Here is a 72089-nt window from a genome sequence, read left to right on the forward strand (position 1 = left end):
ATTTCCTCATCTCTATCAGCAATGGCACATACCTCCCTCGGGAATGAGCTACAGATCCTGAGGACTTCCTGCTGAGGGTATCAGCTACCACATTTGCTCTCCCTGGGTGATGCTCGATAGTACAATCATAATCTTTAATCAACTCTAGCCATCTCCTTTGCCTCAGATTCAGTTCCTTCTGGATGAACAGGTACTTCAAACTCTTATGATCCGTAAAAATTTGACACGTTTCCCCATAAAGATAATGTCGCCAAAACTTCAAGGCGAACACTACTACGACAAGTTCCAAATCATGAGTAGGATAATTCAACTCATGCTTCTTAAGTTACCTGGAAGCATAAGCGATTACCCTACCACGCTACATCAGCACACCACCTAATCCCTGTCGGGACGCGTCACCTGAATGTTACAAAGTTCCCCGTGTCGTTCGGAAGTGCTAACACCGAAGCAGTGGTCAACCTGGTCTTGAGTTCGTTGAAACTCTCTTCACACTCATCTGACCATTCAAACTTGACTCCCTTCCTTGTCAAACGAGTGAGAGGTGCCGCTATGGTAGAGAAGCCTTCCACAAAGCGACGATAGTACCCGGCTAACTCAACGAAACTCCGTATCTCAGTAACATTAGTGGGTCGTGGCCAATTCACTACTGCCTCCACTTTCTGGGGATCTACATAAATACCCTCTGCAGAAATCATGTGCCCCAAGAAACTTACTATGTCCAACCAAAACTGACACTTGCTGAACTTGGCATACAGCTGTTTCCGTCTCAACGTCTTTAGCACCATTTCCAAATGTTTCATGTGCGCTCGTTGACTTTTGGAGTATACCAAGATATCGTCTATGAACACAATCACAAAGCAATCCAAGTAACGTCGGAACACTATTCATGAGGTCCATAAATGCAGCTGGCGCGTTAGTCAATCCAAATGGCATCACCAGGAACTCATAGTGCCCATACCTCGTCCGAAAAGCTGTCTTAGGCACATCCTCCTCTCTAATGCGTAGTTGATGATACCCATATCTTAAATCAATCTTAGAGAATACTGATCGGTTCATAATTGTATATCATTTTGTACCCTTCTAGCTTATGATTTGGTTATGTTTTTGAGTTAAACTTGTGCTTTTAATCCTTTTTGTGTTTATCTTTCAGTTCATTGAGATTTAGGTAATAATGAGGGCTTTGGATAGTAAATGATGCAATCCATGCATGTTAGGGCCTAATTTGGATGAATGGATGAAGAGCTTAAAGACAAACTCAATTTTGGCTACAGTCCCCTGCCAGCTCAGTTTCGTAGGTCATATTGCAAGCTTTGTTTCAGCAACCTACATAGCTCGAATGAGGCCACATTCTTCATGAAACTTGTTCCAATTGGTGTGTACTATAACATATCCAAATTTCAGCCCCATTGGATAACTCTGGAGTCCGTTACCTAGCAAACACAGAACCATGCTCAGGATGGATCTTATCAGCGCCGAAAATGCGTTAGCAATTTGTTTCGGCCTTAACTTCTTCCTCCGACCTTGGATTGGCCCAAATAACATATGGCTGGAAAGAAGACATTCTGAACTTCAATTTCGAGTGCTTAAAGTCCTAATTTGATTAAGAGAAGCCCAAGTTGTAAGCCCTTGAAGTTGCTGGTCATGCTGACCTCAGCATGTGCTGGTTGGATGCTTGGTCATGGTGAGCTAGGTATGAGCTATCATTTCTGGTTGGAAGCTTGGTCATGGTGACATGAAGATGAGCTAGGGCTGCTGGTGGGATTTATTAGTGAAGTGCATCAACCATTTCAGATTTTATAATGGAAGTGTTGTATGCATTAGTGAAGTGCATCAACCATTTCAGATTTTATAAAACAAGTGTTGTATGCATTAGCCATACTTAATTCAGATTTTCAGCTTCCTTAGGCCTATATATAGTGAGGTTTCCCAAGCTTGTAAACACACCCCAAGGGGGGGAGCTCTCAAACACTTCTCTAGAGCTCCCTTCCCTTCTCTCCCTCAAATTCTCTTAGTTTCATTTTCTAGTTTTCAATTGTTGTAATGAAATATTTGTGCTGAAATTCTCCCTAAGTTTTTCTTAGTTCCACTTTACTTTTCATTATGTAAATTCTTTTCTTTAGTTTTTCAAGTTTGATTAGTTTCCAAGTTTCAATTATGGTTCATGTTCTTATTCATTATGCTTATAAGTTAATATGCTAGTTTGAATGATTGATCACCATTTAGGCTTGCATGTTAGCTATCTTGGTTTGAATTAAGAGTATACACCATGCTTTAATTCGAATTGAACTATGAATAGGAAGAGTATGTATGGACATTCGACAACAGGGATTAGATACATGCTTGGTTGTTTAAATTGTTCTTCTATGCTTAATGGGTTCCTAATGCTTAATTTTAGGTTAGACAACAAATGATCAAATTAGGGAATTAGGAACACAAGGTTATGACCACACACCATGGCTTAATCATACATTAGCTAGAATCAATCCGTTAATCTAATTGAACTTGGGAACTTATCTGCTTGAGTTAGTTATTTTCTTTCTTCCTTGTTTTATTTATTTCCCTTCTTTTTCATTTCTGTTTTGTGTAGGGAAAATGAATTGAATCATTCAATCACCAATCCTCGTGGGATCGACCTCGCACTTACATACGCTATACTACCGAACGGCTCGTGCACTTGCGAGTATCACAAGTTGAGGATGCAGCTGAATCCATTTTGGTGCAGTTGTATCTACACAACAAGTTTTTGGCGCCGTTGCCGGGGATTGGCAACATAGTTTGGTTCTATTTCTTTTCCCTACTTGTTTTATTTTTATTTTTCATTTTCATGTTTTTCTAGACAATTTCAAGTTTTAAAGTTAATGACGTTAATGGACAAGTTGTGTTTGTAGTCCAACAGAAAAGGACAATTGCCCAACAAGCAAGAGAACTGGGTTTAAGTCCCAGCTTACACAACCCATTGGTGCTTGTTGCTTTGAAGCATGGAATTGGATGTGTGTTGATTTTCCTTTTCATTTTAGTTTTTATTTCCTAATCCTTTTAATTCCATTTCAAGTTTGTGTGTTTGTTTTAGTAATTTATGATAGCTTAATAAAAATGGAGAGAGATGGCAACCTCAATCATAAGAATGGGAAGTGTGGAGCAATGGGAGAAGTCGCGACCTCCAAGTGCATCCATGCTCGACCTAATCGCTTCAAGGGGGAGCATTTCAATCCTTTCTCTTCTTTGAATTATGTTTATTTCCGTCATTGTTTTTACCTTTTGGTCCGCGAAGAGTTCTTTGTTTTTCTGTACTGAATCCAACCATATAAAGAACCTAAAATTTGGACTTACGGTTGGAAAGTTATAGCCTAAAAACTGAACAGAGGTCGAAGCTGAAAAACATAAAAACGAATCTGTCCAAATGGTGATAAACGGGTGATAGAAAGTGCTGTTTTTTTTTTTTGTTTTTTTTGTTTTTTGTTTTTTTCTTTCTTTGGTTTCTTGGTTTGTTTCTTTTAGTACAACAATTTATGTTGTTTGTTTGAATTTGTTTAGAGTACTTAGTTCATTTTCGTTTATGGTTTGTTGTTCCATTTTATCTTAATTTGTTTTTGTTTCTTATCTTAAAAATTTTAAAAAGATTTTTCATATGAGCTGACTTATGGTAACTCCAGTGAGCACTTCCGTCAATACAGTGTCTAGGAGTTCTATAGGCGACACCTTCGGTGTCTAAGAAGTTTGGGTTTTAAGCGGGACCATTGTGACCCCTCCAACCTTCCCGGATCCCCTGGCTGTGTTTTCTGAGGCCCTTAACTGGTCATCCGTGAGTTGCTTGTATATTGTGTTTTTTAAATTAAGTTTTTTTTATTTTCTTTGTTTTCTTTTCTGTTGAGTCTTTGTTTTTATTTTGTTTCTGTTTTTGTGTTGTTATGTTAGTTTATTTATTTATTTATGTGGTATGGTTAGTTAGTTTATTTCTGAGTGTTAAAACACATTTTTATTTCAAACATTGCATTAAAAAAAACACACAAAAAAAAAAAAAATTAAAAAAAAAAAAAAAAAACATCATCATCATCATCTTCATCATCATCATCTTCTTCATCTTCTTCATCTCCATCATCATCATGGCTTGCCTCTATTTTCTCGCACTTGTAGAATCTGCAGCAGCTCCACATGGTCCTCATTTTTTCTCTGCAGTGCTTCCACGTGCTGATTGGCACAGTAGAGCCGCTTCTGCAAGTCCGCCACCATAGCCTTCAAGGAAGCTATTTCCTCGCTCATCGCGGCACACTCCCTTGTCCTCGCCAGTAATCGCATGCCCAAATTGGTAGCGGAGACCGCGTGGAGCACAGTTAAATTGTGGGACTCCTCTACCGCTGCCTTATCAGACCTCTGTGCCACATGCAGATGATCTGTCGGAGTGAGCTTGCTGCTAATCATGCCTCCTAGCAGCACTGCTCTGTTCGACAGTGCCTCAGAAAAGTTCGGTATTGCCTCAGCAAAGTTTGAGGCCGTGCCGTGATGATATGTGGAGTTTGGGAAGACAGGAGTTGGAGGAGCCCTTGTCTGGGCATTCGGTGGTGCAAGGGACAGCTCAAGGTCGAGATCATCAAGGTGAATGCATGAGGATGCCATTTTTTTGTTTCTGGATTTTTTGATGTTTTTCCTTGAGTTTGCAGGAAGAAATGCTGGGTATCATCCGCTTGTAGAGGCGTGCTTTAAATAGACATATGCTAATGAAGGTGCCAACACCATTTCGGATTTCCCGGGCATGCTCGACCTAATCGCTTCAAGGGGGAGCACCTTTACTTTCACTTTACTCTTTTTTTTTCCGTGTTTTCTGGTGTTTTATTGTTTTGCCCGTTACTTTCATTTTCTAGAGCTTTGTGTTTTTGCCTTTCCCTTTCGGCTATCATCTTTATTTTATTTTAGTTAGGGAACTGTGCTTCCATTTCCGTTTGTCGTCTTCGTTTGATTTAAGTTTGGAAAGTGTGCTTTCTTTTCCGTTTTCTTTTTCCTTCTGCAAATTTACTCTTTTATTTCCAAAACAAAATAAAGACAAAAACAACCAAAAAAATAAAATAAATTAAAATAAAAACATCAATAATGCAGTAGAAGTCATTTCTTCACAGTGCTCGGTGTCTCGACCATTGGAGCTTTGAGTTTGGCCCTCTGGCTGTCCTCTTCCTGGGCTTCATGCACAGCCTCTTGGGGCTCACCACTTGAGCTCCCAAAGATCGCAATCTTAGCTTGAGCGTAACTACTCTCACGATCTGCTTGCTTGCGTTTACCCGGTCGGTCTAGGTCTTCCAGCTGTTTTCGCATGTCGCGAGAGTACAACTCTACCATCTTTGATAGGTTTCTATTCTCGTCCCGCAATACTTCTAGCTGGTGTCGATTCACCTCCACTATCCTTGACCTCTCCCTTTTCAAGCTTTTTATAGCAGTCTGACACTCTTCAACCATACTTCGCTCCGCCGCCAACTGAGCTTTAAGCACCTCTACCTCATGGGACTTCGCAAGTAGGCGATGACCCAAACTTGCGACTGTTGCTGTACTCTGCACGCTCAGTGCCAGGGCATCGCTCACGACCCGGTTGTCATCCCTTGTCCCCAGAACACGTATATCTTTAGGAGTCACTAAATTTCTAGCCACTCCAATGGCAACATCGTTGTCCAGGAGTATTGAGTCAGTTACTGTCACAGGCCCCCGTGCGGAAGCAAAGTAGGGCATCCATACTGGTGCCGCTGCTTGGCCTCGTGTCTGAGTCGGTGGAGCTAGGTTGAGATCCAACGAAAATGGGTAGTTAGAGGCCATTTGATTTCTCACTCTCTTTTCTTCTTTCTTTCTTTTCTCTTTTGTGTGTTTCTGAGTTTGTTTTTTTTTTTACCCTTTCTTTTTACCTTTTATAGACTTAGTCTGCTAAACCCTAGCCGCTGCGGTTCTGAGTTCTGTGCGGCCCTTACGGCTTATCTCTATATGTCGCCGCACCCGTTTCCCAACCCCCCTTAATTGCATTTTCACCTTTCACCACCTTCTAGTGAAAAAGTCGTCCCGCTTCACCCAAGAAGCCAATAATTCTGGCTTGGGGGATGTGACAGCTGCTTCTGCGCGGCGACACGTCCCTCGCCCCTTTCACCCGTGACTTCCCAGGAACCAAGGCATCAGGGACCACACATTTTCTTTTCAGAAATCCCGCCTTCGCGCTCCCAATTCAAGTTTCATTTTATTTATAAAAAAAATAAAAATAAAAATAATAACAAACGTGTGGGCTTCAGATTTCATTGTGGGTTAGGTTTTCACCGTTGTTAGGTTTCAAGGTGGGTTAACTTTCTTGTGGGCTTTGGGCTTCAAAATTTTTTTTTTTTTTTTTTTGGGTTTCAGAATTGATTAGGGTTTACTGTTTCTTTTTTGTTTGTTTGTTTGTTTGTGTTGTAATTTTTATTTTATAATTATTTTGTTTTTGTTTTCTTTTGTGATTTTGTGATTTTTTTATTTATTTGCTTTAATACCTTTCATTTGTTGTTATGACATTGTTTGTGGCTAATTTTTAAACATTGAGGACAATGCTCATTTCTAGGTTTGGGGGTATTGGAGTTTAGCAAGTAAACTTGGTTTTTCTTAAAAAAAAAATTTTAAAAAAAAATTTAAATTTCTTTCTTGTTTTGAATCTTGTTTAGTCACTTTCCGAACACATTTGATGAGATTGTGATAAATGTTGCATGACTTAAATAAAAAATTGAATTTTATTTATTATTTATTTTTTTCCTTGTAAATTTTAATTGTAAAAAAATAATAGTTAATTAATTAATTAATTTGGCATCGTTCTAGCATGACATGTTCGAAACCTTCTTTGCACTTGCCATTTGTTTCATAATTTTCCAATTAAAGGATTTGCATGATCTAAAGAATTGTATGAATCACAAATTAGACTTATTTAACCAACTATATAAAGTGAGCTTTTGAGCCTTGTACTTCAATTCATGAGTGTTATTTACATACTTTTATTTTCTTGTCATCAAAGTTGTTGTTTGATCTCATTATTCATTGATTTGGTTGAACACTTAAAAGTCATTCATTCTTATGCAATTTGATTTCATAACATTTAAGAAGTGATATTAAGGCCCTCTTTGGATCGTTTGTGCCTTTCAAGCTAACCTTATGCATGCTTAAGCATGATTTTCCATTGTTTACCATTTTGAGCCTACATGTAAACCTTTTCTTTCATTTAACCAATTATATTTCCTCGCCTTAGCCTGAAAAACAAATATTTACCTTTCTAAGGAATTCATGAGCTCTAATTCGGATATGTTTTTCATACTAAGTTTGGGAATGGGTGTTACATTTCGAAAAAGAAAAAAAAAATTCACACAATTGGTGAAAGAAAAGAGAAAAGTTGTAATTAAGTGGTGGTTGAATGAAATTTCATTTTTGGGTTTCATTTTTGGGCCTTCAAAATAATTTGGTGTTTGGAAAGGAGTTTGAATCAATGTAAATGAAGGTATAAGGAGTTTTGATCATGTAAAAGAAAAAAAAATCTAATCGTGATGATTCGAAGTCTTGTAAACAATTATTTTATGTTCTTACATTTTGAGTTCCTTGGACTTTGTATTATCCATACCCTTCATTTCTTACTCACCTTACACCCTTGGCCCCATTACAACCTATGCTAAAGACCTAAATTGATCTTAAATGTCATGTGGTTGAATTGCATTCATTTTTCTACTTTTAAGTGTTTGTCCTCCTTCTTGAGATCATATTAATGCAAGTTCTTCATCTTCCTATTTTTGAGTTAAGTACCTTATGATTTAACTCTAATCCCATGTCTATAACTGAGTGTTGCATTGTAGCCCTCTTCTGAGTGATTCATTTGTGAGAGGACAACTTTGGTGAGATTTGAAGTTGCATTTGTGCTTGGTATGATTTTTGAAATTGTGTGGAAACTAAGATTGGGGAATTTGTTGCATTTGGCTATCACACTACTACACTTTGAGCATATTATGTTTTGAACTTTGCCGCTTTGTGAATAATGTCTAAAATTGAGCTTTTATTGTCAAAACGTTTAAGTCATGTGCATGAGTCATTTCTCTTCACAAAATGTTCGGAAAGATTGTTTTGAGTTTTTATTTTGATTTTGTTTTTTTTGTGTTTTGTGTTTTGTTTTTATTTTTATGTTTGTTTTTGGTTTTGGTTTTGCTTAAGAACTAACAAATCTAATAAGTTTTCTAACCATTTTGTTTTGTAGAGTTAGAAAAACGTTTGTGGGTATCGTAACTGTTAAACCCTCAGGAGACACAACTCCTCCTACTAGGGATGCCTAGAGGTTTAAAGGCTTGTTGCATACGCTCAATGCAATCGAGTTACCTACGAAAGTGGTCTAGTTAACTTCTTATTTTGTTTTATTTTTCTTCGTTTTCCTTTTGTTTTGCTTGAGGACTAGCAAAATCTAGGTTTGGGGGTATTTGATCGGTTCATAATTGTATATCATTTTGTACCCTTCTAGCTTATGATTTGGTTATGTTTTTGAGTTAAACTTGTGCTTTTAATCCTTTTTGTGTTTATCTTTCAGTTCATTGAGCTTTAGGTAATAATGAGGGCTTTGGATAGTAAATGATGCAATCCATGCATGTTAGGGCCTAATTTGGATGAATGGATGAAGAGCTTAAAGACAAACTCAATTTTGGCTACAGTCCCCTGCCAGCTCAGTTTCGTAGGTCATATTGCAAGCTTTGTTTCAGCAACCTACATAGCTCGAATGAGGCCACATTCTTCATGAAACTTGTTCCAATTGGTGTGTACTATAACATATCCAAATTTCAGCCCAATTGGATAACTCTGGAGTCCGTTACCTAGCAAACACAGAACCATGCTCAGGATGGATCTTATCAGCGCCGAAAATGCGTTAGCAATTTGTTTCGGCCTTAACTTCTTCCTCCGACCTTGGATTGGCCCAAATAACATATGGCTGGAAAGAAGACATTCTGAACTTCAATTTCGAGTGCTTAAAGTCCTAATTTGATTAAGAGAAGCCCAAGTTGTAAGCCCTTGAAGTTGCTGGTCATGCTGACCTCAGCATGTGCTGGTTGGATGCTTGGTCATGGTGAGCTAGGTATGAGCTATCATTTCTGGTTGGAAGCTTGGTCATGGTGACATGAAGATGAGCTAGGGCTGCTGGTGGGATTTATTAGTGAAGTGCATCAACCATTTCAGATTTTATAATGGAAGTGTTGTATGCATTAGTGAAGTGCATCAACCATTTCAGATTTTATAAAACAAGTGTTGTATGCATTAGCCATACTTAATTCAGATTTTCAGCTTCCTTAGGCCTATATATAGTGAGGTTTCCCAAGCTTGTAAACACACCCCAAGGGGGGGAGCTCTCAAACACTTCTCTAGAGCTCCCTTCCCTTCTCTCCCTCAAATTCTCTTAGTTTCATTTTCTAGTTTTCAATTGTTGTAATGAAATATTTGTGCTGAAATTCTCCCTAAGTTTTTCTTAGTTCCACTTTACTTTTCATTATGTAAATTCTTTTCTTTAGTTTTTCAAGTTTGATTAGTTTCCAAGTTTCAATTATGGTTCATGTTCTTATTCATTATGCTTATAAGTTAATATGCTAGTTTGAATGATTGATCACCATTTAGGCTTGCATGTTAGCTATCTTGGTTTGAATTAAGAGTATACACCATGCTTTAATTCGAATTGAACTATGAATAGGAAGAGTATGTATGGACATTCGACAACAGGGATTAGATACATGCTTGGTTGTTTAAATTGTTCTTCTATGCTTAATGGGTTCCTAATGCTTAATTTTAGGTTAGACAACAAATGATCAAATTAGGGAATTAGGAACACAAGGTTATGACCACACACCATGGCTTAATCATACATTAGCTAGAATCAATCCGTTAATCTAATTGAACTTGGGAACTTATCTGCTTGAGTTAGTTATTTTCTTTCTTCCTTGTTTTATTTATTTCCCTTCTTTTTCATTTCTGTTTTGTGTAGGGAAAATGAATTGAATCATTCAATCACCAATCCTCGTGGGATCGACCTCGCACTTACATACGCTATACTACCGAACGGCTCGTGCACTTGCGAGTATCACAAGTTGAGGATGCAGCTGAATCCATTTTGGTGCAGTTGTATCTACACAACAAATACCTTGGCACCCTTCAGTTGGTCAAATAAATCATCTATCAGAGGCAACAGATACCGGTTCCGTACTGTGACCTTGTTTAGCTGCCTATAGTCAATACATAGTCTCATGGTGCCATCCTTCTTCTTTACGAACAACACTGGAGCGCCCCATGGTGAGAAACTAGGTCGGATGAAACCCTTATCCACCAGCTCCCGTAGTTGAGTCTTTAACTCCCTTAACTCTGCTGGTGCCATTCTGTACGGTGCCTGAGAAATGGGGTTCGCATCCGGAACGAGCTCAATAGTGAACTCGATCTCTCGGTGAGGTGGTAAACCTTGAAGATCCTCCGGAAACACATCTGAAAATTCCTATACCACTGGAATATCCTCCACCCTCAATCCATTATCCCGAGTATCAATAACACGCGACAAACACCCTGAACATTCTTCCTTGAGCAACTTTCTTGCTGTCATATCTGAAATGAGGCAAGATGGAATTACTCTGTGCTCACCATAAAATGTCACCTCAGGTCGCCCAGGACTATGAAACACGACCTCTTTCCTGAAACAATCTACGGAGGCATGGTGCTTGGCTAACCAATCATCCCCAAAATGACATCTAAATCCACCATCTCCAGGGAAATTAGATTTGCCTCCAGGAATACATCTCTCAGTACCTCTAGCTGCTCCATCTCCAGAGCGGTTCCCAGAACTATCACTCTAGTTAGAGTCTCCACCAGAACTGACTCCTAGTCAAACCCCTGTAGCTACAGCCACTTGATGATCCAGAACTATAATTGCCCCTTTTGGATGACCCATGCCTGGAACCATCCATAACAAACTGTCGCCTGCGGGAATCACCCCATGCCCGGACCATCATCTGGCTGCTTCCTATCAGTGAGGCAGACAACACCAAATCCCCAAAATTGGTCAGCCACTAGTTAATCTTAATGTCTCAGATGGAAGCCTCCAACCTTCTTGTAAACAGTTGACACTTCTTCCTTTCATTCTCTACCAGTGGAGTACAATACTTAGATAACTCGTTGAACTTCTGTTTGTACTCCGTTACCGTCATCCCACTCTGTTTTAGCTGCAGAAACTCTTCCATCTTCATATTTTGATATGTGAGTGGATATAACTACACAACCAACTCTGCTCTGAAATCTGACCATTTAATGGTTGATGGGTTCAGATATCTCCTCCTGATTGATTCCCACCAATATCTAGCATTTCTGGCCAAAAAGAAAGTGGTCAGGGTCACCCTGTGATCCTGTGGAACGGCCAACACCTCCATAATCCACTTTATCCTCTCTATCCACTCCTCAGCTACAACTGGGCCACCATCACCCTCAAAATCAGTGGCCCCTAACCTCTTAACCTGATTTGCGTAGCTCGGAGAAGGATCTCCGGATTGCCCAGTTCTGGATAGGGCCTGAGTCAACGACTCCAACAAATGACTACTCTACCGGTTCGAGTACTGGTGCTGAAATAGGAAATTCCTCTAGCTCGGGCGAGGGATTCTGTTCCCTAAGTCGGGACGACTGTCTAGTCCCTGTCCTAGTGCCACCACGCTTAGGGCCCATAATTCTGTCAAAAGAACTGACATTCCTTAAAACCGAGGAGTACCTATAATGCGGAGTCTACAGGAAGTTAACCTAATGCTCTGATACCAAGTTGACAGAACCCGACCCAAATTCCACTTTGGAATCCGAGCCGGACCCTGTACGTGTCCAACACCTGGCAAGTGCCGAACACAATTGACCTGATTGCCCTTATAGTCAAATTTCAATTAAAACTAGGGCTTTGACTTCTGCCGAAAATTCAGCAGAATTTTCCCTGTATTTAGACCAATCCCAACATTACGCCTGTCAGACAAGCACAAGAATATAAACACCAATTGCCAGCATGCAAATAATTTAATTATACAAATCCCTACGTTGGTACAAAGAGGTGGTAGAAGGTGGGCTCGGCCCGGTGGTGGCGAACTGAAGCACGTCTACTGCCTGGGGGCGCAAAACATTAAAAGGGTGAGTGGACCAAAAACAAAGTTTAGAAAATAGCATATAAACATACTAACCCCTCTGTAAAAACAGTTAAGAAACTATAACATTTCCTTATTTATAATCGTACTGAAATCAATGCAATTATATATATATATATATATATATATATATATATATATATATATCAATCATATACTTGATCAAACATTAAGTCTTTGAAAACATTGAAAACACTTTAATCTACCACCTAGGTGTACCTATTTATTATTCCGTCAATTCTTTATAATCCGTCAATTCCACTAGTTTCCGTCAATTCCTTTAGTTTCCGTCAATTCCATCCTCGTGCCACCGGAGTGACACATCCTCGCACTATCGGAGTGACACGTCCTAGCAGACCTCGGGAAACACAAAGTCAACCCGAGCCGCAACCCTAGCAGAATTCAGGGGACACTTGGTCGGCCTGATCCGCAATCCTAGCTAGACTCAGGGAACACTTGGGCCACCTGAGCTGCACTCCTAGCACCACATGGTCCGAGCGTCCCCAAGACTCGTGGGGCTGTGTCAAGCATGCTGACCTACCCAAAGGCAACTGGATGTCCGTCGACATCATTATAACCGAAGGCAACTAGATGTCCGTAGACATCGTTATAATCGAAGGCAACCATTTAAATCCGAAGGCAACATTTATTATACTGAAGGCAACCTTGGGTACCTAAGTGGTTTCTGAAATATATAAATATATTTATACGTATATATACCTTTTCTGAAAACAACTAGAATTTATAAAACTAGGTCTTAATAAACCTTAAAGTCTGCTGCCACTCAATCTAATAACTATCCCAGTTTTACTTTTCCTATCCTTTAAGGATTCTCAACTCGGCAGCAAATAAGTAAATATACTTAAAGCCAGCAAAATTGTACTGGAAAATATCAATTATTAAATACTTATTCAAGATCAAATAATGGAATTTAATTGTATAAACTCATTTATAAAATAAATAGTCCACTCACAGGTGATCTGAGCTAGCTGAACCCTTTGAAGATCCCTCCTGCAGGTCAACTGGTGCCGGGGTGCCTAATTCGTCTGATTTGGTGGCCAGAGGAGGGAGGACGAGAGGCTTGAAATTCAAAGAAAAACCAGCCAAATCCGAGCTGTTTCCGGTGGCTGGAGCTGTCGACGGAGGCGGCGCAGGTCTGGGGGGTGGCGGCGGGGTTGGGCTGGTCCGGTTGGCGTCTATTTCGTGGCCGGCAGAGAAGTGTGGTGGTGGCTATGGAGGAAGGAAGGTGGCTGGAAAAAAAACTGAAAGTGAAGGTGTTTTCGTGAGGAGGAAGAGAATGAGGGGAGAGAAGGGGTAATCGGAATTGAGCCCACTACGTGTCCACGGACTCGTTTCGTCGCGCTCTACGCAATGGTACAAACGAAAACTCCAAATTCTTTCCCGGTCAACAAGTCAATTTTAAACCTAATAAAATAATCCAAGGGAAAGTGAGTCTTTTCCTCTATTAAATTAATAGTTAAATATTAATTAAGGTCTAGGTTGTTACATCAACACATTCACACTATAGTGTAGGTACGTAGCATAAGACAGAAACTGTGTTGAGGTATAAAACAATACCATTAAAGTCAATGGGAAAAAGGGATAGGGAGACATAGAAGACCCCACTAAGATTACAATATCTATATAGAAAATGTTAACCTCACAAATCTTGATAATATTAATATATATGGTGACAGCTGGTAAACAAAGGAAAGAGTTCCAACTAATCTATGAAGCCTTCTCCAATTTATTTGTGGCTAAGCTTATATTTTCACCCTTCAAAATATAATTATTCATGTATTACCCGAATTCAAACAGTTTTTTTCTCCAACCTTGCAGACTCAAACTTTGACCCCATAGCTTTATTAAATTGTTAAAAAAATGGTTTAACTCTCTTTTTTTGGGCTTAATTATTGATATATCCCTTAAACTTAATTTGAGTCTCATTTTGTCCATAAAACTCAATTTGTCTCACTTTACCCTACAAATTAGAATTTTGTGTCTCATTTTGCCACATTGGTTAACTCAGTCAAAAAAATCTGTTAAGTATGCTCACAAGGCACATCTTGAGCTCACTTGATAATTGATGTGGTTTTCCACGTGTACAAAAAAAATATTAATAAAGAAGTATTTAATATTCCAAAATGTTAAATAGACATTACAAATTCAATTTTAAAAAACTAAAAAATTAAAACGATTGGGGTACATGATTGTTAAAATTGAGAGTGCATGGACAAACATGCTTTTAAGGGTAAGAGTTCAGAGAACTAAATTGAAATTAACCCAAAAATTAATAAAAATGAGTTTTGTGAAAACAATTTAAAATCTTAAGGTATGTTTGTGTAATTTTTGAAACCCCAGGGAATTTTGTGAAAATGCCAAAAACCTCAAGAGTGTTAGTGTAAATAACTCAATTAAAAAATATATAAAAAAACAAAAACACGTAAACTAAATTACAACATAAAAAATTTAGAGCTTCAAATATAAAGTCCCAAACATAGAAGGCGCCATGTACTGAAAGAAAAAGACACACAAACCAGCCTTAATAATAGTGAGGAGGTCTTAGTCAAAAAGTCGACGTTCCATCATGTATGAAAGAAAACACATCTGGGAAAAAAAGACGGGAAGTCGCCTTGAAGGTTCCTTACCGATAGATGCTTCACTAAATTAAAGACCGCGTCAATATGAAAAGAAAATTCAGCGTTTGTTGACTTGAAGTTGAAACGAAAGTTCCTCACTCCATTAACTTAATCACGTCCGCATGGAAGGTGGTAGGAAACTGCTTCGTGAAGAACTCTTAAATCTAACGAGGGCGCCACTACCATACCCAATTCTTTGAGCTTCTCTTTAGTTGATCTTGATGAAAGTACAAGTTAGTTAAGTTTGGCACATGGAGAGCACGTGAGTTTGTTGAGTTTGTTTAAGCCTTAAGCTATTTGTCATGCATATAAGCTTATTAGTTCTTACTGTATCGTTTTATTAAGAAAGAAAATCAATACAAATCAGATAAGATTCTCTCTGCTTCTTCTTCAATTCTTCAATGTTCAAATTCCTATTCAGGTTTATGGGGAGTTGGGTTACTCCCCCATTGCCAATTGGTTTTGGGATACCTCAACTTCCTTCATATCTGCCCCCTATGACAACCCAACCAGTCTTTTCTTCTTCTTCTTCTTTTTCATTTGAAGTGTTTTTGAGTTTTAGAGGTGAGGATACACGCACCAATTTTACAGATCATTTGCACGAGGCTTTAGTCCGTAAGGGAATCCGGACCTTCATTGATCGAGAGCTTGTAAGAGGAGAAGAAATATCACCAGCCCTTGTCAAAGCAATTGAAGAATCAAGAATTTCTCTCATTGTATTCTCTGAAAACTATGCATCTTCGAGGTGGTGCTTGGATGAACTTGTCAAGATCCTTCAATGTAAAGAATCAAAGCAACAAATAGTTTTGCCCATTTTTTACAAGGTGGATCCCTCAGATGTACGACACCAAAGAAGTAGTTATGGTGATGCATTTGTTCACCATGAACGCAAATTCAAGGATGACGAGGAGAAGGTGCTCATATGGAGGGAAGCTCTTACCAAAGCAGCAAATTTGTCTGGATGGCATTTCAAGGAAGGAGAGTATGTTTCTATCTTTATCATTTTCAAGTTTAATTTTTTTCTCTCTTGTTTCTCTAGTTACACATTTAACTGTTACTCATTATTAAAGAAAAGTATCATTTTGTAAAAATATAAAATTGTAGGGAGAGGATCCCTTTTTTTTTCTTTTTTTTAATTTAATATTTTCTATAGCTGTAGGGCATTATGTTTAATTTAGTGTCTTGATTCTATATTTCAGGGTTATCTATCTTTTTCAAGTTAACTTAATTTCTTTTTCTTTTTTACTTTGGTTACATTTAATTGTTACTCATTAAAGAAAAATATTATTTTGTAAAAATATACAATTGTAGGGAGAAGATTTATTTTCTTGGGTACTTTAGTGGTTGGATGTTTAAATTTGATTCATTAAATGTGTCTAATTTGGTTAAACTGGCAGTTATGAAGCTACATTTATCAACAGCATTGTTGATGGAATCTTGAGCCGAGTACTGAGACGCACATATTGGAATGTGGCCAACCACCTAGTTGGAATCCAGTCTCATGTACAAAATGTGAAAAAGCTTTTAAATGGTGATGGGAATGGTTGTCGCATGGTTGGGATATGGGGGACATCTGGAATAGGCAAGACAACAATTGCAAAAGCTATATGGAATGCAATTGCCCATGAGTTTCAAGGAGGTTGTTTCTTGCCAAATGTTAGAGAAGGAAGCTTAGTCCAGCTACAGGAGACTCTTCTTGATAAGATTCTAGGAAAAAATTGGAAAATTCAGAGTGTTGATGAAGGAATTGGTGTTATAAAAGAACGGCTGAGGCATAAAAAGATTCTCTTAATTCTTGACGATGTGGACCAATTGGAGCAGTTGGAAAAATTGGCTGGAGATGATTGGTTTGGTGAGGGTAGTAGAGTAATCATTACTACAAAAAATAGGAGATTGCTTGAGAATCGTGAAATTGAGTTGATATACGAGGTGAAGAAGTTAGATTACAACCAAGCTCTTGAGCTTTTCAGTTGGCATGCATTCCGAAGAAGTGAACCTTTAGAAGATTATTTGGAACTCGCACAACGTGCAATAGCTTTTGCTGATGGCCTTCCACTAGCTCGAAAATTTTAGGTTCTCATCTTCGTGGTATAGATATACGACGTTGGCAAGTTATATTAGATGATTACGAAGGAGAACCTTATACTCATATTGAAAGAATACTTCAAAAAAGTTATGATGCCTTGGATCATTGCACAAAAGAATATTTTCTCGACATTGCATGTTTCTTCAATGGTGAATATAAGGACTATGTGCTACAAATAATACCCCAAAAATTCATTGAAGAATTCGTTGATAAGGCATTGATAACTATTGAATGGAATTATAGGATTTTAATGCACGACTTGCTAGCAAACCTGGGCAAGGATATAGTTCACAAAGAATCCCCCAATGATCCTGGCCAGCGTAGTAGATTGTGGTTTTACGAGGATGTCAAACAAGTTCTAATGGAAAGTACAGTAAGTATCACATATGTTATTATATTCAATTTGACAAGAAAGAATACCTTATGTTACCTTAATTTTCTTAACAAAATGTGCTTGCATTTTGGTTTGTACAATGACTTTGTTTCCTAATTAATGCTTTTCCATCTTAGGGAACAAGAAATATTAAAGGCATCATGGTGAAGCTTCCAGAACCAACTGAGATAATTTTGAATCCAGAATGCTTCCGTAGTATGGTGAATCTTCAAATTTTCATAAACCATAATGCATCTCTATGCGGGCACGTTTACTATCTGCCCAACACGTTAAGATTTATTAATTGGGGTAGATGTCAGTTACAATCATTGCCACCCAATTTTCAAGGAAATCGTCTTGTTGTGTTCAATATGCCTAGCAGTCGTATCAGACAATTGGAGGGATTTAAGGTATGTATTTGAAATTATTTTCATCTATTATATATAATTTCAAATACAGTTGTTAATTTCAGAAGGAAAAAAAATGAAAATTGTTTTCTAAATTTTTGTCTTTTGAAGCGTGTGATTAATTATTTCCTGTTTTTGTGTTCTTGTCTCACAGCATTTGCCAAACCTGACATATATGGATTTGAGTGATTGTCAATCCTTAGAAAAAATCCCAGACTTATCCGGAATCCCAAACATAAAGTACTTGGATCTAAGTGACTGTACACGTTTGGTTGAGATTGATGATTCTGTTGGACTCCTTGATAAACTTGTTGAATTACATCTCGATGAATGCGTTAAGCTTACGAGGTTTGGAACAAGACTTAGATTGAAATCCTTACAAATACTTATTCTACGCGGTTGTAAAAGGCTTGAGAGTTTCCCAGAAATAGAAGTCGAGATGGAATCACTATGGAGATTGAATATGCAAGAAAGTGGCATAAGAGAATTGCCTCTATCAATTTCATATCTTACTGGGCTTGAAGAATTGGATCTTAGTGGATGCTTCAATCTTATTGGGCTTGAATTACGGCTGCTTTATTGCTGGTCCACATTACGAGTCCTTCATCTAGCTGGAATCAATTTTGTCACGCTTCCGGAATGCATTAGCAAATTTGTGAGCTTGGTCGAGCTTGACTTGTGTGATTGCAAGAGTCTTCTAGAAATTCCACAAGAAGTGCTTCCACCAAGTTTACGTACGGTATTCCTGGATAACTGCACATCATTGGAAAAAATTCCAAAACTGCCACTATCATCGGAGGTTGAGTTTAAGCATCTGAGTTTGATCAATTGCGTTAGATTACGTGGCTATGACATCACAGAAAATATTTTTCTGGATCAGGTTTCTGTCTCTTCTCTCTTTGTTTCTCTCTGTCTCTCCCTCTATGTTGTATGGTTAAGATGATGATTGTTGTAACCAATTCTATTGTAGGTATCTTCTCATCCGCAATCTGAATTTTCAATAACTCTTCCAGGTGATGAAGTACCAAAGTGGTTCAGCTGTTGTAAAGAAGCAATTACTCTTCCAGGCGTCGAATACTGTTCTAGGGTTGCTCGATGTGAAGTTTGTTTTGAAATTCCTCCAAATTTAGATTGGGAGACGTTAAGATTGGTTCTATGTGTTGTTAATAAAGGAAAGTCATATGTTGGTAGAGGCGAGGTAGAGTCACGTGTTCATATCAATAGAAAAATGGTCCAATCGATATTTATGAATGAACAGGAAACTCATGTGTCTCTTAGCTATTTTCCATTATTGAATCCGAGCAACTTACATGTGGGGGAAGAACTGACGCGATTGCAGCAAGGTAATATGTGTCAAATTATATTTGAGTTCCATGACATGCCCACACCCGTTAAAATCCTCTGCGGGGTCCACCTATTAGGCCACCAGGTTGCTGATGTCACAGTTGATTGTGGGCAAAGGCAGTGGTTGTTGCCTGATGCGATGGCAGCGGACGATGATATTCATGATGATCAACACCAAGACAACGAATTGCTTTCCTTGCCTTCAGCATCAGAGACTAGTCTTGGCAAGAGGCCTCGGTTATCAGATTTCACGGCACTTGATGATGATCATCGTGCTAACGTCGTCGACGTTGGTGATCATGAAGCTCAAAGAGGAGAGGCGGATCACCCAAAGAGGAGGCACACTGATCTTAACGAGGAGCCAAAGTATGTAAATCCATTAAATGTTGAATGATATCTTTGCGTTTTTTGTTCAATTCAAATTTTGTTGTGCATCTCCAGGGTATATGTTGTAGTTTTCAGGGTGTGAATTTTTTTTTCTTTTTGTTTTGGGTTAAATCATTTTTCTTAGCACTCAACATTCGATATTAAATTTTCAGGCAATGAAGTTCCAAAGTGGTTTATGTAAGCCCCAGGTTCAGCTGACGATACGAACCAAATTTCCAGGCAATGGTCTGGTAATCAAGAGGTGTGTTGAGGCGCCAGAAGTTTCTGAGATTCCATTTTAAGTTGCATAAGGCAATACCTTTCTTCTCAATTGATGCATCCAGCATTTATCCGCAGATGAACAAAAATGGTTGCAAGCTGGATTTATCTAATGCTTTCATTCCACACATGTACTTTGTCTATTTCATAATTTCCAATCAAGTTTTGTTGAAAATCAGACATTAACTGTAAACATGTACTTTGAATACCAGTTGCTGTTTGAATAGCCCTGGGACAGCTAACTTCTCCAATGGCTCCATTACCCAAAAAGAATTTGGCTTTAGCAACTAAGAAAAAGACGCCAGGAATTATAACTTCTTTCTTTGTTCACAAAGCGCATTATAATTCTCATTGCATGACCGGATAGCTACTGTAGATGTCGAATGTCCAATTTTATCCAGCAAAAATTACAAGGGGCATCTCATAGTCAAAAAGATAACTACAACTTACAATGTGAACTGACACCAAGTAAAACTTATGACAAACAGGAATAAATGTCCCTACAACACAAAAACAAAAAATCACTTCATACAGCATTATTATAACAAGAGAGAGGCACACAGCAGTGTAAATGTAGACAAATATGCACGGCAGAACCATGTGTCCATGGAGCGCTGCAAAACCGGCCACATTGCCGCAAAGAAAAAGCTCCGCATTGAAATGGCTCAAACCAACATGTTCAAGCATCACCAACTTGGTTATATTCCTACATAAGCCACTGTCCAACAAATACAAAAGCCTATACCTCATTACATCTTTTGATTAAACATCTTATTCAAATTTAGCTCTGGTCTTCAGAGAAATTAAACCCACAACTAAAAGCGTATATACATAAAATGCAAAATTCATACTAGTAATGACACATGATAATCTATAAAGAGATGCCTCTTCAATCTAGTGTTCGAACTGTGTGATGAAATTTTAACATTCAATCTTTCAACTTAATTTTCAATTAAAGATCTGTAAGTTAATAAATCTTATCTTCTCTCATTGAAAGCAAAATAAAGTGGCATAAATGGCAGTAGACCTCTTACAATTATGAGCATAATTACTAAACGGGAACTTCTCCATTGCGAACTCAGAAGATGCGGACTGGTTACGGATTTCTGTTTTTGACCGTGGGATGATTTCAACGCTTCAGATTGGATGTTTTTTTTTCTTCTTTTTTCCTCTCCCCGATTTTAGTCTTCTCTCTCTCCTCTCTCTTTTTTTATTTCCTTTCCTTCTATCTCTCTTGCTTTTCTTCTTCTTTCTCTCTTGCTTTTCTTCCTCTTGTTTTTGCACAAGCTGGACAGCTGTGGCCGCATCCATTTCGACAATGAGCTCGCGAATACCCTTGTCAATAGCCAGCTGAAGCCCCCAAAAAAAAAGCCCCAGACTTCAGCTTCAAGAATCTGCCCTTTCCCTTTATTCCTTATCTCTTCTCTCTCCGTTTCTTTTTTTTTTTTTTCCTGCGTTTCCCTATCCTCTCTCTCTCTCTCTCCCCTTTTTCTTCTTTCCTAGCAGTGGTCAACTATTACAAAAGAGGGTAAATACATTATTACAGTGGAGTTTTTTTGTTATCTTTTTTCTTCAGGCCACGAGGGAGAAATAACAGAGGGGATGGGGGGAGTGAATGGGTCTGCGTCTGTGGGTTTTTTTTGTTATCTTTTTCTTCAATTTTTTTACCAAAATAAAAATAAAAATTGAACAAAGGTAGAAGAAGAGGCCAATAGAAGCCGACGTCGAGACAATTTTTTGCCCCAAGCCAACCCCAGCACATTGTAGCCAAATCATTCTCAGAAAATGAAGAAGAAAAAATGAAAGAGAGAGGAGAGAGAGAGAAGGGGAAACGCCCAGTTTTCCAGCTGAGAGAAGAAGAAAAAAATCACCCATGACAAGAGGAAGAAGAAAAGAAGAAAGAGAGTGAGAGAGAGAGAAGAGTGAACTTTGGGAGAGAAAGAAGAAAGAAGAAGAAAAGCAAGAGAGATAGAAGGAAAGGAAATAAAAAAAGAAAGAGGAGAGAGAGAAGACTAAAATCGGGGAGAGGAAGAAAGAAAAAAAAAAAAATTCCAATCTGAAGTGTTGAAATCATCCCACGGTCAAAAACAGAAATCCGTAACCAGTCCGCATCTTCTGAGTTCGCAATGGAGAAGATCCCATTACTAATAATAATGCATTATTTTTAGCAGGAAACTAAAAGAAAAGAGGGAAATTGGCTCATATAGTCACTTGGCAAAGCCCTATTCTCATATAATCACTTTACAAACTTTAGTCTGATATAATCACTTTGATACTTGAAAGTACGAAGCTACCCTTCATCTAAATGGATGCTTATTGCCCACTGATTGCCCTCACTCTTCTCTCCCCCGCAGCTCTCTCTTCGCTTTCTCTCTCCATTGTCGCTCCATGACCACCACCCCTCTCTTTCTCCCTCTGTCGCGAAAACCCAAGCATCTCTCTCTCTCTCTCTCTCTCTCTCGATGCAGTCGATGTTAGGGTTTGTTGAGGGGGTTCTTGTAGGCCAATCTCTGCGTCCCTCAGCTGCCCGGCTAAGGCTGTTCCTTCCACAGCTTCCGCACCAATACCTACAAGCTTACTTTCATGGAATCCCCTTCTGGCATTAAGGTTAGCTTTTTCATTTTTCTACTTCTTTTATTTTTTATTTTTTATTTTTTATATTTTTTATTTCAGATCTTGAAATTAAGAATCATGGTTTGATTGAATATGAATATGAATATGAATATGAAATATTTGCTGCTTCTGTTGGCAATTTTCTAGTATTAGATCTAGCGATTTAGGATCGGAAAGAAAGGCCTCTCCTCTCACTCAATTACATTCTTGAACTTGAATTTGTGCTTAGCTTAGAAATTTGGACATGCGTGGTTGTGTTTGTGTATACCAAATTGTCATACAATTAGATTCATTCTTAATGCGCTGCTGCTTTCTTACTCTTTGTTTTGTGTTTGTGTGTGCACTGCAGATTATCTTGGTTACTCATCCCAGGACCGGCGACTTGCGTGAATCTTTGAAGTACATTTACAACTTGTATGTGGAATATGTCGTGAAGAACCCGCTCTACACTTCTGGAACTCCAATCAGGTAACTGGTTCAGTTTCGATTATCATAATGTAGTAAATGATCAATCTTCATAGTAACAAGTTTCATCACATAGGTCATAAATAGATTAGTCATGCCTACTACATGGATTTATATTATCAGTTTTATAATTCTCTGCGCACACTGCGTCCCATTGGGATGCTCAAGGAAAGAAACTTAATATTGCAATTAGTGATAAACAAACTGTCTCCTTGCATGTTTTTTCGCACTATAACAAGACTAATATTTGAACTAGGTTATCTCTTGGTTTAGAAGGCATGTTTGATGCTTGTCATCTTATTGTTATTGTTAGTATTTTGTAAACTCTGTTTGTTAGAACCTGTGAGTGGAGATATAGAAGAGTGTAGGATGTGGAAGGGTTTGAGACCAGGGGTAGTATTCCAGAGGCTACCTGCTCTGCCCCTCAAGATCTCAACCAATTGCAACTTAATACCTCAGGTCCGCTTCTCTTAGCTTTCTGGGATTCTTCTTTTATTGTTTTTTTTCAATTGTTCTTTTATTTGCAGGGGTAGCTTCTGAAGTAGATGTATATCTTGTGAATGAGCTCAAGTTTAATATTCGTGTTTATACATCTGTTAGTGGTTGTGTTTTGTGGAAATATATATTTAAGAAAAGTTAAATGTGTATTTGGCTTAATGTTTCTTCTTTTTCCTTCATTGTTACAGAGTTCCATGCATATCTGGCTTAATGTTTCTTTTTTTTCCTTCATTCTTCCCAATTGATTGCAAGTGATCTTTTCATGTTCCTGTTGTAAAAGCCCTTCTCTTCCCTGGAGCTGTTGCAAATGGTGCACCGTGAAATTACCAGATCTTCTAAGCTTAATGTCCATATATAGACGGAACCTAGCCTAGGTAGACAACATTGCACGTTTAACAGAATTGAAACACAATTAAATTACTCACGCTTGTAACTATCTGTTTTGATAAACATCAAATTTTATCTTCCTACTTTGAAATGTGTGTGTGTGATTGAATATTTCTCTGTTCCTGACATGAACACATAAGACATCCAAAAAAAAAAGAGACAGGTATAGTATTTAGCCCTGTGTAATGGATGCGCTCCAAGCATTTCTGGATTTGAGCTTGCTGAAAAACAGATACATCTGACACAGTTCTTAGGCAATCAACAGCAATCTAAAAGGGACAAAAAAGTGATTGTCAAAATCACGAAGCACAAATTACACTAAGCAGGTAGGCACTGTGGATAAAAAAGATAACCAAAGATGTTGGCTGATTCAATCAAAACAAACGGATGATCTAAATCAAATAAAAGACACTGAAAACCCATTAGTATTCTCAAATATAGGGACTAGCCATGACAGAGGACAATGAAAGCAGGCCTCCAATGGATACCAAAAGAAGCTCACAAAATGGTTTCAATAAAAACAGAAACGCAAAGAGAGGACTGTGAGAGAGCTGCTTGAGAGAGAGAGCGAACAGTGAGGGCAATCAGTGGGCAAGAAGTATCTATTTATATGAAGGGTAGTTTGGTATTTTCAAGTGCCCATGTGATTATATCAAATTAAAATTTGCCCATGTGGTTTTGCAAAAGTGACTATTTTAGACAATTCCCTAGTAACTTCCTTGGCCTTTCACATTATTTGTTGGCACGGTGGTTTGTCTGTTTTCTTTTCACTACGAGACGAGTTGTGAAAGATTTTAATGCCATTTTTTTCTTCTGTTATTAACTTTATTCCTTTACTTTTTTTGACACAGAGAATTTTAATGCCCACAAAATCATTACCGTGTTCCCTACTAGCTCACTCACTCGATGAACTATTAAAGTGGGAAGGGAGGACCCCCATCTTGGATGCACCGATACGCCGGATTTTTGGGGTATGCGCGTATCCGATACGCCCTCGATACGATACGGCTCCGATACGTATCCGATACGCCACGTGGCGTATCGTGGACTTTTCTGACCTGTTGACTTTGCGATACGGCTCCGATACTTCGTCGATACGGTCACGATACGGTCGCGATACGTTTTCGATACGTCAGGGGGTAAAAGTGAAAATAATTGGAAAATTTGGGGGTGGTTTTGAAGGTTATTAAATATTTGGGGTAAAATTAAAACTTAGAAGTTCAAACACTCTGCCTATGTCGAGAGGCTAGGTTTTTTTGGGTCTCATTCAAACAGCAAACAAAAACAGAAGACAGAGGAAGAAGGAAAGAGGAAGAAGGAAGAAGGAAGAGAACTCACCAGCGTCGTCGCACCTGGCCGTCGCACCCATAGCCGTCGCCATCTCAGATTCATTTGGGGTTTCTTACGCCGCAGCTCAAGGTTTTCTTTCTGTTTTCTTTTAATAAGCTGCTTTGCTGTTTTGTTAGTTGGGTTTGGGTATATGATCGGTGCATATTTACATATCATTTTGTACCCTTCTAGCTTATGATTTGGTTATGTTTTTGAGTTAAACTTGTGCTTTTAATCCTTTTTGTGTTTATCTTTCAGTTCATTGAGCTTTAGGTAATAATGAGGGCTTTGGATAGTAAATGATGCAATCCAAGCATGTTAAGGCCTAATTTGGATGAATAGATGAAGAGCTTAAAGACAAACTCATTTTGGCTACAGCCCCCTGCCAGTCCAGTTTCGTAGGTCATATTGCAAGCTTTGTTTCAGCAACCTACATAGCTCGGATGAGGCAACATTCTTCATGAACGTTGTTCCAATTGGTGTGTATTATGACATATCCAAAATTCAGCCCCATTGGATAAATCTGGAGTCCGTTACCTAGCAAACACAGAACCATGCTCAGGATGGATCTTATCAGCGCGCAAAATGAGTTAGCAATTTGTTTTGGCCTTAACTTCTTCCTCCGACCTTGGATTGGCCCAAATAACATATGGCTAGAAAGAAGACATTCTGAACTTCAATTTCGAGTGCTTAAAGTCCTAATTTGATTAAGAGAAGCCCAAGTTGTAAGCCCTTGAAGTTGCTGGTCATGCTGACCTCAGCATGTGCTGGTTGGATGCTTGGTCATGGTGAGCTAGGTATGAGCTATCATTTCTGGTTGGAAGCTTGGTCATGGTGACATGAAGATGAGCTAGGGCTGCTGGTGGGATCTATTGGTGAAGTGCATCAACCAATTCAAGATTTTCTAATACAAGTGCATCACCCAATTTAGATTTTCTAATACAAGTGCATCAACCATTTCAGATTTTATAAAACAAGTGTTGTATGCATTAGCCATATTGAATTCAGATTTTCACTTCCCCTAGGCCTATAAATAGGGAAGTTCTCTAAACTTGTAAACACACCCCAAGGGGGGGAGTTCTCAAACACTTCTCTAGAGCTCCCTTCCCTTCTCTCCCTCAAATTCTCTTAGTTTCATTTTCTAGTTTTCAATTGTTGTAATGAAATATTTGTGCTGAAATTCTTCTTAAGTTTTCTTAGTTCCACTTAACTTTTCATTATGTAAATTCTTTTCTTTAGTTTCAAGTTTGATTAGTTTCCAAGTTTCAATTATGGTTCATGTTCTTATTCATTATGCTTATAAGTTAATATGCCAGTTTGAATGATTGATCACCATTTAGGCTTGCATGTTAGCTATCTTGGTTTAAATTAAGAGTATACACCATGCTTTAATTCGAATTGAACTATGAATAGGAAGAGTATGTATGGACATTCGACAACAGGGATTAGATACATGCTTGGTTGTTTAAATTGTTCTTCTATGCTTAATGGGTTCCTAATGCTTAATTTTAGGTTAGACAACAAATGATCAAATTAGGGAATTAGGAACACAAAGTTATGACCAAACACCATGGCTTAATCATACTTTAGCTAGAATCAATCCGTTAATCTAATTGAACTTGGGAACTTATCTACTTGAGTTAGTTATTTTCTTTCTTTCTTGTTTTATTTATTTCCTTTCTTTTTTCGTTTCTGTTTTGTGTAGGGAAAATGAATTGGATCATTCAATCACCAATCCTCGTGGGATCGACCTCGCACTTACATATGCTATACTACCAAACGGCTCGTGCACTTGCGAGTATCACAAGTTGATGATGCAGCTTAATCCATTTTGGTGCAGCTGAATCTACACAACAAGTTTTTGGCGCCGTTGCCGGGGATCGGTAACATTGTTTGATTCTATTTGGCTTTCCTACTTTAATTTTTTTTTTTTTCTTAACTAGACAATTTCAAGTTTTAAAGTTAATGACGTTAATGGACAAGTTGTGTTTGTAGTCCAACAGAAAAGGACAATTGCCCAACAAGCAAGAGAACTGGGTTTAAGTCCCAGCTTACACAACCCATTGGTGCTTGTTGCTTTGAAGCATGGAATTGGACTTGTGTTGATTTTTCCTTTTTTTTTTTAGTTTTTTTTTTATATTTCATAATCCTTTAATTCCGTTTCAAGTTTTTGTGTGTGTTTGTTTTAGCAATGTAAATAGCTCAATAAAAATGGAGAGAGATGGTAACTTCAAAAATGGGGAGAAGTCGCGACCTCCAAATGCATCACGCTCGACCTAATTGCTTCAAGGGGGAGCATTTAAATCCTTTCTTTTCTTTGAATTCTGTTTATTTTCGTAGTTGTTTTTGCCTTTTGGTCCGGGTTGAGTTCTTTGTTTTTCTATGCTGAATCCAACCATATAAAGAACGTAAAATTTGGACTTACGGTTGGAAAGTTATAGCCTAAAAACTGAATAGAGGTCGAAGCTGAAAAACATAGAAACGATTCTGTCCAAATGGTGATAAATAGGTGATAGAAAGTGCTGTTTGTTTTTTTTTTTTTTTTTTTTTTTTTTTTTTTTTTCTCTTTGGTTTCTTGGTTTGTTTCTTTTAGTGCAGCAATTTATGTTGTTTGTTTGAATTTGTTTAGAGTACTTAGTTCATTTTCGTTTATGGTTTGTTGTGTCATGTTATCTTAATTTGTTTTTGTTTCTTTTTCTTACGAGAATATATTTTTTTAAAAAATTTAAAATAAAAAAAATTATTTTTCATATGAGCTGACTTAAGGTAACTCCAGTGAGCACCTTCGTCAATACAGTGTCTAGGAGTTCTTTAGGCGATACCTTCGGTGTCTAAGAAGTTTGGGTTTTAAGCGGGACCATTGTGACCCCTCCAACCTTCCCGGATCCCCTGGCTGTTTTTTCTGAGGCCCTTAACTGGTCATCCGTGAGTTGCTTGTATATTCGTGTGTTTTTAAATTAAGTTTTTTTTATTTTTATTTTTATTTTCTTTGTTTTCTTTTCTGTTAAGTCTTTGTTTTTGTTTTGTTTTTGTTTTTGTTTTGTTAAGTTAGTTTATGTATTTATTTACGTGGTATGGTTAGTTAGTTTTTTTTTTCTCTGAGTGTTAAAAACAAACTTTATTTCATTTCAAACATTGCATAAAAACAAAAAAAAAATAAATAAATAAATAAATAAATAAAAACAATAAAAAAAACAATTAAAAAAAAAAAACAACATCATCATCATCTTCTTCATCATCTTCTTCATCTCCATCATCATCATGGCTTGCCTCTATTTTCTCGCACTTGTAGAATCTGCAGCAGCTCCACATGGTCCTCATTTTTTCTCTGCAGTGCTTCCACATGCTGATTGGCACAGTAGAGCCGCTTCTGCAAGTCCGCCACCATAGCCTTCAAGGAAGCTATTTCCTCGCTCATCGCGGCACACTCCCTTGTCCTCGCCAGTAATCGCATGCCCAAATTGGTAGCGGAGACCGCGTGGAGCACAGTTAAATTGTGGGACTCCTCTACCGCTGCCTTATCAGACCTCTGTGCCACATGCAGATGATCTGTCGGTGTGAGCTTGCTGCCAATCATGCCTCCCAGTAGCGCTGCTCTGTTCGGCACTGCCTCAGCAAAGTTCGGTATTGCCTCAGCAAAGTTTGAGGCCGTGCCGTGATGATATGAAGAGTTTGGAAAGACAGTGTTTGGAGGAGCCCTTGTCTGGGCATTCGGTGGTGCAAGTGAGAGCTCAAGGTTGAGATCATCAAGGTGAGTGCATGAGGATGCCATTTGTTTTGCTTCTGAATTTTTTGATGTTTTTCCTTGAGTTTGCAGGAAGAAATGCTGGGTATCATCCGCTTGCAGAGGTGTGGTTTAAATAGACATATGCTGATGAGAGAGAGCCAACACCATTTCGGATTTCCCGGACATGCTCGACCTAATCGCTTCAAGGGGGAGCACCTTTACTTTTACTTTACTTTTCTTTTTTCCGTGTTTTCTGGTGTTTAATGTTTTTGCCCGTTACTTTCATTTTCTAGAGCTTTGTGTTTTTGCTTTTCCCTTTCGGCTATCATCTTTATCTTATTTTAGTTAGGGAAATGTGTTTTCTTTTCCGTTTGTCGTCTTTGTTTTCTTTTTCTTTTTCTTTTTCTTTCTGCAACCTTACTCTTTTATTTCCGAAACAAAATAACGAAAATACAAAAACAACAAAATAAAATAAAAACAACAATAATGCAGTAGGAAATCATTTCTTCTCGGTGCTTGGTGTCTCGACCATTGGAGCTTTGAGTTTGGCCCTCTGGCTGTCCTCTTCCGGGGCTTCACGCACAGCTTCTTGGGGCTCACCACTTGAGCTCCCAAAGATCGCAATCTTAGCTTGAGCGTAACTACTCTCGCGATCTGCTTGTTTGCGTTTACCCGGTCGGTCTAGGTCTTCCAGCTGTTTTCGCATGTCGCGAGAGTACAACTCTACCATCTTTGATAGGTTTCTATTCTCGTCCCGCAATACTTCTAGCTGGTGTCGATTCACCTCCACTATCCTTGACCTCTCCCTTTTCAAACTTTTTATAGCAGTCTGACACTCCTCAACCATACTTCGCTCTGCCGCCAACTGACCTTTCAGCACCTCTACCTCATGGGACTTCGCAAGTAGGCGATGACCCAAACTTGCGACTGTTGCCGTACTCTGCACGCTCAGTGCCAGGGCATCGCTCACGACCCGGTTGTCATCCCTTGTCCCCAGAACACGTATATCTTTAGGAGTCACTAAATTTCTAGCCACTCCAATGGCAACATCGTTGTCCAGGAGTATTGAGTCAGTTACTGTCACAGGCCCCCGTGCGGAAGCAAAGTAGGGCATCCATACTGGTGCCGCTGCTTGGCCTCGTGTCTGAGTCGGTGGAGCTAGGTTGAGATCCAACGAAAAGGGGTAGGAAGAGGCCATTTGATTTCTCACTTCTTATCTTCTTTCTTTCTTTTCTCTTTTGTGTGTTTCTGAGTTTGTGTTTTTTACCCTTTCTTTTTTTTTACCTTTTATAGACTTAGTTTTTGCTAACCCTAGCCATTGCGGTTCTGAGTTCTGTGCGGCCCTTACGGCTTATCTCTATATGTCGCCGCACCCGTTTCCCAACCCCCTTAATTGCATTTTCACCTTTCACCACCTTCAAGTGAAAAAGTCGTCGCGCCTTCCTACGAGTCTAATAATTCTAGCTTGGGGGATGTGAAAGCGGCCTCTGCACGCCGACACGTCCCTCACCTATTTTCCCCGTGACTTCCCAGGAACCAAGGCATCAAGGACCACACTTTTTCTGTTTCGTAAATACCCGCCTTCGCACTCCCAATTCACGTTTTATTAAATTAAAATAAATAATAAAAAAAATAAATTAATAATAACATGTGGGCTTCGGACTTCATTGTGGGCTTCGGGTTTTCACCGTTGTTAGGTTTCAAAGTGTGTTAACTTCTTTTGGGTTGGGCTTTCAATCGTTTGGGTTTTGGTTTGTGTAAGACTGTTTGTTTTCTGTTTCGAGTGTTTTACTGTTTCGTTTTTTTATTTTTATTTTTTTTGTTTGTTTGTAATTTTTATTTTGTAATTATTTTATTTCAATTCTTGTGTGTTTTGTGATTTTATATTTACTTTAGTACCTTTCATTTCTTGTTATGACATTGCTTGTTCGTAATTTTTAAACATTGAGGACAATGTTCATATCTAGGTTTGGGGGTATTGGAGTTTACCAAGTAAATTTAGTTTCTCTTATTAAAAAAAATATATATATTTCTTGCTTGTTTTTTTTTCTTTTTCTATATTTTGAGTCTTGTTTTGTTTTGAGTCACTTTCCGAACACATTTGATGAGATTGTGATAAATGTTTGCATGACTTAAATGAAAATTGAATTTTATTTATTTTTTTATTTTTATTTTGTCCTTGTAAATTCTTCTTGTAAAATAAAAAAAAAAAAAATAATTCATTAATTAATTAATATGGCATTGTTCTAGCATGATATGCTTGAAACCTTCTTTACACTTGCCATTTGTTTCATAATTTACCAATTAAAGGATTTGCATGATCTAAAGAATTGTATGAAGCATAAATTAGACTTATATAACCAACCATATAAAGTGAGCTTTTGAGCCTTGTACTTCAATTCATGAGTGTTATACACATACTCTTAATTTCTTGTCATCTAAGTTGTTGTTTGATCTCATTATTCATTGATTTGGTTGAACACTTAAAAGTCATTCATTCTTATGCAATTTGACTTCACGACATTTAAGAAGTGATATTAAGGCCCTCTTTGGATCGTTTGTGCCTTTCAAGCTAACCTTATGCATGCTTAAGCATGATTTTCCATTGTTAACCATTTTGAGCCTACATGTAAACCTTTTCTTTCATTTTACCAATTATATTTCCTCGCCTTAGCCCGAAAAACAAGAATTTACCTTTCTAAGGAACTCATGAGCTCTAATTCGGATGTGTTTTTCATGCTAAGTTTGGGAAGGGATATTACATAAAGAAAAAAAAAATTTCACTCAATTGGTGAAAGAAAAGAAAAGAAAAGAGAAAAATTGTGATTAAGTGGTGGTTGAATGAAATTTCATTTTTGGGTTTCATTTTTGGGCCTTCTAAATAAATTGGTGTTTGTTCAATTCAAGGAAAGGAGTATGAATAATTGTAAATAAAGGTATAAGGAGTTTTGATCATGTAAAAGAAAAATAAATTCTCATTGTGATGATTCGAAGTCTTGTGAACAATTATTTTATGCTCTTATATTTTGAGTTCCTTGGACTTTGTTTTATCCATACCTTTCATTTCTTACTCACCTTACACCCTTGGCCCCATTACAACCTATGTTAAAGACCTAAATTGATCTTAAATGTCATGTGGTTGAATTGCATTCATTTTTCTACTTTTAAGTGTTTGGCATCCTTCTTGAGATCATATTAATGCAAGTTCTTCATCTTTCTATTTCGAGTTAAGTTTTTATGGTTTAACTCTAATCTCATGTTTATAACTGAGTGTTGCATTATAGCCCTCTTCCGAGTGATTCATTTGTGAGAGGACAACTTTGGTGAGATTTGAAGTTGAACTTGTGCTTTGTATGATTTTTGAAATTGTGTGAAAACTAAGATTGGGGAATTTGTTGCATTTGGTTATCACACTACCACACTTTGAGCATATTATGTTTTGAACTTTGCCGCTTTGTGAATAATGTTTAAAATTGAGCTTTTATTGTTAAAACTTTTGAGTCATGTGCATGAGTCATTTCTCTTCAGAAAATGTTCGGAAAGATTGTTTTGAGTTCTTTTTATTTTTGTAATTTTTTTTCTTTTGTTTTGTTCTGTTTTTGTTAATGTAATTATTAATTTTTTATTTTTTTTTTGTTTTTGTTTTTTATTTTTGCTTAAGGACTAACAATCTTTTAAGTTTTCTAATTACCTTGTTTTACAGAGTCAATAAAACGTTTGTGGGTATCGTATCTGTTAAACCCTCAGGAGACACAACTCCTCCTACTAGGGATGCCTAGAGGTTTAAAGGCTTGTTGCATATGCTCAATGCAATCGAGTTACCTACGAAAGTGGTCTAGTTAACTTCTTGTTTGTTTTTATCTTTGTTTTCCTTTTGTTTTGCTCAAGGACTAGCAAAATCTAGGTTTGGGGGTATTTGATCGGTGCATATTTACATATCATTTTGTACCCTTCTAGCTTATGATTTGGTTATGTTTTTGAGTTAAACTTGTGCTTTTAATCCTTTTTGTGTTTATCTTTCAGTTCATTGAGCTTTAGGTAATAATGAGGGCTTTGGATAGTAAATGATGCAATCCAAGCATGTTAAGGCCTAATTTGGATGAATAGATGAAGAGCTTAAAGACAAACTCATTTTGGCTACAGCCCCCTGCCAGTCCAGTTTCGTAGGTTATATTGCAAGCTTTGTTTCAGCAACCTACATAGCTCGGATGAGGCAACATTCTTCATGAACGTTGTTCCAATTGGTGTGTACTATGACATATCCAAAATTCAGCCCCATTGGATAAATCTGGAGTCCGTTACCTAGCAAACACAGAACCATGCTCAGGATGGATCTTATCAGCGCGCAAAATGAGTTAGCAATTTGTTTTGGCCTTAACTTCTTCCTCCGACCTTGGATTGGCCCAAATAACATATGGCTAGAAAGAAGACATTCTGAACTTCAATTTCGAGTGCTTAAAGTCCTAATTTGATTAAGAGAAGCCCAAGTTGTAAGCCCTTGAAGTTGCTGGTCATGCTGACCTCAGCATGTGCTGGTTGGATGCTTGGTCATGGTGAGCTAGGTATGAGCTATCATTTCTGGTTGGAAGCTTGGTCATGGTGACATGAAGATGAGCTAGGGCTGCTGGTGGGATCTATTGGTGAAGTGCATCAACCAATTCAAGATTTTCTAATACAAGTGCATCACCCAATTTAGATTTTCTAATACAAGTGCATCAACCATTTCAGATTTTATAAAACAAGTGTTGTATGCATTAGCCATATTGAATTCAGATTTTCACTTCCCCTAGGCCTATAAATAGGGAAGTTCTCTAAACTTGTAAACACACCCCAAGGGGGGGAGCTCTCAAACACTTCTCTAGAGCTCCCTTCCCTTCTCTCCCTCAAATTCTCTTAGTTTCATTTTCTAGTTTTCAATTGTTGTAATGAAATATTTGTGCTGAAATTCTTCTTAAGTTTTCTTAGTTCCACTTAACTTTTCATTATGTAAATTCTTTTCTTTAGTTTCAAGTTTGATTAGTTTCCAAGTTTCAATTATGGTTCATGTTCTTATTCATTATGCTTATAAGTTAATATGCTAGTTTGAATGATTGATCACCATTTAGGCTTGCATGTTAGCTATCTTGGTTTGAATTAAGAGTATACACCATGCTTTAATTCGAATTGAACTATGAATAGGAAGAGTATGTATGGACATTCGACAACAGGGATTAGATACATGCTTGGTTGTTTAAATTGTTCTTCTATGCTTAATGGGTTCCTAATGCTTAATTTTAGGTTAGACAACAAATGATCAAATTAGGGAATTAGGAACACAAGGTTATGACCAAACACCATGGCTTAATCATACTTTAGCTAGAATCAATCCGTTAATCTAATTGAACTTGGGAACTTATCTACTTGAGTTAGTTATTTTCTTTCTTTCTTGTTTTATTTATTTCCTTTCTTTTTTCGTTTCTGTTTTGTGTAGGGAAAATGAATTGGATCATTCAATCACCAATCCTCGTGGGATCGACCTCGCACTTACATATGCTATACTACCAAACGGCTCGTGCACTTGCGAGTATCACAAGTTGAGGATGCAGCTTAATCCATTTTGGTGCAGCTGAATCTACACAACAGTATATAATTTTAAAAATTGTTGTGTGGTTAGTTTGTGAAGTTGGAATTGTTGTTAATTAGATAATAGGTACGTATATGCTATATTATATGGGTTGGGTATATAATATATTCTTTAAAATATTTTGGAAACAGCTGCCTATGAATTGTTTTGTATATGTATTAATTGTTTTTTTTTTTATATCAAACTTCATTTGATTGACAGGAAATGAGTAGTGTGGGTAATAGTTCTAGTGAAGGGAATACTAGTAATACTAATAATAATGGGGTGAAATTGCAAGAATGTTTTACACGGGTGGTTTGTCATTTCAATTTGCAAGGAACCCCCATTATGTGAATGTCTTTAGGATTGCTTGTAGTAAAACACTTCCGGGTTACAACCAATGAAGAGGGCATGGCAAAGTAAAGGGGTAAGTGTTTGTAGTGATGGGTGGTCGGATGCACAAAGAAGACCTCTCATTAATGTCATTGCCGTTTGTGAAAGTGGGCCAATGTTCTTGAAGGCAATAAATTGTGAAGGTGAGTGTAAGGATAAATTTTTCATGGCGAACTTACTTATTGAATCAATCCGGGAAATAGGTCCCCAAAATGTGGTCCAAGTGGTAACTGACAATGCTCCGGTTTGTAAGGCGGCCGGACATATTGTTGAGGCAAAGTTTAAGCACATCTTTTGGACACCATGTGTGGTCCATACCCTCAATCTTGCTTTGAAGAACATATGCTCACCCGTGCCAAGACATCCGGAAGTGTATGAGCAATGTAGTTGGATTTCAACAATCTCAAGTGATGCATGGTTTATTAAGAATTTTATTATGAACCATAATATGAGGTTGTCAATGTATAATGATCATTGTAAGTTGAAATTGCTCTCCGTTGCCGAGACACGTTTTGCTTCTACAATTGTGATGCTTAAAAGATTTAAGCAAGTGAAACAAGGCTTAGAGCAAATGGTTATTAGTGAGCAATGAGACATTTACAAAGAGGATGATGTAGTAAAAGCAAGAAGGGTGAAAGAAAAAATATTGGATGAGTGCTTTTGGGAGGACATTGATTACATACTTAACTTTACTTCTCCAATATATGAGATGCTTAGGTTGAGTGACACGGATATGCCTTGTCTTCACTTGATTTATGAGTGGTGGGATAGTATGATAGAAAAGTGAAGACAATTATATATCGGAAGGAGCGCAAGCAACTCAATCAAGAGTCAATGTTCTTCAATGTGGTGCATGAAATTTTGCGCCAACAATGGACCAAGAGTAGCACACCACTCCATTGCTTGGCACACTCTCTAAATCCTAAGTAAGTCTTTACTTTAGTAAATTTCTCCCTATGTTTATCATTATAATTTTATAATTCTTATCATATACTTCTAGGTATTATTGCAAGGAATGGCTTGATATGGCTCATAATCATTGTCCTCCACATAAAGACATTGAGATTACAATGGACAGGAAGAAATGTATTGAGAGATTTTTTTCTAATGAGGTGGAGCGAAGAACGGTTAATGAGGAGTATGCCTCTTTTTCGGCATGTATTGAAGATTTTTCAGGTATGGACTCTATGAAAGATAGATGTTTCATGGCTCCGGTAAAATGGTGGGTTATCCATGGAGCTTCCACACCAATTCTTCAAACCATAGCATTGAAGCTACTAGGACATCCTTCTTCCTCCTCATGTTATGAAAGAAATTGGAGCACTTACAGTTTCATTCACTCTATTAAGAGGAACAAGATAACACCGGAAAGAGCGGAAGATTTAGTATTTGTGCATAGCAATCTTTGTCTCCTTTCAAGGAAAAGGCCCGAATATAAAGAAGGGGAAACTCATATGTGGGATGTTGGAGGAGATGCATTTGATTCCATGGATTTGGAAAATGCCGGAGTGCTTGAGATTGCAAACCTCTCTCTTGATGAACCGGACTTAGAAGCCATCATATTTACCGGTGATGAATGAAGTTAGAGCTTTGAGAAGTGATTTCTAATGTTTTAATTTGTGTTTTGTTTATGGATACTTGTATTTTGTGTGTTTTGTTTAATTTGTGCTTTGTTTATGGAGGTTTGAATGAAGTTATGTGTTTTGTTAATGTTTTGAACATATTATGGATGAAATATCAATTATCAATTATTCTATTTATATTATTATTTTTAAATATATATTATCTTAATCGCCGTATCGGTGCCGTACCCGCATCCTACTTTTTGGAGATTTGCCGTATCGGCGTATCGTATCGTATCGTATCGCCGTACCCGTATCCGTATCGGTGCAACATAGACCCCCATTAAAACTACAAAATTCCTTAACAAAAAGAAAAAGTAAAGGTTATGCTGGTCAAAAGAAAACGCAAGCCATCTTGAAAAGTAGAGTAAATATCACCAGTTGCAATAAAATTTCTTCACCAAAATTCGTGTAGACTGTTTAAACGCAAAGCTAATTTTCTGTCATTTTTTTTTATCATAAGGACCTTTGCAAAGAATCTTTTCAACATTTTTCCCCGTGTGGATTCGGTGTGTATATTTTCGTGTGAATTTTCACATCATTTCTAGGCAAGGTGGTTTTTGTTTTCTTTTTTCTTGGAAAAAACGGATAGGTGAAAAGAAAAGCAATTGAGTTGTGAAAGACAACCAAGTTGCCCTTTTTCTTTTGATGTAAAGGATTCCTTTTTCTTTTCTAAGAGGATACGGTCGTCGGAGGAAATTAGTTCAGTTTGCGAAGTCGAGCCTGTTCCGATGGTTGATTCATCGCCTGAAATTGTCCCGCTAGCACATGTGCCCTTGTTTGTGGGATTTGGAAGCTTTCGTGATAAGCTCATGAATCAAGTAAATTTGACCAAGAATGTGGGTATTGCTATTGACTCTTTGGATGCGGACTATGAGGAGCTTACTGATAATGACGATGTGGTGACTTCACGTGGGGATCGAGGACCAAGCATCCAATTCTCTGATCGTGCGATGAATAGGCTTTGCCGACCATGGAAGAACGCTCTAATCATCAAGCTTTTGGGTAGGTTTCATACCTACAATTATCTGCGTGACCGATTGCAACAAAAGTGGAGTCTTAAGGGTGATTGGAAATTGATTGATTTGGTGAATGACTATTTTGTGGTCAAATTTGATTTGGAAGATGATCTGAACTTTGTGCTTACTGAAGGCCCTTGGATTATTGCTGGACAGTACTTGACTCTTCAGAAATGGCGACCTGGTTTCTGCCCTGCAACAGCTCATATAACCCGAATGGCGGTGTGGATTCGAGTGTCTGCCATCCAACTAGAGTGTTTTGATGTCTGGGCTCTCAAAAGAATTGGAAATCTGCTGGGTAAGCTTCTTAAGATTGATGCCCTCACTACTAGTCAAAATAGGTGTAAATTTGCCAGGTTGTGTGTTGAGCTTGATTTGACTAAGCCTCTGGATGCTTTTGTCCAGATTAATCAAACTTGGTATAATGTTGAATATGAAGGTTTACCAGATATTTGTTATCTCTGTGGGCTTTATGGACACAAGCGTGAGAACTGTACTTTGAGAGAGAAGCCTTCAACGAAGGGGAATGGGAGAACCTGTGCTGGTTTTGGGTTGGAACAAGTGGACCCAGATGTTGTTATGGGAAAGGAAAATGTTGACAATGATGTGGAGCATTTACGAGGTCCGTGGATGAACGTCCCTCCTAGGAGGAGGCCTAAAAATGATTCTAAAGGTTTGAATGGGCAGAATAATGGTTTTAAGCATCAAGCATCTCGGTTTGATGCTTTGAGAAAGATTGGAGATGATTTTGGGCATGACGTTGTGGAAGGTGGTGGTGGTGTTTTTTTGCCTCGAGCTCAGGTTGGCGCTCATGCTACTTCTGGAATAAGTGAGAAGGTGTGGACTAAATCGAAAAATCCTAAAGTTGGGGCTAGATCTGTTTTACAAGATATCTCAAATAAGAGGGTAGCTTTGAGCTCTAAAAGGGCAGTTGTTAATCCAAGCATGATGGGTGATAAGGGCGATAACTTGGTTAGGATTTTGAATAAAGGTAAAGGGGTGTTTGGTGAAAAGAGGGACTATCATGGGGGATCTATGAATGATCAACTAGATGATTGGGTAGGGGGTCAAATCTTGCCCAAGGATAAGGGTGTGTATATATTTGGTCACCAACCACCAAATATAGCAACTGAGAATGATAAACAGATAGAGGAGCCGGAGCCTGATGTGGATAATGCCTCTCTGGCCTCTGCTATGACAGATGGTTTCTGTCCTGTGGAAGGAATGGACCTTTTTGAAGGTCAAGTTCACACAAATGGTGAGACAGATGCTAATCATACCTTCACAGATGGAGGTATGACCTTTGGCTCTTGATTTGTGGGGTGAGCCCCTGAGTGATCCATCTCTATTATCTTATTTTATGGATATTTTGTGTTGGAATGTTCGTGGTGCAGCCTGCACAAAGTTCAAATTTAATATGATGGAGTTAATTCGTCTTCATCATATGGATCTCCTTTTTGTTTGTGAACCTAGGATTGGTGGGAGCAAGGCTCTTAAAGTAATCAAATCCTTAGGGTTTTCTGGTTTTGAGGTGGTTGATTCTATTGGTTTTTCTGGTGGTATGTGGCTTCTCTGGAATGAAAATAGAATTCGGGTGGAGATTATCGGTACTTCTGATCAATCTATTTCTGCTTGCGTTTCTTGGCATGGTCAATAGCCTTGGTTGTTTTTTGGTGTTTATGCTAGCCCTTGCTATGCTAAAAGGGAGAAGTTGTGGGAATACTTGGATTTTATGGCTAGCTGTCATAAGATGCCTTGGCTCCTGGCTGGTGATTTTAATGAAATGCTCAATGTAGATGACAAGGTTGGAGGATCTCATTTATGTAGAATTAAGGGCTTTAAGAAGTGGTTTGATGATCATAGTATGGTTGATTTAGGCTATTCGGGGCCTAAATTCACTTGGAGCAATAAAAGAATCTTTGAAAGACTGGATAGAGCTGTGTGTAATACTCAATGGAGGCAATCTTTTGCTGATGCTTTTGTTCAGCATCTTCCAAGGACCAAGTCTGATCATTGCCCCATTAAAATTTGTCTCAAATCTAGAATGGTTTCTTGTCCTAACAGTAGACCTTTTAGATTTGAGGCCATGTGGTTAAAGCATGAACAATTTCAAAATTTTGTGGTCCCAAAGTGGGAACAAGGGGCTGGGTCGGCTTTGCATAAATCATGGGGGTTGGTAGAACCTCTTAAGCAGTGGAATTTGAATGTTTTTGGTCATTTAAAGCAAAGGAAAGTGAAGCTTCTAGCTCGGCTCAATGGTATTTAGAGGGTGTTGTATCACAGGCCTAATAGGTCTCTTAGTCAGTTGGAGGAATCTCTTGTTGCGGAGTATAATGTTGTTTTGGAGCAAGAGGCCTTATTTTGGCAACAGAAGTCAAGGGTTAAATGGCTTCAAGAAGGTGACCGTAATACTAAGTTTTTTCACCTAACCACCATTATTAGAAGAAGAAGAAATAGAATTGAAAAGCTGAAAAATGACAATGATATGTGGGTAGAGGAGGCTGAAGGTTTAAAAGAGCTTGCTGTGAATTATTTTCTTGGCCTCTTCTCTATGGCTCCTAGGGATCACAGTGGTCTATCCATGCCTAATCTGTTTCCCAGTATCAACGATGTGGATTTGAATGGTTTGGTGGCTCGTGTTGATATCAGCGAAGTCAAGAGAAGTCTCTTCAATATAAGTGGTCTCAAAGCCCCTGGAGTGGATGGGTTTCCTGCCTATTTTTACCAAAATCAGTGGAAGATGTGTGGTAATGATATTTATGATTTGGTAGTTCAAGCTTTCAGGGAGCGTCACATTCTCAAAGGGTTGAATGCTACTTTGATCACTCTAGTTCCTAAAGTGGCTAATCCTGTTTCTATGATGCATTTTCGCCCTATTAGCCTATGTTGCACTCTTTATAAAGTTATTTCTAAAGTGATTGTTGCTAGGTTGAGGCCTATTTTGCCTAAGCTAATCAGTCCTCATCAGGTAAGTTTTGTTCCTGGTAGGCATATTACAGATAATATCCTTATTGCTCAAGAAATTATGTTTAAATTTCGGAATACTAAGGGGAAAAAAGGGTTTATGGCTTGGAAGATTGATTTATCTAAAGCCTATGATCGGTTGAGTTGGAACTTTATCGAGGTTGTTCTTCATGAAGTAGGTCTGCCTGCTAGCTTGATTCAGTTGATCATTGAGTGTGTCTCTTCTGTCACCTATCAAGTTTGTGTGAATGGGGAGCTCACCTCGACTTTTACTCCTAGCAATGGTATTAGACAGGGTGATCCACTCTCACCTTATCTTTTTGTTCTTTGCATTGAAAAACTCTCTCACCTTATTGTGGAGGCTGTGGGGAAGCATATATGGAAACCTGTGAAAGCTTCTCAAGCTGGGCCTGCTATTTCCCATTTGTTTTTTGCCGATGATTTGATTCTTTTTGCTGAAGCTAGTTCTCACCAAGCTAGAATAATGAAGCAGTGCTTGGACCTTTTTTGTAAAGCTTATGGTCAGATTGTCAACTTTGAAAAGTCTGCAATATATTGCTCCCCTAATATTAGCAAAGAGGTGGCTGCTAATATTAGTTGTATCTGTGGTTCACCTCTCACTACGAACCTAGGAAATTACCTAGGGATGCCTCTATTACACTCTAGGGTGACTAAGGTTACTTATTGCAATCTTGTGGATAAAGTGCATGCTAGGCTGGCTTCTTGGAAAAGTAAGGTTCTCTCTGCTGCTGGAAGGGCAACTCTAATTCAAGCTGTCACTTCAGCGATTCCAGTGTATGCTATGCAAACATCTAAACTTCCTATGAGCATTTGTGAGGATTTGGATAAAGTGAATCGCAATTTCTTTTGGGGAGGCAGTGAGAAGAAGCATAAGATTCACTTGTGTCAGTGGGATCTTGTGTGTAAACCTAAAAGTAAGGGTGGTTTGGGTCTGAAGAAAACTCATGATATGAATCAAACTCTACTAGCTAAAGTTGGCTGGAGATTATTGAGGAAGGATGAGGGGTTGTGGGCCCAAATTTTTGAAAAGAAATATATTAAGAGTCATTCCTTTTGTGAGCCTAATATGGTCCCAAAACAAAATTGTTCTCATACCTGGAAGGGGATTATGTTTGGTGCTCATCTGCTTGACAAAGGGTTAATTTGGAGGCTTGGGAAAGGCGATAAGGTTAAGTTTTGGAGGGATAAATGGATCAGTAATGTGCCTCTGATGCAGACAGTGGATCTTGCTCCTGATCTCAATTTGAACTCCCTTGTGTCTGATTTTTTTGTGAATGGTTGGTGGGATGTGGAGAAGTTGAGGAGTGTTCTCCCTGAGGAATGGGTCCAAAAAGTTACTAGTTGTTCAGCTGATTTTCAGGGCTTATTGGAGGATTGTCAGATCTGGAAACCTACTTCTAATGGGTTATTCTCTGTCAAGTCTGCGTACAACTTGCTTTTTCAGGGGGCAGATTGGCTAAATCCTTGGTGGAGAGTTCTATGGAAGCTTCGAATCCCTCCTAAACTCCAAATTTTCTTTTGGTTGGTTTTCCAGGAGAAAATTCTCTCAAATGAGCAGCGAGTTCGAAGGCATCTTATTGGGAATGGTGCCTGCGATTACTGTAAGTGGCCTATTGAATCTACTTTGCATATCTTAAGGGATTGTTCTAGAGCTAGAAAGGTCTGTGATCTCTTTATGAATTCTACGCAAGCTTTGCCTTTTTTCCAAACTGATTTTCATCCTTGGATGTTAAGCAATTTGTGTTCTAAGGTTCACTTTATTCAGATTCCATGGAGAATTATGTTTGTTTTTATATGCTGGTATATTTGGAAATGGAGAAATGACTTTATTTTTAAAGATGAAACTGATTTGCCTTTTAACCCCAGAGATTTGATTTTTACTGCTGCAAAGGATTGGTTTCAGGCCACTGTTGGTATTAATAGTGGAGCTAATAAGGTGCAAGTGTTATTGGCTTGGGTCCCTCCTGATATTGGTGTGGTCAAGTTAAATATAGATGGGTCTTGCAGGAGCAGTACTGGTGCCATTGGTGCTGGGGGGGTCCTGAGAGATCATGTGGGTCAATGGATTGGTGGCTTTGCTGTCAACTTAGGCCAGGGAGAAGTGCTCGAAGCTGAGTTATGGGGTCTGTTTTTTGGGTTGAATTTGGATGTTGAGAAAAAAGTAGATGATATTATTGTTGAGATGGATTCTGAGACTGCTGTGCTTCTTATTCAGAGTAAGGTTTTGAATGCTTGCCATCCTAATGCTGGGCTGGTCAGTAGTTGTAAAAGACTTATGAATTTGTTTTGAATGATCAAGCTTCAACATATCTATAGAGAGAGGAATGATGTAGCTGATGGGTTGGCTACTTGGAGTCACAATCTGGACTTGGGCTGTTACTATCTTGAGGAGAGTCCTGCTTGGCTTGGTCATTTATTGCTTGCTGATTCTTTGGGAGCTGTTAAGGCTCGTCTGATTAGTACTAATTAGTTGTTGTGTTGGTGTTTGGGGGTTTTCTCCCCCTTTTTCTTCATAAAAAAAAAAAAATTACTAATATAGGAATAATGTACTAATTGAAGGATCACCCAGCAAAATATTGCCACGTCCCAATATCATCAATAGTCTCCACCAACCCAAATAGTTAAGCTAGATCGAGAGACTTATGCCAGAGCATGGGACATGGAGCCCCATAATCCAAAAAGGGCATAAAACAGGATTATGGATGCAGAGGTGGGGGACCACCAGTGGATCGAGTACTGGCTCCATGGACCCACCCATCAGATCAATCGATCCATGAGCGATGAGACCATGCATGCATGCGATGCACGCGATGCACATGTACACATGGAGAGCAGGAAGTCGTGTTTTCAGGGATGTGATGGATCATAAAGCCATGCTACATGGAAGGCGAGGTCCACTAAATTTACAGCAATAATCAAAAAGCAGCCACAGACAATCAATCCTTACCCTTTACTGTGCACTTCGAAGACTTTCATCACAAGACTAGGCTGTTCAATTTCTAACATGTTAAATCATGTTACTAAGTAATTAGCCACTGCTTAAAGACATCGATATGCCTTTGCTTTGAATGTGTTTCTTGTTCTACCATATATTGTAGCAAATGCACTAAAATTTCTACTTGATTTGGTACTTACAGCCCTTTTGGTTTTGATTGTATGAAAATACTCCTAGCTGTGATCAGATTTATTTTAACATTTTATAATTAGTTTATATCACATACTTCACAGGGTGACCTACCATGTGAAGCTACTTTAGACAAACATGGTGATGGTGCAGCAAAGGTACAGTCTAGTTTTATTTGGCCTGTTTTGTAGGTAAAAGAAGAGGGTCAATGGGGGGCAATTGACACCAACTGTCCGAGTAGGCATCACCGTCTAAGAGGAGAAGTTTCCTTACCATTTACTTCAATACATTCACACTGTAGTGAAGTTACGTAGCATAAGACAGAAACTGCGTTGAGGTGTAAAAAAAATTAGATTATTATAAATAAACCCAATCCTAGACATGTATTTATAAAAAAACCCACGCACTATTTAAACATAGAAACACACCCAAAATCAACCCCAAAATAAACAATTGTATATTTTTTGGGTGTGTTTATAAATGGGTTTTGAGTGTGTGTAATGATGGGTTTTGGGTGTGTTTATAAAGTGTTTTTGGTGTTGGGTTTTTTTATAATTTCAGCCCCCATTTTGGGTGTTTTAGTGAAACTCCCAAAAAAAATACCATTCAAGTCAATGGGAAAAAGGGATAGGAAGACATAGAAGACCCCATTAAGATTACAATATCTATATAGAAAATTTTAACCTCACGAATCTTGATAATATTAATATATATATATGGTGATGGCTGGTAAACAAAAGAAAGAGTTCCAACTAGTCTATGACAATATAAATATACATTTTCTCAAGTTTTCACAACACTTTTGGTTTCTTATCTTCATCAGGAAAGCAGAGGTCAAGCAAGGGTTAAAATCCATGGCAAGCGTTGTTATTTTTAAAACATTATTTGGACTTAACAGTGTTAAGAGAGAATAATATTTATTTGGAGTTTGATGTGTCATATTATAGGTCTTTGTATTATTATAACAATTTAAATGTAACAAAATGCAGATAAATGCATTCAAAATCTTGAACAAAATACATATTTATCATGTAGTGAAAGAAAGCGAGTCATCTTTAAAGATAAGAAGTTACCTTAAAGGTGGAAGCGGGCTAGGAAAAGTGAGTTCCCACTTGGGGTTTGAAAATGAAGATGAAAAAGACCGTGTTAATGTTGCTGAGATAATATGGTTTCTTCTGTTTATGAGATAAACAACTCAGAAAACACATATGAATGTCCAGATGAAGCACATGCGGGTCAGAACCCACATGACATGAAAGCAACTCTGTAATTATTTTTTTTTTATATAGCAGTTTATATCAATTGCAAATAATAGTAAAAGGTGGGACTAAAAATCCGAAAAAAAAAAAAAAAAATTGAAACATACCAAACCCACACAGCCCACCCAAGGACATGCACTTGGAAGAGACTTGTCTGCTTCGGGGTCTTCTTTGAATTTTTGTGCCACTTACAAAATCACAATGGCTCAATTTTAGTAATGCATATTAAGGGTTAATTTTGACAAAAGCACTTGCAGAATTGGTGCCTTCCCGCTCAAACTTGCAAAAAAATGTGTCATAGTTTTTTTAACAAAAGTACTTGCGGAAGACACCAATTGATCAAAAATACCCTTCAATTGACATTGAAAGCAGCGAAAAGGTGGGACTCATGCCTGCCATGTAGACAATTAAGGGAAATTTTGACGGTCAAAACCAGATTGCAAAAAATTAAAAAAGATTAGGGTACATGATTGTTAAAATTGAGAGTGTAAGGACAAACATGCTTTAAGGGTGAGAGTTCATGGTAATAAATTGAAATTAACCCAAAAATTTATAAAAATGAGTTCTGTGAAAACAATTTAAAATCTTGAGGGGTATTTGTGTAATTTCAGAAACTCCAATGAGTTTTGTGAAAGGGCCAAAAAGCTCAGTTGGTGTTAGTGTAAATAACTCAATAAAAAAATAAAAAAGAACATTCACTCGAAAGCTAAATTAGAACACAAAAAATTTAGAGGCTCAAATATAAAGTTCAGGGCATAGAGCCCCATTGTGAGAGAGAATACATTTTCCATCGAAGGTAACATGTACTAAAGAAAAAGAGATACAAACCAGCCTTAATAATAGTGAAGAGATACGTTAGTCAAAAAGTAGACGTTCCATCATGTATTGAAAGAAAACACATCTGGGAAAAAAAGACGAGAAGTTGCCTTGAAGGTTCCTTACCACGTCCACTGGAATTATTTGTGTGTACACCTTTAACTTAATCACGTCCGCGTGGAAGGAGCTTCAGTAAATTGTAGGTACTTTCGCATTACAAAGACTGTTTAAAACTCGTTACAGTAATCTTTCAATCTTTGGAAAAGAAAAAGAAATATCACCGTTTGACCACTTTTGTAGCTATGTAGGCCCATTTCTTCTATTTAGCAATACTGGCCATGTGCACTCTTAAAGCAATTTATTTTCAGCAAAGAAAAGGTAAAGGTGGTGCCTCTCACCTATAGATGCTTCAGCAAATTAAAGACCGCGTCAGTATGAAAAGAAAATTCTGCGTTTGATGACTTGAAGTTGAAACGAAAGTTCCTCACACCTTTAACTTAATCACGTCCACATTGAAACTGCTTCGTCAAGCCCTCATAAATCTAACCAGAGCGCCACTGCCATATTCAAAGCTTTGAGCTTCTCCTTAGTTTTAATTATCTGCCTCCTATCTATGGCCACTCAACCAGTCTCTTCTTCTTCTTCTTCTTCTCGATATGATGTGTTCTTGAGTTTTAGAGGTGAGGATACACGCACCAATTTTACAGATCATTTGTACAAGGCCTTGTCTGATAAGGGCATCTACACCTTCATTGATCGAGAGCTTACAAGAGGAGAGGAAATATCGCCAGCCCTTGTCAGAGCAATTGAAGAATCAAGAATTTCTCTCATTGTATTCTCTGAAAACTATGCATCCTCAAGCTGGTGTTTGGACGAACTCGTTGAGATCCTTCGATGCAAAAACTCAAAGAAACAAATAGTTTGGCCCATTTTTTACAAGGTGGATCCGTCGGATGTACGAAAGCGAAAAAACAGTTTTGGAGATGCATTTAAAGGCCTTATTGAAAGCAAATTCAAAGATAACGAGGAGAAGGTGGTCATATGGAGGAAAGCTCTTACAAAAGCAGCAAATTTGTCCGGACATACTTTCAAGGATGGAGAGTATATTTCTATCTTTATCTTTTTCAAGTTTAATTTTTTTATCCCTTCTTTCTCATTAATATTTGTTACACATTTAATTGTTACTCATTATTAAAGAAAAGTATCCTTTTGTAAAAATATAAAATTGTAGGGAGAAGATCTTTTTTTTTTTTGGTTGGTATTTTTATATTTTCGATAGCTGTAGGGCATTATGTTTAATTTAGTGTCTTGATTTTATATTTCAAATTAACTTTAATTTCTTTTTCTTTTTTACTTTGGTTACATTTAATTGTTACTCATTAAAGAAAAGTATTCTTTTGTAAAAATATACAACTGTAGGGAGATTATTTATTTCCTTAGGTACTTTTGTAAGGAGAAAGTTCAAAATCCATATATTAATCTGTTCAAAAGGCATACAAGTATAAATGATACATAACATTAGGTTTGTGGTTAAATAACTTTTACATTTTTTTTCTTTTTTGGTCAGAACAACTATTACGTACTTCAGTATGTTGTGTTCTTTTGCTTGGTTGGATGTTTAAATCTGATTCATTAAATGTGTCTAATTTGGTTAAACTGGCAGGTATGAAGCTACATTTATCAACAACATCGTTGATGGAATCTTAAGCCAAGTACTGAGACGCACATATTTGGAGGTGGCCGACCACCCAGTTGGAATTCAGTCTCATGTACAAGATGTGAAAAAGCTTTTAGATGTTGGTGGGAATGGTCGTCGCATGGTTGGGATATGGGGGACATCTGGAATAGGTAAGACAACAATTGCAAAAGCTATATGGAATGCAATTGCCCATGAGTTTGAAGGAAGTTGTTTCTTGAAAAATGTTAGAGAAGGAAGATTAGTCCAGCTACAGAAGACTCTTCTTCATAAGTATCTAGGCAAAATGTTGAAAATTCAGAGTGTTGATGAAGGAATTGGTGTTATAAAAGAACGGCTGAGGCATAAAAAGATTCTATTAATTCTTGACGACGTGGACCGATTGGAGCAATTAGAAAAATTGGCTGGAGATGATTGGTTTGGTGAGGGTAGTAGAGTAATCATTACTACAAAAAATAGGAGATTGCTAGACAATCGTAAAATTGAGTTGATATACAAGGTGAAGAAGTTCGATTACAACCAAGCTCTTGAGCTTTTCAGTTGGCATGCATTCCGAAGAAGTGAACCTCCAAAAGATTATTTGGAACTCGCACAACGTGCAATAGCTTTTGCTGATGGCCTTCCACTAGCACTAAACATTTTAGGTTCTCATCTTCGTGGTATAGATAAACGACATTGGGAAGTTATATTAGATGGTTACGAAGGAGAACCTTATACGCATATTGAAAGAATACTTCAAAAAAGTTATGATGCCTTGGATGATTATGCAAAAGAAGTTTTTCTCGACATTGCATGTTTCTTCAAGGGTGAATATAAGGACTATGTGCTACAAATAGTACCCAAAAAATTCATTGAAGAATTCGTTGATAAGGCATTGATAACTATTGAATGGAGTAGGATTTTAATGCATGACTTGCTAGAAAACCTGGGCAAGGATATAGTTCGCAAAGAATCCCCCAATGATCCCGGTAAGCGTAGTAGATTGTGGTTTTACGAGGATGTCAAGCTAGTTCTAACGGAAAATACAGTAAGTATAATATATGTTATTATATTCAATTTGACAAGAAAGAATACCTTATGTAACGTATAATTTTCTTAACAAAATGTGCTTGCATTTTGGTTTGTACAATGACTTTGTTTCCTAATTAATGCTTTTCCATCATAGGGAACAAGAAATATTAAAGGCATCAAGGTGAAGCTTCCAGAACCAGATGAAATAATTTTGAATCCAGAATGCTTCCGTAATATGGTAAATCTTCAAATTTTCATAAACCATAATGCATCTCTATGCGGGCACGTTTACTATCTGCCCAATGCGTTAAGATTTATTAATTGGGGTAGATGTCAGTTACAATCATTGCCACCCAATTTTCAAGGAAATCGTCTTGTTGTGTTCAATATGCCTCGCAGTCGTATCAGACAATTGAAGGGATTTAAGGTATGTATTTGAAATTATTTTAATCTATTATATATAATTTCAAATAGAGTTGTTAATTTCAGAAGGAAAAAAACGAAAATTGTTTTCTAAGATTTTGTCTTTTGAAGCGTGTGATTAATTATTTCCTGTTTTTGTGTTCTCTCACAGCATTTGCCAAACCTGACATATATGAATTTAAGTGATTGTCAATCGTTAGAAAAAATTCCAGACTTATCCGGAATCCCAAACATAAAGGACTTGAATCTAAGTGGCTGTACAAGTTTGGTTGAGGTTGATGATTCTGTTGGACTCCTTGATAAACTTGTTTTCTTAAATCTTGTGGGATGCGTTAAGCTTACGAGGTTTGGAACAAGACTTAGATTGAAATCCTTAGAAAGACTTTTTCTAACTGGTTGTGAAAAGCTTGAGAGTTTCCCAGAAATAGAAGTCAAGATGGAATCACTATGGGCATTGAATATGGCAGGAAGTGGCATAAGAGAATTGCCTCTATCAATTGCATATCTTACTGGGCTTAAAGATTTGATTATTAGTGGATGCTTCAATCTTACTGGGCCTGAATTACGGCTGCTTTATTGCTGGTCCACATTACGAGGACTTGATCTATCTGGAAACAATTTTGTCATGCTTCCGGAATGCATTAGCAAATTTGTGAGCTTGGAGGTGCTTTACTTGCGTGATTGCAAGAGTCTTCTAGAAATTCCACAAGAAGTGCTTCCACCAACAACAGGTTCGGTATACCTGGATAACTGCACATCATTGGAAAAAATTCCAAAACTACCACTATCATCGGAGGTTGGCTATCTGAGTTTGATCAATTGCGTTAGACTACGTGGCTATGACATCACAGAAAATAGTATTCTGGATCAGGTTTCTGTCTCTTCTGTCTCTGTGTCTCTCTTTGTCTCTCCCTCTATGTTATATGGTTAAGATGATGATTGTTGTAACCAATTCTATTGTAGGTATCTTCTCATCCGCATTCTGGATTTCAAATTACTCTTCCAGGCGATGAAGTACCAGAGTGGTTCAGCTGTTGTAAAGATGCAACACTAGTTAAAGACGAATACTCCGATATGGTTGCTCGATGTGAAGTTTGTTTTGAAATTCCTCCAAATTTAGATTGGGAGATGTTAAGATTGGTTCTATGTGTTGTTAATAAAGGAAACTCATATGTTCCAATCGAGATTTATGATCCCAATAGAGGCATGGTAGAGTCACGTGTTCATATCAATAGAAAAATGGTCCAATCGATATCTATGATCCTATGGGAAACTCATGTGGATCTTCAGTGTATTCCATTATTGAATATGAGCAACTTACATGTGGGGGAAGAACTGACACGATTGCAGCAGGGTAATATGTGTCAAATTATATTTGAGTTCTATAGCATTTTCACACCCGTTAAAATCCTCTGTGGGGTCCACCTATTAGGCCACCAGGTTGTTGATGTCACAGTTGATCGTGGGAAAAGGCAGTGGTTCTTGCCTGATGTGATGGCAGTGGACGATGATATTCATGATGATCAACACCAAGACAACGAATTGCTTTCCTTGCCTTCGGAATCAGAGACTAGTCTTGGCAAGAGGCCTCGGTTATCAGATTTCATGGCACTTGGTGATGATCATCGTGCTAACGTCATCGACGTTGGTGATCATGAAGCTCAAAGAGGAGAGGCGGATCACCCAAAGAGGAGGCACACTAATCTTAACGAGGAGCCGAAGTATGTAAAACCATTAAATGTTGAATGATATCTTTGCATTTTCTGGTCATATATCTATATTTTGTGTTGAATTCAAATTTAGCAATATTTTGCTGTGCATCTTTGGGGTATATGTTGTAGTTTTCAGGGTGTGAATTTTTTTATCTTTTTGTTTTGGGTTAAATCCTTCTCCTTAGCGCTCTACATTCGATATTAAATTTTCAGGCAATGAAGTTCCAAAGTGGTTTATGCAAGCCCCAGGTTCAGCTGTCGAAACAAACCAAATTTCTAGGCAATGGTCTGGTAATCAAGAGGTGTGTTGAGGCGCCAGCAGTTTCTGAGATTCCATTTTAAGTTGCATAAGGCAATACCTTTCTTCTCAATTCATGCATCCAGCATTTATCCGTGGATGAACAAAACTGGTTGCAAGCTGGATTTATCTAATGCTTTCATTCCACACATATACTTTGTTGACGCAAAAAAGTGGTTCAGCACTTTTTAGCCCAACTTAGAAATGAGGTGTGATGGATGATGGATGAAGGTGAGGACCATCACCAAGCGTGTGAGGATTTGACAAGCGATAAATATACAGAAGACAAGATATACGTGGTTCACCCTTAATGAATGGGCTACGTCCACGGAGAAGTATATTCTCATTATTATAACAATGTGTATTTACATTTGTACAAGGGGTTGGGCCCAAATATAAAGAGAAGAAAGTAGAGACTAAAGATCAAGCCCAACCAAGGGGGGATCCCTTCCTAGGTGGAGAGTGGTCTCCTTTTATAGGTGAGAGGGAGTCTTCACTTCTTGCAATATTTCAATGTGGGACTCTTTGCCTTGTTTAGAGTTGCTTCTAGTTGCTTGGTCAAATATGGTATAAACAGAAGCCCCCCAAGTTCTCAATTAAGGAGGTACTTCTTGGTTGGGGACTTGTAATTTTCAATGCACTGATCAAGCAACATCTTGGTCTTCTTCCACGTTATGTGGTGCACCATCTCCAGTCCTCCATGTTCTCAAGTGAGAAGGATCTTGAAGGGAGAAACTTGCACGTGGCTCGGTACAGAGTTTTTAAGCCAATTCTAGGTACTTGCCGATCCTAGCATCTTGATGTAAACTGTCGAAGGACAAGGTGCCGATCATCATGATGGACCGCTGAAGGGCAAGGTGCTGAAGGTTACTATAAGTGTAGTGGTGAGAAGAGTGTCGAAAGCAATATGCCCGTGCCAAGCTGTAAGGTGGGCTGCCACAAGTTTAGTGGGTGTTGGCCCACTGTTGCTGAAGATAAGGCCCATGCTCAACCCACGTGTCTTGTTTAATTTTGGAAAAAATGGATGGGCCATCGTAACTCAATGAGGCTTATGAAGCCCATAATTCTGAAGTGGGTGACGACTTTGACTATCGGCAGGGTCTTCAAAAATTTATGATATGGTCCTTATCTTGCTATACGAAAATTGCTACCCTTGTTTTTGTCATGTTGTTCAGCAATGGGGCCTCGCCATTCGGCATAGGCGGATTTGTGCCATCCTTTCCTAATGATGACAGGGTGCCGAAGGCTCTACTTCGTCTAATGATGATGACGGGGTGCCGAAGGCTCCGCTCCGTCTAATGATGATGACGGGGTGCAGAAGGCATCGCTCCGCCTAATGATGACAGGGTGCCGAAGTTTCCGCTCCGTCTAATGAGACAATATCGCTTGACAATTGCCGAATGTATAAAGCTTGCGTATTATGCCAATGTTCTATTACCGATGGTTAATAGACTTGTGTTTTTCCTTGAGCTCAATGTGGATATTGATGATTATATATGCCGAAGGCAATGATGCGCATGCAGTAGCGGATCCAGGAATTTTCCTTGCAGGGGTCAACATCTAAAAGGTAAAAAAATTCTATACAAAATAGAACAAAAATAAAATAAAATGAAAATATTATAATTATTAATTAATAGAAAAAACCACATTACAATTATCCACATTAAAAAAAATAATAACAACAACAACAACAATAATCAACCACACCATTCACTTCTAAAGTAAAGAAATCAAAGCTTCATTTTTCCACAGGAGGAGACTTTAGTTTGGCCCTCTCGATATCCTCTCTTGGGTTTTCACGGATCGCTTCTTGGGGCTCATCACTTGAGCCTCCAAAGATCACACACTTCTCTCTTGAACTCCTCTCGTGATCTCGCTTGCGTTTCTCTGGGTTCTCCAAGGGCTCTAGCTGCTTTTGCATTTTTTAGAATAAAAATCTTCTATCTTTGATAGCTTTTCATTCTCTTCCTACGATATTTGAAGCTGGCGTCAGTTCTCCTCTATTGTATTTGCCCTATCCCTTTTCAATTTTTTGATGTCACGCTGATAATTATCAACCAAATTCCGCTCTGTCACCAACTGAGCTCTCAGTACTTGCACATCATGAGATTTCGCAATGAGGCGATGCCCCACACTTGCGATAGATGCCGCTGATAATCATCAACCAAATAATCCAAAAAAGCTTATCGCTAATTTTCCAACCAAAAAAAAAGAACCCAAAAAACATACAAACTAGCGCTACACGAATTGGGCTATAATTATTTTGACAGAAGGTAACTGGCCCTACACGAATTGGGCTATAATTATTTGGACCTACCTATTTAATTACGCTATTTTTTAAAAATTTATTTGACCTTCTCTTTCCTTCTTTTGTTGATACTCATGTATGTCTGTTTCCTTTTTCTTTTTTTTTTGTTGATACCAGTTTACCCTCATCACCTCCAGCCAGAAGCAGCAGCTGCTGCTTACCACTACCACCACCAAATGAGACACTCTTCTTCTTCTTCCTTCTCATCCCTCCTCTCCATCTCTCAGCCTCAAAAGCCCAGCACTTATAGCCCCCCCCCAGCTGCACACAGGTTGCCCCTTTGGGGCATTTCGTCGAACACTTTGCGAGGGTCAAGTTTGGCTGCTATAATGGAGGATTTCAGAGGTTGCAGGGGTCAATTGACCACCCTTGCTCCTCTGTGGATCCGCCCCTGTGCGCATGTAATGATGCTTATGTGCCGAAAGGCACTACTACAAAAATGGAAAAAGACGACCAGAAAAAGACGACGGCATAACATAAAACCGTCGTTGTACTTAAAGCGACGACGGTATAAAAAAAAACCGTCGTGGATAAGTTCCTTACTGTTGAATATTTTTAAAAGACGACGCATACAAATAAAAAAGCGTCGTTTTTAAAAAAGGATTTCTTCAGAGTTAAAATCTGACCAAAAAACAACGACAGCAGGTATGAATCCACCGACGTAGAAAATAAAGACGATAGTTCACCAAAAAACCTGCCGTGTTAACTCCTAACTAAACACGACCAACTGTTCTTAATCTGCGTCGTATAATATAATGGAATCCACGTCTGTATACTACGACGGTGCATTCTCTGTAAACCACCGACTTATTATTTTGGAGTATACTACGATGGTACCTACAACACTACTGTCGTTTTTATTTACCACGTCCTAAGTTCAAATTATCGTCCTATTTTTTCAATTTATACGTATGCCTTCTCTGTAAACCGCAGTCTTATTTTTATAGCTTTTTAAAATTAATTAATTTTTCTTTTATTTTGGTAATATCTTTCTTAACACAAAATAAAATTTAATTCTCAATCCTCAACAACATTTTCATCTTAAAAGGCAAATCTCTTCGTGTTAAATATTTGTCAATATTTACACAATATATGTACACAAATTTGGCAAATACATCGTGGTTTCTTTTCTGCCTTCACCCTCAGCTTGTTCAACTGTTTCTTCCTCTCATATGCAAGCTGGGCCCTCTCCTTCCTCTTGTTCTCAAGCTCCTGCACAGCCACAGATGAATATCTAATAATTTCAGAAAATCAAAATCAACAAAGTATGAAAAGCTCACTCCACGATTCCCATTTTCATCAAAATCAACTGTTTCTTCAAAACTCCTGTGTAGCAAGGGTGGAACCAGAGTTAGAACCTGTTGTGGGTTGTGCCCTCGTATGCCTTCAAACGGGCAAGTGCGGCTGCAAACCCATGCAGGTTCTAAGGCTGGTTCCACCCTTGCTACACAGGAGGATGTAGCAAACCCATGCTTGGCCTTGTGAGGAATCATTCTGCAAACCCATTTGCTTTCAGAAAGACAATTTCTTGTGTGGAATCATTCTGCAACCCTAATTGAAAACTGAGAGTTTAAAAACGCGTAAAAAAATCCTAATTAAACAAATAATCGTAAATATCCACGTCGGTTCTAATATACATAGCGACGTCATATTTGAATAATCAACGTCAGTTTAGATAAACAAGCGCCGTCATAACTACATCGGAAATCCAAAAGTCATTTGGCGCGTATTAAAAAGAGAACGACGTCGTTTTCTGAACCCCAAAGTAACCACGTCGGTTTATTAAAATACACAGTCGTTGAATTTATAATTACAACGTCAATTTATAGAAAAATAGCGCCGTCATAACCACATCGGAAATCCAAAAGTCATTTGGTGCGTATTAAAAATAGAACGACGTCGTTTTCAGAACCCCAAAGTAACCACGTCGGTTTATTAAAATACACAGTCGTTGAATTTATAAGTACAACGTCAGTTTAGAGGAAAAAAGCGTCGTCATAACCACATCGGAATTCCAAAAGTCTTTCGGCAGTTGTGATAACCACGTCAGTTATGAATTATATACCGTCGTTATAACTAAATAATACGGAGGTTTTTTAATAACAACGTCGTTGTATTGAACTCTGGGAAAATATATAAACTTTTCGTCACCTGACCTAATATTCTACGGTTTTCTCTTCCCGATAAAGTATCGTAGTTTCCCTCTCATTTCCCAAAAGCAGCATCATCGTCTGAATCTTCGTCTTCATCTCCAAATCACCATTTTCATCTTCGTCTTCGTCGGAAGGAAACTTTTCTTTGCACGCCAAAGGTTTTTTCTCACTCTCTTCCCTTTTTTTCCATTTCATTTGAATGTTGTAGTTGTCTGGAAACAAGATTCTGTCAAATTGAAGAAATCTTTCACTGGTTTTGATTAAATACATAAGTAGATACTCTCACGACGCCAAAAGACGACAGTTCTGTCTTGTTTTCGACGATAGAATGGACACACCACGACGGCCGTAATGCAAACTGCACGACGGTGGCTAAAAACCGTCATGGTGTGACAATTAATACGTCGGAAACAAGATAAAACCGGCGTCTAGTGAGAGAAGAACAATCGTTTTGTAAATTTTAAACCACGTCGGTTATTATTAATAACCGACGTAGTTTATACACATTTACGTCATGAAATATATAAAACCGTCGTCTTATTTCCATTCATGGTCTAAGAGACTGTTTGATAGGACGTCACTTTTTTAGTGTTACCGTCGTTGTTTTGTATTATTACGTCATTTATTTTTAATAACCGACGTTGTTTTCCTTGCAGATTAATCAAAAATGGTTTCGAAATCTCAAAACAAGGAAGCTGAAGCGTCAAAGGCCAAATCAGGTTCAATGGCATAAGGGGATGAACCCAAAACAGTTTCAAAGGGTCAAGTGGAAGTTGAAAAATCAACTCAAAGCAAACCCTCGAAGAGGATGAGATTTTCCTCAACCTCAGAGAAAGACTCGAGCACAGCCACATTTGTTGAGGAGCCAAAATCTGGCCGCGGTATCAGCACAATGAGCCGTGTTGTGAAGAGGAAAATTGAGAAGGTTAAGCCTGTGGTTGAGTTCAATAAAGATGGCAAACCACATGGCAAGGCTGCTGTTGAGATGCAGTCTTACATTGGTGTTTTGGCACGCACCAGAGTCCCTCTTGTGGACAAGAAATGGAAACAAATACCCAAGGACGTGAAGGAGCAGATTTGGGAAGCTGTTCAAATGTCCTATGTTATTGGGGATAGTTACAAGAACTTGGTCTTGTCGTCTGCCGCCAAAAAATGGAAGGATTTCAAGTATAACGTAACTAAGCAATATATCCTTCCATTCGCACATGACAAGGAGAAATTAAAAGAAACCCCATTTCTTTATAAGTTCATAGAGAAATCGCAATGGGATGCCTTCGTAGCTTCAAGGTTAACCCCAGATTTTGAGGCTAAGCATGCTGAGCAGAAAGAGAGGAGGGAGAAATTGGAGTACAACCATAGGTTGTCTAGAAAAGGGTATGTTGGTTTGACGGACCAATTGGTAGAAACCATGCCCGAAGTTGAAGAAATCGATTGAGCTGTTCTATGGAAGAAAGCAAGAGAAGATAAAACAGGAAACATCCATGATCCAGAGGCTGCAGAGAAGGCAAAAATAATCGTAAGTCTCACTAACTCTGTTCTAAATTTGAAAAACAGAGTGTTTTATTTTGGTATAGATGTCGTTTATCTTTAAATAAGCGACGTTATAAAATGAACACCACGACGGGCTTAATTTACGGATGTTTAAAAATGAATAGGACGTCGGTTTTTGAATAAAGTAGACGTCTAGATAGAATTAATACGACGGATTAAATTATTCTATGAACTGCATTTTTGTTTTAAGTTTACTCACGCACACACTCTCCCTCTCTCTGTCTATTTCACTGAAATTTGTGGTGCACAATTTCTGGAAAAGAATGCATATTTCAATCGAGTTTTTTCACTTCTTCATTAAAACTTACGACGGTTTTATCTTATCTAGACGTTAGAATGCTTATACAACGACGGTAATTTTGTGCAGCTGTATGGAATTGGACATCTACGTCTGTTTGTTTAATAATCCGTCGTCTTACTTTGAATTCTACGACGGTCTTTGATTTATGTTTTAATTTGTTTTATTTTGAATATACGACGTATTTTTATATACCGACGTTGTAAATTATAAACAACGACGGTATTTAAGTACATACGTTTTAAATTAATACCACGTCAGTCATTTAAGAAAAACCGTCGTTGTTTATTATTTACAACGTCGGTATATTTATCTGTTTTACACCCTTATCAGTTTCTAACAATCTCTCTTTCTCTCTTTTAGGATGATTTGCAAAAGCAAGTCTCCGAAGGCACTCTGACTGTCTTTGGGACCAATGATATCTTGACTCTGGCTTTGGGAACCCCCGAGCATGGTGGGAGAGTCAGAGGAGCTGGTGCTGGCGTTACCCCAACTCAGTTCTTCAATTTGCCGAAACAGCAGATAGTGAAATTTGGTGACAAATTGAAGGAAAGTGTGAGGGAGGCAGTCAGAGAAGAGACCTTGAGGATTGAGGCGAAGTCAAGGGAAACTATAATGGAAGCAGTCAGAGCAGAGAGGGAGGCTATGTTGGCATATATCCGTCAACTAGTTCCTAATTTTGATCCCAGCCAGATGCTCAAAACCCCAATTTCTCCAATTCCTCCAATTCCTCCAATTATTTTACCCCCTCAAGATCAAAGCCCAAAAAATCCAATGTCTGATAAGGCAAGCTGCTCTGGGGCCACTAATATCAGACCCCTAGCTTTGGAATTAGAAGATCCGAAGCCTGAAGCTGATACTGCTGGAAAACAGAAAGAGGACACGGTAAAATCTCTGCTATTTTCTATTTCTGCTTTTTAAATTTTAAATAGACGTCGCTCCTTTTAATAGCCGACGTTAAAATTTAAAATAAAGACGGTATATACGTCTGTTTCTTACAAGACACGTCGTGTTTCGTTAAATACCACGACGCTTTTACTTGTTTTGCAAATTATTAGACATTAAAAATAACGACAGTGTTTTCTGCCGTCGTCTAACTCTTTTATAAACCGTCGTCTATTTCATGATTTCATTAACTGTATTTATATTAGACGACCTTTCTATAGTATAGCGACGTTATAAATTCAATACAACGACGGTTATCTATTTACCAACGTGTATAACCTTTCCTCCGTCAGTATTTACTAGAAACCGTCGTTTATATTATATACCACGTCTGTTTTTTGAGTTTAGTTAGAGTCGTTTATTTTAGTTCACACACAAACTAACTTATATTTCTTTATTTATTTCTTGTAACAGGATCTCTCAAAGCTAGACATGCCACCTCCTTTGTTAGCCTTATGTCAACACGTCCAGACCAAGTTGTTGCCTATTAAGGAGGCTGTGGCAATTCACATGCCCAAGGAGGTGTTTGGCGTTGAGCATGATACCTTCCTCTTACCTGAAGATATTTTGCAGTTTGGTTCCATGGTTGAGATTGGAACCACAGTGATATCAGTATACATGAGGTAATTCTCCCTAATCCCATTTTGTTTTACATTTTCCTTTCTTTTAAATTAAAATCTCATTTAATTGACTTTCATATATTTAGGTTCCTATTTGACTATTTAAAAATGGTAAATATGGTAAACCTTGTTGGCCTCGTGGACCCTGGGCTAGTGAGCTCTGGAGCTGGATCAATATCAGACCTAATAAAAACCCTGTCAAACCGCCTGAATACAGCAGATGGGAATCATTTTTTCTTGGTCCCGTATAATCCAGGGTTAGTACCATTTAAAGTATTTTCCTGAGCTTCTAATATTTTTCTTTGTAGTACTATTTAACCTATATGAATCATTATGTGCAGGGGTCATTGGGTGATGGTAATTGTGAGACTAGCAACGGAGACTGCCTATTACATGAATTCACTGCCAAAACGCATGGTTGACGACGACATGAGAAATATAGTGAATACGTAAGTTGATTTCTTCTGATTTAAGATTTTTCCTATAAATTATTTAAATAAACGACTATTTTTAATAATACCGACGTTATAATTAAAATATAACGACGGTAAGTTATTACCGACGTGTTAATTTAACTACCACGTCAGTATTTTCTTTAAAATGTCGTTTTAATTTAACTTCCACGTCGTTTGGGTTTTATTTAAGAACGTTTTAATTTTTTCTGCTCAATTTTTTGTCATACGACGTTTTACTCGTACCGACGTTATAACGTTACACAACGACGGTTAGTTTTTACCGCCGTTTTAAACAAAATACCACGTCTTGGTTTAAAAAACTCCGTCGTTTTGACTGATTTACCACGACGGTTACTATTTGTATTTAAATTTTTTGTTTTGTCATTAACACCCTTTGTTTTCTTGTAACAGGTCAATTAAAATGTTTAACATTCATATAAATAAAAATTCACGTAAACAGCAGGCCATTTGGAAAAATCTACACTGCACTCCTGAACAACCAACAAGTGTAGAGTGTGGCTATTACGTGATGCGATTCATGAGAGATATAATTCATGATCCAGACCTAAATTTCGAGAAGAAGGTAAAACGCAACATTTTAGATATACTTTCTTTATTTTACTACGTCATATTTTTGTTTAAAACCGTCGTTTGTATCTTTATAACACGTCGGTTTTTTGGTTTATTTTGCAGTTTGAGAAGAAAAAAGATAAACTTCAGTATAAACAAGAGGATATTGACGAAGTTAGGCATGAATGGGCAGAATTCGTGAACAAGCAATTACCGAAGGATAATTGATGTAGATAAATATTTATGAACAATGTTTAGGTTTAATTTAGTTTATTTAAAATGTACATAAATATTTTGTTGTAATCAAGCGAACAAAAATCAAAAAAATTAAATTTTGTTTTAAAACTTGTTTAGTTCCCAAACACCGACATCTGATTCTAATTTACACATCTCATACGTGCACACAATGGTCGTCTTGCAGTAACTGGAAATATAACATCGACGGCAATTCTTAAAAACGACATGTAATAGCCATAACAACGACGGTTTATAATTAATTCATCCTAAAAAATGAATATTGTACTTATATACTACGTCGGTTCGTATAACCTTATCGACGTCTTAATAATATACAAAGGCGGATATTTAAGAATATCCGCCTTTGTATATTTAAACAACGTCAGTTATATACACTAAAATGACGTGTAATAGTCATAACAACGATGGTTTATAATTAATTCATCCTGTATAAATGAATTTGTACTCATATACTACGTCGGTTCGTATAACCTTATCGACGTCTTAATACTATACAAATGCGGATATTCTTAAATATCCGCCTTTGTATATTTAAACAACGCGGTTATAAAAAGATGTCGTTTTATATTAGTTTCGACGTCAGTTTATTATGTTTAACGTCGTTGTAAAGGGATACAACGTCGGATAGGTCATTTTTAATTTAATTTTTATTGACTTTAATATTTTATTTAATTCCATATTAAATTCAAAACTAAATCCAAAAATTAAACTGAAAACTACCAAGCATTGGAATATTGTCTCTATCCTAAAGCTTTAAAAAATATAATTTTAGAAATATTTTTTTATTGTATTTAATTACTAATATTAATAATATATTCAAAACAAAATCCGAAAAATATACCGGCAAATTCTATGCACTGATTGAGACAATATCTTGCCCATTAAGGCCTGAAAAATGTAATTTTAGTTTTCAAAGTTCGAATGATAACAAAATTCAAACAAATTTAGAGACAAAGCATGGTACTCCTTATACTTTACATAACATAACCCTAAGGTTTATGTGATCCATTGGTGCCCATAAATTCAAAATTATGAAATCCATATTTTAGCCTACTATTGTAGAAGGCAATGTTGTAAGGAATCCATACCAATTTTCGGTTCATTTTTCTCGTACTTGTGTATTTTTTTTAAAATTATTTTAAAATTTAGGGTTTAGGGTTTATGGTTTCTTGAAACGACGCCGGTTTTCTCCTGCTGTTTTTGGTCAACTACATTAACAAAGACTAATTGAATTCGGTTTACGACGTCGGTTATTAAATAGCGACGTCCTTTATGTTTACAACGTCGGTATTTTATAAAAACCACCGTTGGAAGTAATAATTAGATGTCCGTGTAAGTGTTGACCGTTGTCGTTGAAAAACGCGGTACTTTAAAATTTTTGACCGCGACCTAACACTACTACAAAAAGTGAAAAAGACGGCCAGAAAAAGACGACGGTAGAAGAAAAAACCGTCGTCGTGTTTAAAAAGACGACGGTAACAAAAAAAACCGTCGTGGATAAGTGACTTAAACAACTAACAAACGGAGGTACTGTTGAATATTTTTTTATAACGACGCAGACAAATAAAAAAGCGTCGTCTTATTAAAAAGGTTTTCTTCAGAGTTCAAATCAGACAAAAAAACAACGATAGCAGGTATGACAAGCGTCGTCTTTTAAAAATCAAGTGTCCTTTTTTTGGTAAAGACATGATTGTTTTGAAAGAACCGTCGTCTATTATACGTAAAGATAACGGGTTTTTTTTAAAGAACTGTCGTCTATTATAAGTAAAGATGACTATTTTTTTTTTTAAAAGGGTCGTCTATTATATGTAAAGATGACAGTTTTTTTTTTAAAAGGGTCGTCTATTATATGTAAAGACGACGGTTTTTTTTAAAAAAGGGTCGTCTATTATATGTAAGACGACGGTTTTTTTTTAAAAAGGGTCGTATATTATATGTAAAGACGACGGTTTTTTTTTAAAAAGGGTCGTCTATTATATGTAAAGACGATGGTTTTTTTTTAAAAAAGGGTTGTCTATTATATGTAAAGATGACAGTTTTTTTTAAAAAGGGTCGTCTATTATATGTAAAGATGACGGTTTTTTTTAAAAAAGCGTCGTCTTTTAAAACACGCTAAAAAAAGGCCGCTTAAGTGAATTCGCGCTCGACAAATTTTTAGATCTTCCCCCGTCTCTGAAAACCTCTTCCTCCTTGAAACCCTCTTGAGCTCTCTAAAACACTCTCATGAAAGGTTTGATTTGAAAGTGACCTAATCTCTCAATATCCTTCTATATTTTGCTAGTGAATTCTGGATTAGTCTCTTTGCGTTTCTGGTATGTTCTTCGTCTCTCTGATTTCAGATTTTCTGTCTCTCTTGATTTGTCTGGATTGTTTACATATTTTTTATTTATTTATGGTTTCTTTTTAGATTTTCTAATTTGGTTCTCAGGAGATGAGGAGGAAGCTTGCAGATTTATAACTTTTTCTTTTGCAGGTTTTCTATGCGAGTCGTATGTTTTTTTGTTGTTCAAAATTTGTTACCTTCTCTTTTCACCATCATTTTCTTTATATATTTTTCCTTTTGCAGGTTCTCGATGGTCTTTTTTATGCTCATTTTACAAGTTTTCTATGGAAATATGGTCCAATGGTAAAATTTCTCTTCCACCTAATTTTATATGTTTATAATCTTAGCTTTTTTTCTCTCTTTGTCATTTTGATTTATTTACAGGGATGATGGAGGAGACTTCAGTTGTGCATCATTTGTCTGTTTGGATGACGAAGGCTTGGATTAGGAGTACGTAGGTCTTGTTAGGAAAAGATTGTACTACTTAATTGGTAGGACTTATGTTTGAATCTTCAAGTTTTATGAAAGAAACTATTTTTGAGTGTATATATTCATTAATAAAGCATTATGGTTGGTTTTCCAGTTAAAATTGTTGTATAGCATCATATGAAATCAAAAAGAACTAAAATGTAGTAGTTTGGGAACTTATTAGACGACGGTTTTCATAATAAATCATGGTCTTTACAGATAATTAACGACGGTTTTTATAAAAAGGGTCGTCTATTATATGTAAAGATGACGGTTTTTTAAAAAAAGGTCGTCTATTATATGTAAAGATGACGGTTTTTTTTAAAAAATGGTCGTCTATTGTGAAGTAAATATGACGGTTTTTAAAAAAAGGGTCGTCTATTATATGTAAAGATGACGGTTTTCATAAAAAACCGTCATCTTAACCTACAATACACGACGGTTTTCATAAAAAACCGTCATCTTAACCTACAATACACGACGGTTTTTAATAAAACCGTCGTCTTTCCTCCTATAATTAACGATCTTTACCTCCAAACAACGACGATTTTCTTTAAAAATCGTCGTCTTTACAGATAAACAACGACGGTGAAAAGCCGTCGTAATTTGACACCCAAAAAGACGGCGGTCGATTTAACGACGGTTTTCAAAGCATGACAACGACGGTGGATCCCCGTCGTCTATTTCGTTTTTTGTAGTAGTGTAAAATTTTCAGAATTTCCCTTTAACCCTCAAATAGTTCATTCTCTCTCTTCAACATAAATTTATCTGAAAGTTTTCGTTCTCCTAGCTCTCTCTCAATATCCATGTAAGTACAACTCTAGTCCCTTTAATCCTAATTCTCTCAGCTCTCTCTCAAGCTTTTGTTATATTCTCTCAGCTCTCTCTCAAAGCATTGGGTACGTAGATTCTCCAAGATCTCTCATTGGGTACGTAGATTCTCCAAGCTCCCTCTCAAAGCATTGGGTACGTAGATTCTCCAAGCTCTCTCTCAAGCAGTTGTTATATTCTCGCAGCTCTCTCTCAATATCCATGTAAGTACAACCCTAATCTCTTCTTAAATCCATAAATGTTTTCGTTGGTAGCTATATTAGGGTTTTGGTGTTTGCAATCTTGTAATAATTACTCTCTGTTTGGGTTCTTTTATATTTGTTTGGCCATGGGTTCTAGGAAAAGGAATGGGGATGGGAGATTTAAGCTGTTTTTTTTTAACTACGACGACGGTTGAAGGATCAAACCGTCCTCCAAATGTTTATTATACGTCGGTTTTTCATTTACTCCCGTCGTCTAAGTTTTAAGCCGCAACTGGTAGCCTAAAGACGACTGTTTCTCCATTAAACGTCGTCTTTAGGCTACCAGAACACCGTTCAAATTTCTGGGTTTGGGTATCTTAATGACGACGGTGACTATAGATGCCGTCGTCTGAATGTATATTAAACGACGATTATTTTTTTAAACCGTCGTCTTGTCCATATTTTATATTTAATTTTCATTTTGTTCTCTGCTATTTGAATGAGGTAGTGTTTCATTGCTGGTCTTTCCACTTTAATATATATATATTTATATGAATTTGATAGAGTGTGAGATGGATAAGTCATGGATGCATGCGGATAGAAGATCGAAGACATATGAGTTAGGGGTGGAAGGATTTTTGAATTTTGCGTTAGAAAATCTTGGAAATACAACTGAGATTCGTTGTCCATGTGTTAAATGTGGGAATATTCGATTGTTTGGGGTTGGAATTATAAGGGAACACTTATACTTTAATGGAATTGACCAAAGCTATAAGATTTGGACATGGCACGGAGAACCTTGGGAATGGACTACCAATGCTAGTAGAAATGTGGAAGAAGATGAGCAAAGTAGGTTCAGTTATGTTTCTGAAGAATTAGGGATGGATGATAATGATTTTGCCAATATTGGATCTGATCCTTATGAGTTTGCCAATGTGATTGGGGATGGCGATGAACCCTTGTACCCTGGTTGCAGTAAGTACACGAAGTTGTCGGCTTTGGTGAAGTTATATAATTTGAAAGCAAAACATGGGATGAGTGATGTTTGCTTTACAGAATTATTGATACTTCAAGGAGAATTTCTTCCATAAGGAAATACACTACCTTCCTCTATGTACGAGGCAAAAAAGACTTTGTCTGCTTTAGGGATGAGTTATGAGAAAATCCACGCATGTTCCAATGATTGCATTTTGTATCGGAAGGAGTATGAGAATGCAACTAATTGTCCTACTTGTGGTATCTCAAGGTGGAAGGAAACCAAGGATGGGTTCTTGAAAGAGGGTGTGGCAGCGAAGGTGGTGTGGTATTTTCCTCCAATTCCAAGGTTTAAAAGGATGTTTCAATCACATAAGACAGCTAAGAGTTTGACTTGGCATGCTGCAAGAAAATCAGTTGACGGTTATATGTCTCATCCAACTGATTCCCCGTCTTGGAAACTTGTTGATGAAAAATGGTCCGACTTTGGTAATGAGCCAAGAAACTTGAGATTGGCTCTCTCATATGATGGATTCAATCCCCACAGTTCTTTAAGTAGCAGATATAGTTGTTGGCCAGTTATGTTAGTTACATATAATCTCCCACCATGGCTATGCATGAAGCGGAAGTTCATGATGTTGACCTTACTGATTTCCGGTCCTAAACAGCCCGGAAATGATATAGATGTCTACTTAGAGCTTTTGATTGATGATTTAAAATCTCTGTGGGATGGGATTAGAGGAGTGTATGATGCCCACATAGGAGAATACTTTACACTCAGAGCTGCATTACTGTGGACAATTAATGATTTTCCCACTTATGGAAACTTATCTGGTTGTGTTGTTAAAGGATATAAAGCTTGTCCAATATGCGGCGATGATACACCTAGTCACAGGTTGAAAAATGGCCACAAAATTTGTTACATTGGACATAGAAAGTGGTTACCAATCAATCATCCATATAGGAGGCAACGTGCAGCTTTTAATGGGAAACCTGAATATGGCATGCCTCCCGAGCCATTAACAGGAGAAGAAGTGCTGCATATGGTTGAAGATATTAATTACATATGGAGCTCGAAAAATGGGAGAAGTGTTGGTGAGAATGATGGTGACAGAGTTTGTTGGAAGAAGAAATCAAAATTCTTTGATCTCGAGTATTGGAAATACCTCCCTGTGAGGCATGCCCTAGATGTTATGCACATTGAGAAGAATGTTTGCGATAGTATCATTGGTACATTGCTAGAGATCCCTGGAAAAAATAAAGATGGGATTGCTGCTCGGTTAGACTTATTGAACATGGGGGTAAAAATTGATTTGCAACCCGAGTATTAGAATTTGTCAAGAGCAGAGAAGAGAGCGGTTTGCAATTCTTTTTATGGTATGAAGGTTCCTGAAGGTTATTCTTCAAATATAAAAAATCTTGTATCTTTAAAAGATTCAAGACTTCTTGGCCTTAAATCTCATGATTGTCATACCTTGATGCAACAATTGCTCCCTGTGGCAATTCGTTCTGTTTTGGAGAAGCCTGCAAGGTATGCAATAACTCGATTGTGCTTCTTCTTCAATTCTATATGTGCAAAGACGGTAGATGTTTCCAAGCTAGATAAGTTGGAAGAAGATGTAGTAGTTACTTTGTGTTTGCTTGAGAAGTACTTTCCCCCTTCATTCTTTGATATCATGGTTCATCTAGTAGTACATCTTGTCAGAGAAGTTCGTCTATGTGGGCCAGTATATTTTAGATGGATGTATCCGTTTGAAAGATATATGAAAGTGCTAAAGGGGTATGTTCAGAATCGTACTCGTCCCGAAGGTTGCATTGCTGAGCGGTATATAGCTGAAGAAGCTGTAGAGTTTTGTACCGAGCATTTATCTGATGTTAGTACAGTTGGAGTGCCTTCAAGCCAGAATATGGGAGTTTCAAAGCCATTATCAGGTTGCACAGTGAGCTTAGTTGATATGGACTTGTTGAACCAGGCACATCTATATGTCTTGGAGAATACGGAGGAAGTCCTACCTTATATCGAGTACGTATGAGTTTAATTTTTCATATATATGTAGCCATTTTAAATATTATTACTCCTTATGTTTATCTTATATATAAGGGACCGTAATGCGTGTTTTTTTCGTGTCAATTGTAGGGAACATATAATCCACATCAAGACCACTTATCCGAAATTTAGAAAGAGAACAAAGTGGCTACAAGATAAGCACAATAGCACTTTCATTCAATGGCTACGTTTTAATGTATATATGTTATTGAATGACATATTGAAATTATTTTAATTTTCTTTCTTTCTATATATATGTTAGATTGAATTAAGATATATGTTTAATTTGCAGGTTCAAAGTGAATTTAATGGGGAAGATTATAATGGCATATCAGAAAATTTGAGGTGGTTAGCAGCTGGTCCAAGCATGGTAGTGCCATCATATAGGAGCTATCTTATTAATGGTGTCAAATTTAGCACCAAGGCACAAGATGATGTGCGAACTGTCCAAAATAGTGGAGTTTATTTACTTGCACATACTATGCAAATTGCTAGAGCCAAGGATAAAAACCCTATTGTCTCCAATATGGGTTTTTATGGGGTTATTCAAGAAATTTGGGATCTTGACTACCAAAAGTTTAGAATCCCAGTCTTGAGGTGTGATTGGATAGATAACACTTCGGGCCTTGTAGTCGACGAACTTGGATTTACCCTTGTAGATCTGAGTAAAATTGGACATAGGAATGACCAATTTGTTATGGCTTCTCAAGTCAAACAAGTATTTTATGTTGACGACCCAATGCATCGTGGTTGGTCGGTAGTGTTATCAATACCTAATAGATAATATAATGATGTTATTGGTGATGATGTGCTAGGTGATATTAGAATTGAGTGTGAGCCATTTTCTAGAGGGATACCAAATGTTGACACATTTGATGACCTAATGGGTGAGTTTGGGAGTGAGAATATTAGAGATGGGTGTGAAGATATATGGATTGATTGATTGTTGTAATGTATGACATTAGTTATGCAGTTAATTGTATGACATTAATTCATAGCTCTGTATATCATTTTAATTCCGATCACATTTTCATTCTGCAGGCTTTGGGCACGACAAATCAAAAATTAAAAATAATCGGTTAAAGCTGAAAATACGATGGTTAAGTTACAAAAATCGCAAAAAGAGACGTCTACAAAACAACCAACGTCGGGTTTTCACAACCGACGTGGAATGACAATGCAAAAATGAAATAAAAACCGCCATTTGAAAAAGAAAACACGTCGGTTAATTAAAATTCATTTCAAAACGGTTAATAAATATATAAAACAACGACGGTAAATAAAATAATCAACGACGAAAAATAAAGTATAACACGACGGCAGAGTTCAAACTGACGAATTTACGGATATGATCAATTGATGATTAACATCGTGAAAACATTGTTGCACGTCAGTTATAATTAAAGAATTGACGTGTCAGAGAATATACACGTCAAAAAAAGGTTATAAAAGAGACTTAACAAAGACTAGCCACGTCATGGAATAAATAAATAACCGACGTAGTAAGGTATAACAACGTCGAATAATTGAATTCTTCGGACATAGTAAAGAATAACCACGACCTTCATTTTACAATAACCGACGTCAAATCTATAACTCAAGGCGTTTCGTTACTTATTAACGACGGTTTAGATAAAATCAATGACGTCTCAGAGATTACACACGTCTAAGTGGCTCACAAAAGAGACTTTTAAATTTCCAACCACGTCAAAGTCTACAACCACCGACGTTGTAAAGCGCTAACAACGTCCAAAATTGTGACACCTAGGCCGTAGTAAATGGATTAAACATGACAGGTATTTTAATTAATCGACGTGTAATGTTAAATCCCCGTCGTTTTTTTTTGTGTTCAAGCCGTCAAAATAATTTTCAACGTCTGTGGGGACCAAAAGGGTCGTGGTTATTACTGTTTTTACGTCAATTCAAGTAAATATATGCCATGTTATATGTTTTAGACGTCAGTTTTTTTATTTAGTGAACGTAGTATTTATTAACCACGACGGTTTCTAAGTTGTACATGTCGGTTTTGTTTGATTTAGAGACGTTGATAAACATATTTACGTCGGTTTTGTAGTTGTTTTTGACATTTAACATTAATTAAACGTCTGTTTTTTACTAAAACCGTCGTCTATTATAGTCGAAAGGTCTCTTTTTATGCTTTTATGTATCAAATCGACGTCGGTTTCAGTTTTTTAATGACGTGTAATATATTAACCACGTCGTTTTTTTTGTGTTCAAGCCGTCAAAATAATTTTCAACGTCTGTGGTGACCTAAAGGGTCGTGGTTATTATTGTTTTTACGCCAGTTCAAGTAAATATATGCCATGTTATATGTTTTAGACGTCGGTTTTTTTATTTAGTGAATGTAGTATTTATTAACCACGACGGTTTCTAAGTTTTACACGTCGGTTTTGTTTGATTTAGAGACGTTGATAAGTATATTTACGTCGGTTTTGTAGTTGCTTTTGACATTTAACATTATTTAAACGTCTGTGTTTTACTAAAACTGTCGTCTATTATAGTCGAAAGGTCTCTTTTTATGCTTTTATGTATGAAATCGACGTCGGTTTTAGTATTTTTATGACGTGTAATATATTAACCACGTCGGGTATTTGCCGTCGTTATTTCATATGATAAAAGATGACGGTCGATTTCTCGTCGGTTGTAAAACATGATACACGACGGTGGATTACCGTCGTCTATTTCATTTTTTGTAGTAGTGAGGCAATATGGTATGAGTTGTACCGCTTGGTCACTTTGTCAGTGACTGAAACATTCTGCTGAACAGCAGGGTGCTGAAGGCACATTGATGCTTGATGCCGAATAGGCTAGGTAAATGGTGCCGAACGGCGTGTTGTACTCTTGGTGTTTTAAAGAGGGAAACCACGAGGTTGTGTCTTGCAAAATTTAGTTGCCACCACCTGTGTTTGTACCATATCTGACCCTCCACTCGTACAACGACACGTGGATCTTATAAACTCGCCCAAGTACCCAAGGCCTCGGACAATCGACATCGGCCACCGATGGCATTGTCTCAAAGCTGCGAACATCCATTACGAGCCCAACTCGTCTACAATCGGCATCCCCTACCGATTGTAGATAATCAGCCTCGAAGTTCCCGCCCAAAATATCTAAAGACTCGTGTCGACCTCAGAAGGCCCTCCCACGAGTCCCACATCGAAAATGAGCACTAAGAGCATACTAAATGCCCTCTATAAATAGGCCCCTCCACTACAATACAGGGGTAAGACTTTTCAGCTTGACTTTTATACTTTTATATGGTCAACAGCAAGAGCTCTTAAAACGACAAACTTACTTCGGCATCGGAGGGTCTTAGGCTGGTTCCACACCGGTACCATAGACCTTACGAGTCTCGACTTCTTTCTATTCAGGATCAGCATCCAAGGACAGGAAGAATCGGCATCCAATACTCAATCGGTCTCTCGATTGTCCATCTCATTTGTAAGTTGCACTCATCTCTATCTGTTCAGATTTAGCGCCAACAACCTGGTTCAGAATTCAACTTGTGGTGGGCCCATGAAGATTGGTTTATCGATTTGGGAATTTTGGAAATTACCATTCGGCAATTGACTTCAGAGATCCATGGGGAGTTGGTCTGTACATGGAGCCGCATGGAATGCCGTCTGGTAACCTCAGAATATTTCCCAAATTGAAAGCTTGATTTCGACACTCTTGACCTGCCGTTTAGTATTCCTGTTCAGACTACCGTTCGGCAATTTATGCTGGGCACAAAGACATGGCAATTTATGCTAGTGATGGGCTGGAAATGTGTCAGCTCCAGCAAGCACGTGAATCACCGATCAAACACTTGTTGTTTAGCACTTGCAAGAAGGCATGGGTGTATTGATAAAATTCTCTGTTGGAGGTACCGAATAGTGAGAGGCTCCAACAGAGTGGGCCGAAGGGAGGACTAGTGTAGCTGCTTCCTTCTTGTCTTGCGGTGGTCAAGACTTACCGGTAAGACGTTTATGTGAAGCTCTCCCTTTGGGGTATCGTTCGGCAAGCTGGAGAGTGTAGCTCCGAGTTGAGTCATGCCTAACGGTAGATGTATGGGTGTCCATAGAAAATTCTTGAATTTCCTAATGGGGTGTGTTGTACGCCATGGGTATTTGTTTTGAGATGCCGACTGGGGGAAAGGCATGCAACTTCTTTATTATATTTTTCTTTGATAGCCACTGATTTGAAGGCGGGCGTCTAGAGGGCTGTAGGAGATATTAGCTTGAATATTCCTTGCCATGTGTCGTAGTGCATATGCTGGTGCACATGATGGAACCGGAGGGGTAGATGATAGCCATTTTGCTGTACAATACTTCCAACTTGCTGGTTTAGATTTTGGGAGAGGAATCCCATATGGTTCGGCAAGTTGACTGTGCCATTCAGCAAGGTTTGGTGGGGGCAGACCTTGTCATTTGGATAGACCATTCATGGTTGCTTTGAGCAGCATGGTGGTGCAACGGAGCTTCATGGTTGCTTTGAGCATGGTTGGTACCGAACGGTAATGTCGTTTGGAACACTTCAATGGCTTGACAGATTTTGGTAGAGAAGAGAACCAGTGCCGAACGGTAGTTTGATTTGCGAGCCGTGAACGGGGGCTTTCATCCTGTGGGGCACCGATCGGTAGGCTTAATACCTCGCAACCTGGGCAGATTCATTTGGTGTTTCCGTTCGGTTCACCATCCTCCCAACTATGCTCACGCACGCTCATATGCCGATTGGTAAGACATGATGGAGAGGTGTCCTGATAAGACTGTAGCTTTAGGAGCTGAATGACACCCTTGGAATTTTTCTGAAATTGGCAGGCTGCTTCTTAAAATCGTTAATTTGGGACTTCAGAAGGAAACAACATAGAGCTGCCGTCGAACATGGTTCTGAGCCATTATCTTTGGCGTGAGGCATGCGGGGTTTTCTTTGGCTGCCGAACGGTAAGGAGGTAGACCTTCATTGTGGCTTGACCAATCAGTGGCTTTGTGCCATATTGCTTTGCTGAATACTGGTTCAAATGGTAAAGCCATTCTAGCTTAGGGTGCATGTGGGCATGCAACGTGAATTATGGGGATGCATGGTGGTGCATGTAAAGCCCTCTAAGGCTGGGCAATGTTGCCCAACGTCATCTGCCACATATGGGTTTTATTTTATTAGAAATTTAGTTAAATACCCATTCCTAGACATAAAACTATAAAAATACCCTATACTATTTAATGTATATAAACACACCCAAAATAAACCCAAAAATCAACAGCTGTATATTTTTTAATTTAATTATTAAGATGAAATTCCTTTATTACCCTTTTAACATAAAATTGGAATTCTAATCAACACCAGATCAGAACTCATTTCACGACCTCCGGTCTCTCATCTTCATCTTCAACCCCAATTTTCAGTTTTTGTTCTTCCACCTCAGTTTTTGTTCAGCCTCATCATTCTAAGCTTCGTCGGAGACAATGACGCGCTGG

The 72089-nt window shown here is 37.8% G+C and overlaps 2 protein-coding genes, 1 long non-coding RNA gene and 2 pseudogenes across 6 annotated transcripts; all 5 read left to right on the forward strand.

Moving 5' to 3' along the window:
- Positions 1 to 15006: 15006 nt before the first annotated feature.
- Positions 15007 to 19878, forward strand: LOC110766449 (TMV resistance protein N-like; annotated as a pseudogene). Its single transcript, XR_015833533.1, has 6 exons — positions 15007 to 15779; positions 16195 to 17256; positions 17394 to 17666; positions 17818 to 18543; positions 18634 to 19373; positions 19547 to 19878. The product of XR_015833533.1 is annotated as a TMV resistance protein N-like (transcript).
- A 2029-nt stretch (positions 19879 to 21907) lies between these two features.
- Positions 21908 to 23685, forward strand: LOC110773207 (uncharacterized). Of its 2 annotated transcripts, XR_015833534.1 has the most exons (3): positions 21976 to 22259; positions 22615 to 23189; positions 23417 to 23685. It is a non-coding gene; the product is annotated as an uncharacterized LOC110773207 (long non-coding RNA). The 2 variants fall into 2 exon arrangements; XR_002529268.2 differs by having other exon boundaries at positions 21908 to 22259; positions 22615 to 23685.
- Positions 23686 to 34563: 10878 nt separating this feature from the next.
- On the forward strand, positions 34564 to 36246 carry LOC148296431 (uncharacterized; annotated as a pseudogene).
- A 773-nt stretch (positions 36247 to 37019) lies between these two features.
- On the forward strand, positions 37020 to 42762 carry LOC148296432 (uncharacterized). Its single transcript, XM_088248526.1, has 5 exons — positions 37020 to 38601; positions 38702 to 38914; positions 39104 to 39311; positions 39591 to 42546; positions 42592 to 42762. Exons 1-5 carry the CDS (start codon positions 37020 to 37022, stop codon positions 42760 to 42762), a joined length of 5130 nt encoding a protein of 1709 aa, XP_088104652.1.
- Positions 42763 to 45871: 3109 nt separating this feature from the next.
- Positions 45872 to 52121, forward strand: LOC148296433 (TMV resistance protein N-like). 2 transcript variants are annotated; one of them, XM_088248068.1, is made up of 6 exons: positions 45872 to 46592; positions 47155 to 48214; positions 48353 to 48625; positions 48773 to 49492; positions 49585 to 50342; positions 50547 to 52121. In XM_088248068.1, the coding sequence occupies exons 1-6, from the start codon at positions 46105 to 46107 to the stop codon at positions 50551 to 50553; spliced, it is 3306 nt and encodes a 1101-aa protein (XP_088104194.1). In that variant the 5' UTR covers positions 45872 to 46104; the 3' UTR covers positions 50554 to 52121. The 2 variants fall into 2 exon arrangements, with proteins under 2 accessions (XP_088104194.1, XP_088104193.1); XM_088248067.1 differs by lacking the exon at positions 50547 to 52121 and having other exon boundaries at positions 49585 to 50441.
- The last annotated feature ends 19968 nt before the right edge of the window (positions 52122 to 72089 follow it).

The sequence above is a fragment of the Prunus avium genome, chromosome 2 (genome assembly GCF_965620075.1).
Source record: "Prunus avium chromosome 2, drPruAviu1.hap1.1, whole genome shotgun sequence".
Classification (NCBI taxonomy): Eukaryota; Viridiplantae; Streptophyta; class Magnoliopsida; order Rosales; family Rosaceae; genus Prunus; species Prunus avium.

Excerpts from the sequence above, each read along its gene's own strand:
- LOC148296432 (XM_088248526.1), top strand. The coding sequence starts at position 37,020 with ATGGTTGATTCATCGCCTGAAATTGTCCCGCTAGCACATGTGCCCTTG. Across the intron at positions 38,602-38,701 it reads TCATACCTTCACAGATGGAG|CCTGCACAAAGTTCAAATTT; the intron begins GTATGACCTTTG and ends TTCGTGGTGCAG. Across the intron at positions 42,547-42,591 it reads GCCATCCTAATGCTGGGCTG|CTTCAACATATCTATAGAGA; the intron begins GTCAGTAGTTGT and ends TGAATGATCAAG.
- LOC148296433 (XM_088248067.1), top strand. The coding sequence starts at position 46,105 with ATGGCCACTCAACCAGTCTCTTCTTCTTCTTCTTCTTCTCGATATGAT. Across the intron at positions 46,593-47,154 it reads CATACTTTCAAGGATGGAGA|GTATGAAGCTACATTTATCA; the intron begins GTATATTTCTAT and ends TTAAACTGGCAG. Across the intron at positions 48,215-48,352 it reads TAGTTCTAACGGAAAATACA|GGAACAAGAAATATTAAAGG; the intron begins GTAAGTATAATA and ends TTTCCATCATAG.